Source organism: Coregonus clupeaformis, unplaced genomic scaffold (genome assembly GCF_020615455.1).
Source record: "Coregonus clupeaformis isolate EN_2021a unplaced genomic scaffold, ASM2061545v1 scaf0012, whole genome shotgun sequence".
Taxonomy (NCBI): domain Eukaryota; kingdom Metazoa; phylum Chordata; class Actinopteri; order Salmoniformes; family Salmonidae; genus Coregonus; species Coregonus clupeaformis.
Window position 1 is genome coordinate 1497754 of NW_025533467.1, and position 72089 is coordinate 1569842.

At 44.6% G+C, this 72089-nt stretch overlaps 3 protein-coding genes and 1 long non-coding RNA gene across 4 annotated transcripts; 2 read left to right on the forward strand and 2 right to left on the reverse strand.

Annotated features, from left to right (window-relative positions):
- Positions 1-265: 265 nt before the first annotated feature.
- Positions 266-4167, forward strand: LOC121546546 (neurexophilin-2-like). Its single transcript, XM_041857799.1, has 2 exons — positions 266-470; positions 2828-4167. Exons 1-2 carry the CDS (start codon positions 417-419, stop codon positions 3629-3631), a joined length of 858 nt encoding a protein of 285 aa, XP_041713733.1. The 5' UTR covers positions 266-416; the 3' UTR covers positions 3632-4167.
- A 20440-nt stretch (positions 4168-24607) lies between these two features.
- Positions 24608-26432, reverse strand: LOC121546447 (B-cell receptor CD22-like). Its single transcript, XM_041857727.1, has 2 exons — positions 26408-26432; positions 24608-26171 (listed from the first exon to the last, which is right to left on the reverse strand). The coding sequence occupies exons 1-2, from the start codon at positions 26430-26432 to the stop codon at positions 25378-25380; spliced, it is 819 nt and encodes a 272-aa protein (XP_041713661.1). The 3' UTR covers positions 24608-25377.
- An 11100-nt stretch (positions 26433-37532) lies between these two features.
- Positions 37533-39725, reverse strand: LOC121546765. The gene is made up of 5 exons (XR_005996410.1): positions 39691-39725; positions 39437-39496; positions 38365-38476; positions 37989-38023; positions 37533-37841 (listed from the first exon to the last, which is right to left on the reverse strand). It is a non-coding gene; the product is annotated as an uncharacterized LOC121546765 (long non-coding RNA).
- Positions 39726-48566: 8841 nt separating this feature from the next.
- LOC121546547 (NADH dehydrogenase [ubiquinone] 1 alpha subcomplex subunit 4-like 2) lies at positions 48567-55564 on the forward strand. Its single transcript, XM_041857800.1, has 4 exons — positions 48567-48768; positions 53589-53674; positions 54390-54450; positions 54653-55564. The coding sequence occupies exons 1-4, from the start codon at positions 48727-48729 to the stop codon at positions 54707-54709; spliced, it is 246 nt and encodes an 81-aa protein (XP_041713734.1). The 5' UTR covers positions 48567-48726; the 3' UTR covers positions 54710-55564.
- Positions 55565-72089: the final 16525 nt, after the last annotated feature.

Below are 72089 nucleotides of genomic sequence, written 5' to 3' on the forward strand. Positions count from 1 at the left end.
AGCTACAAAGTGTAGGTGGTTTGTGAAATTATGCTCATATACAAATTAGTTCTAATTTGCTCTCATTATACAGTGATGAGAAGCAAACAGACATGTGCATGTATGGCACAGAGAGAAAGGGAATGAGAGTGTGCGAGGGAGAGCGAGAGAGCGCAAATGAAAACACAGGGGCTGTCTAATAATATAAGTAGGGTGGATCTCTCAAACACTTTCCTGATGTTCTTTTTCCTCCCAGTTCGTCCTGTTTTCACAGAGCCGTGGACCTCACGACAAAATGTTATTGAAGCCACTAACGAAATGCTATGTGACTGTCTTATTAATCTAAAGGGTTTTCTTCCAAGTGGATTGCTGTCAGACTTTGATTGATTGCCCCGGTGCCCAGATCTGTACGTCAACATTAGACATTCAGGGACGAAATGAGGGTACTATTAATCAACTTTGCCACCTTCAGTCTGTGGCTTCTACCAACGGTAAGCTATTTCACATATTTCAGTGTTGGCAATAATTTTCAGATAAACAGGTGCTTTTCAGAGAGTTAAAGTAAAAATGTGTGGCTGGATTTTTTTCCATGTAGCTTTTGTAAAATAACAATAGTACTTGGCTCTTGTCTTTGTGCCCTATGCTTTGTCTATTTTGTCTCTTCACGAGCAGAGAAACCAAACTATACTGAACAGAAATATAAACGCAATATGTAAAGTGTTGGTCCCATGTTTCATGAGCTGAAATAAAAGATCCCAGAAATGTTCCAAATGCACAAAAAACGTATTTCTTTCCAATTTTGTGCACAAATTTGTTTACATCCCTGTTAGTGAACATTTCTCCTTTGCCAAGATAATCCATCCACCTGACAGGTGTGGGATATCAAGAAGCTGATTAAACAGCATGATCATTACACAGGTGCACCTTGTGCTGGGGACAATAAAAGGCCACTCTAAAATGTGAAGTTTTGTCACACACAACTTTTTTCCTCACTTCAGAGTTCTCCAGCATCATTCTCATGTATGATGATCATATGAGTACAGTAATGATTATTGCCCATGCTAGACAATAAAGTAGTGTGAACTATGTGTGCCATCTTTCACGGCCATCCTCATTACCACAGGCTGAGGTTCCCCATGTAAGATTGCCTTCTAACCCAGCCATGGCCTGGCATACAGACACCCTGACACAGAGCCATGGCCATGGCTGTCAGAGTGTGGTGCCCAATTAGTTCTGGAGCATGGCTGACATACTACCCTGCTAGTGGAGGAGATGAATGCAGTGGCTCAGAGTTCATTAGCCTGCAGAGGGTTCTGTAACGGAATGTTGGTTAGACAGTGGATTACAGCCAGGAGATTAGTTGTAAGAAGGCATGCAGGGATGGGATGTGTAGGCTAACATACAGTGAGATGGGTCGGGGTATATAGCAAGGATATATCATATTACCAATGAATGGATAGGATTGGGAGCATGCTATGCTGTATGGTATAGTCCCATGGGCTTGGCATACAGTACACTGTAGTAGACTTTACAACCCACCGTTGTGCATACAAACATTTCACTGCACCTGCGATAACATCTGCAAATCTGTGTACAAGACCAATAAACTCTGATTTGATTTTGATTTGATTTGTGCACTTCATCTCAGAAATATTGGATTGATAAAAAAAAAAAAAAGACTGATGGGCTTATTAGCATTTGTCTTTTTATGGAACACGTTAAAGGGTGGTAGCCATTCTAGCTCAGTGAGAGTCCTTATAAAGTTCCATCTAAAGATAATTGAGGAAGAAGACTATTCCCTTTCTATTTTAGCCTGAAAATTAACGAGGTCGAAGTTTGCCAGTTCGAATTTGAAGAAAATAGACAGATTATGCCATGGCCATGGGTTTATATGTTTCTTATTATAAGTTCACTGTAATGTCCAGAGCTGTCAACTGACATGGAAATGTCATGTACATGTTGTGTATTTATAATCTACATATAATACCAAGACTTTGGATGATTCATATCCACTATACAACTAGAATTATAAACTGGGTGGTTTGAGCCCTGAATGCTGATTGGCTGAAAGCCGTGGTATATCATGGGTATGACAAAACATTTATTTTTACTGCTCTAATTACATTGGTAACCAGTTTATAATAGCAATAAGGCACCTCAGGGGTTTATGATAAATGGCCAACATACCATGGCTAAGGGCTGTATCCAGGCACTCCGCGTTGCGTCGTGCTTAAGAACAGTCCTTAGTCGTGGTATATTGGCCATATACCACGCCCCCTCGTGCCTTATTGCTTAAATATACCATATCACCAAAATCTTCCAAAACTGAGATATATGGTTATTCGGTTGAAGGGTTCAAGACAGATGGCTACAGCAGAGGACATGGAGCCAAGCTGACTTCACACTCAGCTGTGTCTGACAGTCACCGTTAACAAGGGCACTTAGTGCAGCAGAGTCTATAATCTATTATATGTTACACTCAACCAACCAATTAAACACTCCTGGACCACAATGGCTCGGGCCATGAATAAAGAGACTGCATCCAATGTCTTTTCGAGTGGATAATGGACAAGATGAGCTCATGGCAATTTTCATGAGCTCATGGCATCATCCAATCATTTTAATAATGTCTTTGTCAATTCCCCATTAACGCTCATGTACTCTTAATTGTATTTTTAGGATTATGTGGACACTGATCAATAGATTTCTACCTAATTTACTTTATCAAGGTTACATCCATATAAAGCCCCCAGGCATGTGACGATTGACAACAATGAATTAGAGACAGAGAGAGAGACAGACAAATTAAAAAAAATACAAAATGTATCCTTCATTCATGTGTCCGCAGGTGCAGAAGGAGGATGCTGTGAAGACCTTGGACTATCTGAACCTCAGCCCATTTGACTCCCTCTCACAGCCCTCTCCCTATGACATAAGAAGGTTAGGGGAAGAAGGAAACATTGGAGCAGCAATGAAAGTCAAACACCTTTCCAAATACTTCCAGATCATATCCACCAAGCCTAAGCCCCCGAACTATAGCTCTGTGGGCCCATTTGGCTGGTCACAGAACCTCTCCCTCCCCCTGGATGAGTCACAGTTCCGCTCCAAACCCAAGCCCCCCATGAAAACACCTATCAAAGCTAAGAAGACCTTTGGCTGGGGCAACTTCTACCTCAACATCAAAACCACCAAGTTCAGCCTGCTGGTGACAAGTAAGATAGTGGACCACATCAACGGCACCTTCAGTGTGTACTTCCGTCACAATTCGTCCCATCTGGGGAATATCTCAATGAGCATGGTTCCTCCCTCCAAAGCCATGGAATGGGAGGATGTGCGAAGCCCGGAGCTCCAGTTCCGGAATCAGCCACAGTCCACCATCAATGCGCACCAGCAGGAGATGAAGGCCCTCAACTGCAGGGTGGAGTACCAGAGGACCAACAGGGCCAAGAAGACCAAACCCTGCCTCTATGACCCCTCCCAGACCTGCTACTCAGAACACACCCAGTCTAACGCTGCCTGGATCTGTGCCATGCCATTCAAGGTCTTCTGTATATTCATCTCTTTTCTCAGCACCGACTACAAACTGGTGCAGAAGGTCTGTCCAGACTACAACTTCCAGGCGGATCTCCAGCACTTTGGACGACGAGGATAGCCGATGAACTAGGAGGGTTGTTAAGGCATGTTTTTCTCCATCTCCTATCCCACTGGAGAAAGGGGCTTGCGTTGAACGGCAAGGATGGATGGCCCCACACCGACATTCAGGCCTCACACAGACATTCAGATGGAGAGCTTTGTGTTTAGTAGAATGGAAGTCAGCAGCAACTGCACAATGAACATAACAAATAAATAATACACCACTGAAGGGTAGAAGACAGAAGATCAAGTAGGATAATAGTAGGATCATTTTGTAAACTATTTGTGGTAAAATATTGACTTGGGGGGAGTGATGCCCTATGTGCATGCCAATTTCAGCACTATTCCCTGCTTTTGTTACTGGTGGCTATGTTTGGGGAAATTGTCTGCTTATTTGTCGCACGTTGCCCATCTGTGATGCCCCTTACATGAACCTTTTCACTGTTTATTTGAGGGTATCCTTTTGCAACCAAGGCAAAGTATCTGGATGGTGAGTATTGAGTTTGGTCATACTGTATGATTCACATACGAAATCTACATTTTATTTTATTTTACAAGCAGATATGAAATTATGTATGATGGAAAGCAAAATGTAGATATGAAATGCATATTAAAATGAGTTGTTTTTTTGCTTGAAGTGTTATTGAGTTCATACATCACACACTAAGTTTCCTAATGAAAACAAACTGTACAGAAATTAAGCACCTGTCCTGGACTGAAGCAACGATCTGGAATTTCATTTGTGTGAATTGGTGCTCAATTCGCATGCGTTGTAGTCCTGTCAATATTTCACTATCTCATTATCGGCGCTTCTAGACATGCTCTCTCTAGCTCTGCGACAAATAGTGTTGGTGAGTGAGTATGTCCTGTGTTTACTCACCTGCTATTACAATGTGGTGAAGTGTTTTTAACCAGCCGACAATGTGCAAGTTTATAGATACTACTAGGATAATACATGACTGTTATGATAATCTTATTTCACTGTAATCGTATTGTCGCTGTCTTTCACTGTTTTTGAATAGGCATATTGCACCTATAAGTTCATCATATCGTTTGGCAGATTCACGGTTATGACTTTTCTTGATTTGTTAAAGATTTGTTAAAGAGGTCAGTATGTTGCCTTGAGTGATTAATCTGAGGTTTAAACTCTGAGTGATTCATCTGAGGTTTAAACCCTGAGTGATTCATCTGAGGTTTAAACCCTGAGTGATTCATCTGTTTAAACCCTGAGTGATTCATCTGAGGTTTGGCTGTTGGTCTTTATGGTGTGTATCACCATTGCTACATTGACTGCTGAGACTTGGCTATTTAGGCTTAAACCAACCCTTATTTAGCAAAATGCTAATTGAAACACCCCTCTGGCCAAAGGAACAGATATTGCATAATATCATGCAGCAATGGTAACAAACAAACCTTGATTCATTTGTATCTCTCCCGCCTGTGCACAGTAATCTATTATTTTTTACTTAGCAGTGGGGCGAGAGGGGCAGCCTCTCCTGCAGGTGTCCCAGCGTGCTTTAGGCAGTGTGGGGCTGTGGACAGGCCAGGACAGCCTAGCCAGAGACGACCCAGAGATGTGGACCCTGCTTCAGCAAGAGAAGATCAGCATTGCAGAGGACTGGAGCATTGCCTCTGAGGTTGGAATTTAAACTACAAAAAAAACCCAGAGATACACAAAGAGATGGAGATAGAGGGAAATAGATAGATATCCAGAGAAAGGAAGGTCGGAGAGCGGGAGAAAATGTGACTGACTGATTGACAGGATGAATGAATGATTGGCTGGGTGACACGTTTCTCTGTTAAGACCAATACTGATGTTTTATTGAGAAGTTTTACATGATCAGACCATCCTAAATTAAAGGAGTTCCCTCATCTTTACTTGAAAGTCATTCACATCGAAGTAGGAGAGGAAATGGGAGAAATTCTAATATGCAGGTGCTGTTACTTATTCAACACTGCAGCACAACAGACTTTGAAAATAGTCAAAACTGTCAAAAGCTTCCATTGGATTGCATGATTGGTCCCATCATATATCCATTCTCTTAGATTCTCTGAGAAAGTGGAGGAGGAATGAGTTGGATGGGAGAATGATATACCCTCTCTCAAGTAGCAAAGACTCCTCAGTCACAGTGAAGTGTCATTGAGATCCCATTGACGTGTGACTGAAGGATCCCTACATGCTGACAGTTTTAGGGTAACACTAGAGATAGACTGGGAGGGAGAGAGAGATGCTATTCTCTATTCTCCCTCCCTGAGCAGCAGTTGTTTCTCTCTCTGATGTCTGTGTAAGGGAAGTCAGATACACTGATATGATGCATCACATGGGAAGTCAACCCCAAAATGGTTTTGCCATTGCAACATGCATCTTCATCTGTTTGTTGTCCTGAGTTTTTCTATCAATGTGATTCTACATGAGATAACTACTCATGTAGCGTGGAACCCCGTATTATCGGCATATTCAACAGCGTTTAAGAAATATATTACCTTCAACAGTGTTATCTTGTGATCAAGCCATCAATGTTATGTGATTATTGGTGTCGTAAAAATGTTAGCTAACGGGTTAGCAATTAGCAAGTTTGACATTTCAGTGGAAATACTACTATTATCAGCTTTTTGATAAGCGGTTTAGCAAAATAATACGTCCCGTATTATCGGCATATGGCCCCCAGTTATTGGCCACCTTACTATTTTGTTCAATTACAAGATATATCTGTTTAATTTTGTTCAAAAAAGAGACACCAACCATATACCCGAAGTGTTTACTAGATAGTTGACTAGTTGGCTAGCCTTCTGGTAAAAAAGAATGACTTGCCTGTCAACTTTTCATTGCGTAGGCCGGTGCGCCCTCCTGTGGACTCTTAAAAAATGGTTCTTCACCAACATATTCAGTGTTGTAACCAAATAATATCTCATCATTTGTTTTACAGATTAATTTTATGTTTTGAGAAAGTAGATAACAGTTGAATACTAAAATATGAGTATTAATAATTTACATCAAATAAAACTTTAATTTCAGTAATGTGCATTGACATAAACAATGAAAACACTGTTGGAGTTTGTGTTGCAGAGATGCACTTGGAAAGTAAAGAAATAAATATACAAGATGGGTTCAATAATTATATATATTATATTTTTGACATGTACTTTTTTGTACAAATAAATAATTTCATATGAACACAAACAAAACAAACAATTACATTTCGACCTCCATCCCTATATTGTCACAGAAATCACAATACAAATCCAGCTCCACTGCTACCTCTTGATCCCACTGCACACACCTGCAGTAGAACCAGTGCTCGCAGAAGTCACAGCACACCCATGGCACCTCGGATCTACACTCCTGAGGGGAGCTTGCAGGCGGATCATGCTCCCCGCAGCGAGCACAGCAGGTGGTGTCTTCTTTTATAAAAAATAAAATAATAAAAATTGATTAATATGGTTTTGCAAAATGTAGAAGTTCTTCAACAACAACAGTAATTAATACAACTGAGAGAGAGAAAAACAGATTATGAAGTACCTGAGAGTAGTGCAATGGGTGGCATGACACCATGACTCCTGAGTGGCACAGTGGTCTAAGGCACTGCATCGCAGTGCTAACTGTGCCACTAGAGATCCTGGTTCGAATCCAGGCTCTGTCGCAGCCGGCCGCGACCAGGAGACTCATGGGCGGCGCACAATTGGCCCAGCGTCGTCCAGGGTAGGGGAGGGAATGGCCGGCAGGGATGTAGCTCAGTTGATAGAGCATGGCGTTTGCAATGCCAGGGTTGTGGGTTCGATTCCCACGGGGGGACAGTATATATAGAAATATTTATATATATGTATTCACTAACTGTAAGTCGCTCTGGATAAGAGCGTCTGCTAAATGACTTAAATGTAAAAAATGACAGACGTGACCGGTGGAGCTTTTCTCTTCCTTTTCTGTGCTGCAGTTTGAGAAAAAGTAGTGTTAAACTGAGCATGTTTCATCAAAACCCTTTTCAACTTTTTTACATCAATACCTCTGGAGGAAGCTGCAGAGGTTTTGGAGGAGGTGGAGATGACTTGAGGTCTGGTGCTATGGACTGTAGATATGTAAAGAGAGTCATTTTTTTTGTAATTGAACATGTGTTTACCTGTGGAGGTGGCTGTATTCAAATTGCAGGGGGCAGGGACACCAGACGAGGCTGCTATGGTGGTGTGACCACGGGAGACGGAGGAGGCAGTTGGTCCAGAGGAGGCCGTGTTGGTGGTGACAGACAGGGGGGGTGGTGTGCATCGTGGTGGTGGACAAAACCGCCGACGATGACTTGGAGGAGCTGGTGTTTGTAATGGTGGGGTTGAGGGGCAGACGATGGTGTGGCCGGGAGAGTAGGCACGTAGCCTTCTTCTGCAGCTGGGGACTCCGGCGGCTCCTACAGGTGTTGCACACTGGGAGGCACTGGCAGTGGTGATGCAGCTGTCAGGAGTGGTTCCAGCAGGGGGTCCAGCAGAGGCGATGGCGTCAATGGTCACATCCATGGCAGCCCTCTCCTGTGCCCTCTGTGTTCTGAGGGCTGCCCAACACTCTTTCTCCTCTGTCATCGGCCCTCTCCTTCTCACCCCTCTCCTGCCACTGGTGCATGTATTCCTCCCCGGTGAGGCATGTGGCGACCACAGGGAGTCTTCTGTATCGATCTAGCCGATACTTAAGGACAGGAAGGATGTGCCCCCAGGTCCTTCGCTATCAGCCCCCCCTCTATTAGGGGGTACTCTTCTAGAGCTAGGGCTGGGACTGGAGCAGGGGCTTGGACTGGAGCAGGGGCTGAGGGTCCTCCTGTGGTCACTGGGGAGGAGGTGCTGATGGACGGCACAGTGCTGCTGGTTCCAGGAGAGGCGGTGGTGGGACCCGGAAGGGACCGAGACGGCATTAAACGGGACCCTTCAATGGCTGAAGGGTCAAAAGGGAAGAGGCCACACTTCTTAAACCCTTCTACCACATAGCGCATGTCCTTGCAGCGCTGGTACGGGTAGCGGAATACTCTGGCAAATTCTTTAAAGGGCCAAAGTATGCCATGTCCAGCGGCTGCAGGACATGGGTGCAGTGTGGTGGAAGACAAAGAAGTATAACTCCTTCCCTTAGTGCCGCCGCGAGCACCTCTGGGTCCATGTGGCTCTTGTGCCCATCGAAGAGGAGAAAGAGAGGGCGCTCCTTCACTGCATGCTTAATGAAGTGCTGAAACCACTTCCTGAACAGGTCCCCGTCAATGTAGCCACTGTTTGACCATCCATACAAGGCTTGGGGGGGGCCTCCCAGTGTGTAGTGGCCACCTGGGAAAAACTTGGGGTAGATGATAAATGGGGGGACATCCTCCCCAGCTGCGTTGAAGCAGGCCAGCACTGTGATGTGCTCCTTGGTCCCCAGACTCATCGCAGTTATAGATTTGTCTGGGTTTCTCCCTCAACCCACTCTCCTCCAAGTGCTTCTCATAAGAAGTGAAGAAGGTGTCCATCATCGGACGTGTGGCACACTCAGCTCTCCCCCTGTCCAGGGTGTCCGGCCTCCTCATGCTCAGGTTATTGTGCCTCCTCCTGAACATTTCCCACCACCTCTTCCCCAGTGGTGGGATTGTTTCCCCTGGGTGCTGAAACCTACAATAGAAGAGAATATGTAATTGTCCATCCAGGATGAAAATGTTTGTTTTGGCATCACCTTACACATCCACATTTACATCACATACATTGAGAACAGTCAGTCCAGTATTCTACATACATAAACACATAGAACACCAAATACCTGCGTATTTTGTTGGCGTATTTCATCAGCCTCTGTCTGGTAAAGGGGAACCCATGGCTGGCGCAGTAGATACTGCCCCAGAGAATTTTCAAGCAATGTGGGTGGTCCACTGCGACAACCATGGGTCACCCGGCCGCTCAGCCTCTCCGCCAGAGTCTGCCGAGGTACACCATGCACCTTGGTAGATAAGAAAAGAAAACTGTTACTAGCAGATAAAATTCACATACACGTGGTAATCTCCTAAAAACAAAAGATGCCTAACCTTGGCAGCCTGGCGGATAGCCATCCCTGCCCCGCAGTCCTCCATGGCATGGAACATGTCCACCTCACTCCACTGCTTCCTCTTGACTTTCTCCATGCTGTGGTGGTAAATACATGTAGCTAAATAACTTGGCATACTATATACATTTTAGAAAAATTATTCAATCTGAATAAGTATAAACATTTACATTTCAAAGCTAAGGCATTGAAACGTGATGAAAGTTTTCACAATAACTGAAAGTGTACCCATGGTTTTTGTTTGATGTTATCTGTAATGAAAATTAGTGTCCCAATTAGTTTAATATTGATGCATACATTGTAACATTAGACTAAATACTGCCTATATGTAGCTGTTGTAAGATTAAACATAGCCAACAGTGATAGGTGTCAAAAAGTGAATGGTTCAAAGTTCAAAATTAATTTTTGCAGATTGTGTAAAACGCCCCCGTCGTGGACTCCAATTCTGAAAAGGTCAAGCTTGACAACATTCAGCTGTTTTCGTGATATGTATTATCTAATGCTTACAATTTATTTCCTTTTTGCTTACTTAGCAGTTCTATCAACATTTAGCAACTAAGCTAGCAACATTAGAAAGTCTGTTAGCTATATTTCAGAGGTAAAAATATGGATATTAAATTAGGTGTGGTCTGTCGCGCAGTCGAATTTTACAATATACAGCGTGTCCCACAAAATGTGTATGTATATAACTTTTTTTTAACTCTCAAAACCTAACTTAACTTACATAAATTGCAATGAAAATCGGTGGTCAGCTAGCTAGAAGGGTGTCTTTAGTCGCAAAACGTACAGTTATTTTCCAGTCCATTTAAATGTTGAACTCGAGGTGATTTAGTCCTCCAACCGCTAGAGAGTGTCCGAAGTTAGGGGGTGTCCGATGTTGGGGGAAAATTAGCTATTTTCTTTGTCTCCTCTCTTATAACATTATAATAAACATGCCATTTAGCAGATGCTTTTAGCTAAAGCGACTTACAGTCATGCGTGCATACATTTGATGGCAAGTGAGGGTTTTCAATCAATGGAAGTTGCATGCTAGCCTGAAATCCAGAACCTGTTTCGCTAACTCTCGGTCAGGCCAATCTCAATTTGGGTAGCAATTGAGATCTTTCCATAATTAGTAAAATAAATCTATTGTCCCTGTCTGTTTGACTTGTCAGAACTTCTGCAGTCAAGCTGCTCTGGAGGCTCAAGGCTCCTGTCCGAACAACAAGTACTCCGAGGGATACCCTGGACAATGGTAACTGGGATTGTTCATCTAACTTGCATGGATAGTAACTGAGTATGATCATTGTCACAAGTGTAGAGAGGAGTAGGCAGGAGGCAGTCGCAGGTTTAGAACTACTGAATTTATTAAAGCACCATAGCTTAAAGCGGGATGAAACCCACAATGCAAAATATAAAGTACTCAGGAAATAGTAGGAGAGATTCCTCTCAGGAAAACAAACAACATATACAATGACCGACAAAGACAAATGACAGAGGGAGTATATATACAGTGATAGAGTGGGGATTGGAACCAGGTGTGTGTAATGATGACGAGACAAGTCCGGGTTTGATGAGTAAAGGGCGTTTGCCAGCAGCAGGTTCGGCAGCAGCTAGAAGGCCGGCGACGCCGAACGCCTGAGCTGGACAGGAAAGGGAGCCAAAGTGAAGGCTGGTGTGACAATCATCAAATAAGCACTGGTCTGCCATGAAGGTCACTACAGTGTATTTCACTATTGTGTGACCAGTGCAGTGTTACATTCTTGAACATTTAACTTTCCACAAAGACCTTGCTCTATATTCAACGCAAATCTCAAGGTTAGTCATGCCACACCGGCCATGAGAATTCTTCTACCTCTGAGTTACCCCACTTCTTACTTCCAATTATAAACGAGCCCTGAATGCTGATTGGCTGACAGCCGTGGTATATCAGAACATATACCACGGGTATGACAAAACATTTATTTTTACTGCTCTAATTACGTTGGTAACGAGTTTATAATAGCAATAAGGCACCTTGGGGGTTTGTGGTATATGGCCAATATACCACGGCTTAGGGCTGTGTCCTCTGCGTTGCGTTGTGCCTAAGAACAGCCCTTAGCCATGGTATATTGGCCATATACCACACCCCCTCTGGCCTTATTGCTTAATTATACCATTCTGTTTTTGTTACTATATGCCCAGGGGGATATGTGTAAGTGCAGGGAAGGTCCAGTGATGACCCCTTCAAGGCACAGATACTCGTTTTGGTGTAAGTAACACTGTACTTACCGAGCACTCCTGAAACACACCACATTGAATTAAAAACAAATCTGCATAATTAAGCACAAAAGTTAGACCAGACCTACTTTCCCACTTTGCTTATGAAGCACACTTTGTTCCACTGCTGCTGAGATAAGTGTGAATATAAAGCAAACCACAGATCAGCATCTGTGTTAGGGGTGAAGGACAGTTATCAAAATGAACATGAAAATGTGCTATTGTCAGGAGAACGTTCAGAAACATCTTATTCTAAATCATTTCATATAGATATTTCACAAGAGTGGATAACAATGAGAAAGAGCACTTTTACATCTTTTTTACTTTAAACCTTTTTATTTATTTATGTTTTTATCCTCAAAAAGCTCTACAGCGCCACCATTTTTTCTTCCGATTGGTAGTTACGGTCTTGTCCCATCGCTGCAACTCCCGTACGGACTCGGGAGAGGCAAAGGTCTAGAGCCATGCGTCCTCCGAAACACGACCCCGCCAAGCCGCAGTGCTTCTTGACTCACTGCTCGCTTAACCTGGAAGCCAGCCACACCAATGTGTCGGAGGAAACACTGTGCAGCTGGCGACCGTAGTCAGCGTGCATGCGCCCTGCCTGCCACAAGGAGTTGTTAGAGCACAATGGGACAAGGACATCCCAGCTGGCCAAACCCTCCCCTAACCTGTACGATACATGGACAATTTTGCCGCGCCTCATGGGTCTCCCTGTCGCGGCCGGCTGCGACACAGCCTGGGATCGAACCAGGGTCTGTAGTGATGTAGCCCCTTAGACCGCTGCGCAACTTGGGAGGCCACCTTGACTTGCTGCATCAAAGCTTGGTACGGCAACTGCAAGGCACCCGACCGCAAGGCGCTACAGAGGGTGGTGAGTACAGCCCAGTACATCACTGGGGCCGAGCTCCCTGCCATCCAGGACCTCTACACCAGGCGGTGTCAGACGAAGGCCCAATTGTTTTTTCCAAGACTCCAGCCACCCAAGCTATAGACTGTTCTCTCTGCTACCACCCTTTTTTGTACTAACTCTCTTGCACTGACTCTCTACCCACACACTTACACGTACTTACACTGACATCCCAACACACATACACACACACACACACACACACACTACATACGCCCACACACAGACATAACACGCATACTGATGCCAAGAATACACTCACACACACACTCACACACACATTCACACTCACTACATACGCTGCTGCTAATGTCTACTATCTATCCTGTTGCCTAGTCATTTCTCCCCTACCTATATGTACATGGCTTCCTCAATTACCTCGTACCTCTGCACATCGACTCTGTGCTGGTACTCCCTGTATATAGTCATGTTATTTTTACTCATTATTGTTATTTGTTGTTCACTGTGTATCTCTTCCTTGTGTCACTATTTAAATGTTTTAGAAATTTTTGTTATCTTTAACTCTTCATTGTTGGAAAAAGACCAGTAAGTAAGCATTTCACTGTTAGTCTGCACCTGTTGTTTACGAAGCATGTGATATCTTATAATCACATACCAAAACATTACTAAGAGAAAACATAAAATGAAAAGAATACTGTATATCACATAAAATAGTGTTACTGTGTCCTGAAGAATATGGTTAATAACCAAAAACATATGAAATGTGATCATTAGGGGTGCAAAAATTGTCAAGATGTAATCAAGAATACTTACAGGGGTGCATGGAATGAAACAGCAGGGGAAACAGTAGGCGTCGGGTCCGTGGTTAACAACAATTAGAAATAGATGAAACAATGTAGAAGATGATAGTAAGAGATCCCAATGGTCTTTTTATGTATCTCTACCATGCTCCTCCCAGGGAGTACAGACAACAACCTTGTCCTGGTTGACCTTTGACCCCAGGGTATAGACGGACAGTCCTCCAAAACCGTCATGCTCATGACTTTCTTCATTGTTGTAGCCTACTTATTACTGCTATCTCAGCTCTATCTGGTGAGGACATTGATAGCAGTACTATTACCACTGTAGGTTACATCTCCACTACTAATACTATCACTACTACAGCTACTAAAACATCTACTATCTGTAGTACTAACAGAGATGGAGCCTCCCTGTATGTTAACATACTACATCATCTTCCAAGCAGTCTGGACCTTTGTATCACAGAAAGTGCCCTTGTCGTGTAACTGCAGGGTTGCTGGTTCAAGTCCCATTTCAGCTTTCCCCTCTCAATTGCTACAGTAATACTGTGGTGAAGCTGTGGGACAGCTTGCAAGAGAGGACTTCACTAAATCATGAACTAATTGCTTGCATCTGTGCCTGCTTGCAAGACTCTGCCCGAGACTCTGAGAAACTGATATTAGGCAGAGCCGAGAGCGCAGGCAGGTCTTGGCGGGGGAGCTGTGCTTTGATGAACGTTGGTCTTGTAGCCTTTGCAAGTATCTGCATTGCACTCACCTTAACGGGGGAGGTTCTTGTTTGCTGCTGGGTAGGGCAGCCAGCAACGAAGACAGGTAGTGAGAGGGCATTTGGGGAACCAGATAGAATAGTGGGGTTGCTAGGAATGCGAGCCATCTTCCCTGCTTTTGGGAGCAGTATCACGTGTGGGTCTCTGGACCGTGTGTAGGCTATTATGCTCCTGTGTGCAGTGAATTTGCATGCTTGTACAATTGCATTTTATTGGGCTAGGCCCGGTTTGCGGTGAAGTAGTAGTAGAACCTTGGATGTTCAGTTCTCCTTAACCGTATATCTCACTAGTGTGTAATGTCACTTTTTAGCGTATTATCTATTATACCTAATAGCCTGTGTGTCTTACACCTTCGGGTCATTGCAGCACTCCTGATTGGGTTACAGACTGCAGGAATGTACTAGGTCGCCTAGCATTTCATGCACACTGTCTTATGCAAATGTGTAGTTAATAAAGATTATTGTTAGCTATATCTGTTGAGTTTGTGTCCCATCCTTTGACGCTGGACCATACCAGTCAAATAAATGTGGTGGCAGCTTCAAGCTACTCTGCTCAATCCAGTACTTGCCCCACCTCTCGGATGGTCTAGCGAGCTTTACTGCAATACTAATTTACTACAATTGTTTTTTTGATGAACAGTTGTTTTATTAACTTTAAGCAGAAGCACATATTACCAGTAGTGGTGTGTGGGTAAAATCACTGGGGAAGCCCGAAAAAAACAAACATATTACAACTTATGTGTTGTGATAATTGCGTTGTTTGCTCTATAACCTGTTAGTTCATATGCCTTGCCACCGTGATATATAGGCCTAAAGGCCGAGGCAATAAGAAGACACAGTGGCAGAATAAATTCAATCACACCTTTATTTCATCACAAAACCGGAGAGCAACCTCTGTCCGGTAAAGTCCACAAAGCATATATTGCATGTAACAAACAACGGCATGGTCAAGCAAGTTAAGGTTTCCGACATTTTCGGACTACTAAAACAATTATTGATTTAGAACCACTGAGTCACCGCATGTCGCAAAGAAAACAGGAGCTGCCTCCACTATTCCAGCACCATTTCAACTTCAACATCAAATCACTGATGCTTAGTCTAATACAGTGACAACTAAAAGGTACCAAAAACAATTTAGTCCAATCAACGTAAGCTAAATATGATGTGGCTGTCCATGGTTCTGATTTCTCTCCGTGTGTGTGTGCATGCGTGCAAGTAGAAAAAAAACATGTTGACACCCTACTTGTAGAGAAACGTCAATACCATCCTCTCTTTCATGTTGACAAAACGGTCTATGACTCTGTCATACAGTACATGCTTTTTATTGTCCTAGGCTACCTGGCTAAAATGCTTGCTCGCTAGCCTATCTTCCTTTCATGGGCAACGATGAGCCAACTAGTTAACATTAGCCTTAGGTATTAAGTAAAACCACAAGCCCAAATCCCTATCTCCATCCATGGCTAATTTAGACAATTTTAGCTAGCTAGCGACCGGAGGACAACACAACGAGATGCAACAATTCTAGTTTTCTGTCAATGACGTTTGGTATTTTAATGTGATGTGATTGGTGTGAAGCCAAATTCCAACTGGCTTCCCTTCACACTTTTTTTTGGTGCACTAGGACCATACACAGCTGAGCTCACTCAGTTTAGCTCAATGCTGATTGGCTTTTATTGTATATTTTTTTAATCAAGGGAGGCCAATTGCTCGCTGGCTTTCCGTGCATTCAACGCTACGGGTGGCAACAAAGTCATACTCTTTTGGACCAGACAGCATCAGATAGATGGGCTACACATTCAGAGACAGAGGGGCGCTGTTTCGCTCGCTCGGATGCTTTCTCCGGTGAGATACATTCAGCCTCTTGCGAATTGAAGGAAAATTATGAAACACAGAGAGACGGAAGATACATTCTTTTATATGTAATTTTCTTTTTTTCTTGGTACATTTTTTGGGGAAGCCTGGCTTCCCTTGGGACCCATGAACACACACCATTGCATATTACATGGATTAGAAAAACAATTTGCTTTCAAACATTTCCTCAAACCCCCTACCCATCACAAACCCACAAGAACTGAGGTTTCATGTTTATTCTACAATCTTACTGAGATACATTTTACAAAACCTTTACACAAATGTCACATTGCAAAACTCATGTGTTATGTGTCACCTCTCAAATCATGTGACTTGTTTCACTTCAGTGTGGAGTAGAATTGTTGCTGTATTGTCTTGTACGGTAATATGGTCACAACAGGCTCTTTCTAATCAAGCATTCTGATGCACATACTCATAGAGGTGGAGAGGTACTCAATGTACTTACTGGTAATGAAACAGCAGGGGAAACAGTAGGCGTGTGGTCTTTGGTTAACACCAATAAAAAATTGATGAAACTACGGTGCAGAACTGACTTCCTTCACCTTTGATACATTCTTGTTTTTACTCACCAACCTCCATCATCAGAGGAAAACATTATTTTAAAGATGTATTTTCATTTATAACATCATGTATCATTTGTATAATCTAATCTATGCATTTATATTTTTTCCTCTCCTTTCAAAAACCCTGCTACTGCTGCTACATTTTTAAAGATTATGATAATAGATCACAGAGGTCCTTAATGCTTGTCTCTCTAATCTGCTCCTCTAGGGGGTACAGACAACCACCACTTCCTGGTTGACCTTTGACCCAAGAGTATGGATGGACGATGCCCCAAAACTGTCATGCTCATGATTTTCTTCATTGTTGTAGCCTACTTATTACTGCTGTCTCAGCTCTATCTGGTGAGGACATTGATAGCAGTACTATTACCACTGTAGGTTACATCTCCACTACTATTACTATCACTACTACAGCTACTAAAACATCTACTATCTGTACCACTAACAGAGATGGAGCCTCCCTGTATGTTAACATACTACATCATCTTCCAAGCAGTCTGCTCTAGACCTAATGGCACAGAAAGTAATGCCATTGCCCAAAAACTGCAGAGTTGCTCGTTCAAGCCCCACTCCATCTCCCCTTGGTGTACAGGGAGAATACTGTAATAGTAATAATTGGTTTATCTAAAGTTATGAATTATTTTAAGAATCCAAGCTTACAACTACTGCAAAGCCAAACTTATTCCAACTACAAGTCTACCAAGATACTGAAGTCTCTGATAATATGATCCATGTGGCTCAATTATATTTGCATCCACCCTCTACACAGGATCCATTTCTGACAGAGAAATATTTAAACAGTGTAACATTACTGTTTCTGCAAATTCTGCTTCAATGTGGCTACCTTAAGAGATGTGATAGGCTCATGGTAGACAAGGGGTTTCTCATTGAAATAGATGTGGAGGAAATTGGCCTTAGATTGAACATTCCTCCCTTTGCGAAGTTCAACCTACAAATGCCAGAACCAGATGTCGAGATGAGAAAGAAAATAGCGAAGCATAGGGTGCATGTGGAAAGGGCAATAGTCAAAATTAAGAAGTTTAAAATAGTATCTGGGAAGATCTCTAATTCCAGATTAGGAAACATAAACCAGATATGGTTTGTGGTTATCATGCTGTCCAACTTCCGGCCACACATTCTTAAGAAGTAGGCTAGTCCTCTCCGGTGGCGACCCGTCATTCAGGGCAGGTGGGGCAAAAGATAAAATACAAAATAAAAATTATGTTTTTCATGTTAATTTGACATTAATTTGTGTCACATATCAGTTTGCAAACAATGTCCAAAAAAAAAAAGATCCTTGAGTTAATAAAGCCTCATACAAACATGGTCTCTTTCTTGAGTAAGGCAGCTCCAAAATGCAGGTGTTTCAACCTAGCTCAGTGCTTCCTGTGGTGGAGGGGCAGCCAGCGAAAATACAGAGTATAGGCCTTGGTAATCTTCTCTAGTTGCGCCATGATTGGCTCAGTGTTCTGTCGTTCATGGGGACACTATAGCTAGGCAGTTCAAAGCCCCCTTGGGTGCTGCAATAGATTTACATTAGATGTGCCCTTCCAAGAAGGCTGAAGGTCATTGGCCACAGATAAAATGATGTCAAATCACATTATATCTACCATAGCTCTGATTGGACAGATCATGTCAACCTCATACAAACTAGACAAGCAGTCATCATCATGAATCACATCAAATAATTTACTGGCAAATCCTTTTCAATCCTTGTCATATGAAGATAAATTATAGATAAAACTTATCGGTGCTCATTGGCCATTGGACATAAACATTACAGAAGTCGGAAATCGCAAATTCAACAATGAGTGGTTTGGAAAGAATCAATAGCATCACAAAGCAATCACTATTTTGCTTCCCCTGCCTACTATTCGGTGGAGAGGGTTTTGAACGGTGATCCAACTCGGAATTCCAAGTCAGGAATAATAATAATAGACAATTTAGCAGACGCTTTTATCCAAAGCCACTGACAGTCATGTGCGCATACATTTTTACGTTTGGGTGGCCCCGGGGATCGAACCCATTACCCTGGCGTTACAACCGCCATGCTCTACCAATTGAGCTACAGAGGAGCTCAGAAGATCACTGACGTCAGGATTCAACCTGGTTTTTTTTCCAATCAACTTCCCAGTTGTCTTGAAAGCGCCATAAATCCAGAGAATGCCAGACTTTGATGACAAAGTTTGCCCACAAGAAGGATCGCCGCGCCATGTCCAAGTGAGCACAGCACAACGGTGAGTCCATAAATATGTCTTGTATACTGCTGCATAAATGATGTAATATGCCAGCCAGGGAGATATGTATACAGTAGCTAAGAAGGTAATACTAAGTGTATGTTGTGTAGTAAGCTGTTAGTAGCCCATGTGTCTCACCCTAAGAATTTGGTCCCTCTCCGAACTTAGCCTACTGTTCTGACTTGGTGGTGCACATGTAGCCTGTAGCCTGTTTTAGAGAAATGTCATCATCGAATATTGTAAGAGCTTTCATTGTCTGTTTATATGCCCGGTTTATTTATCCTATGGTTCTGACTTGGTGCACAGGGAGAATACTGTAAGAACGGCCCATGTTCTGCATTCTGTCGCTGTACATTTGAAAAGTGCTGTACAAATAGTTATATCGACTACTCGCTCATTAATGTCTTAATCGAAATTACAGTTTGCCTCTTATGCGCTCATCGTTCCCTTATGCCATAGTTTGTACATCTCAATTGTTTTATTGCTTATCATTAGTATCGTATTCATCATTTTAGGCAATATTGGAATGATTTCATTGTTTTGCTTACTTTGTGTATTATAATTAGCTCATGTGCCCTGCTTCACGAGGAGGTGGGTCTGTAACCATGTTTGCCAGTGACAGTCTCTTCCCATTCAAATATTTTTTTCCAACAAGAAGTTCAGTAATAGACCCATGTAATTCCAGTTGATATTGCGAGGGATGTTTTGTTTGCACAATGCGCTGGATATCTACTCTACCATCCTGCTGTAACTCTTCTTAGTAATCGTATGCATTAGTATTGCTATCGGTGAATATGCTTGTTTTCTATTAATTGTATTTATATAAAAACAATATATTGTTGATCTAAAAAAATGTTTATTGAATTGCTTTACCTGGTAGCTCAAGCCACTGCCTATCGGGGACTCCTCCACACCTACTGCTACTTCTAATGGGGGCCTGTTAGCAATGTAGCTCGTGGGTGTTTCTTTCGGTAAGTTTAAGTCTTCATCTGTTACTTTTGACACTGTCCTGAGAACATAAACATACAAACATGGAGATGGAAACATTTGATGACATCTGTTTATGCATACCCTACTGTTTCTGCTGCTAACCATAGATTTGTGCCTATACAGTAAGTACCTGCCCTCGTCTAAAACATGGGTTTCTTTGAAATTTAACAGTGAACGATATAATGGACTTGCCTCTTTATAATACCCTCTTGAGGTTGGATTGGTTATTACATGCATTCGATAGATGAAAACAAGGCATTTACATGTCAACAAGCTTTCACATTTTCATGTCAGAATTAGACGTTCATCCATTTTTCTCAGACATCAAATTTTGAAGTTGTTCCAAATGTCAAATGTTGAAGTGTTTAAGGTTAAGTTTAGGCATTAACTCTGCATTTTTAAGGTTAGGGTTAAGTTTAAGCATTAACTCGTTAGGCATTAACTCAAAATGGTTAACGTAAGGTTGGGTTTGGTATAGACTTAAAACAAAAATCTCAAAATGTTCTATTGCTGGATTTTTAACATGCAACCTTTGGCACAAGAGGCAAATGCTTATGCCCATCCACCAGAACCATCTTAATGCTCCAGCGAAACCGAAACCTACTTGAAGGTAACAGCGCTCACTGTTGCCCCTAGTGGCCGGTTTCCACATCATCTCCTGACGTCCTCAGACATGGATGGACACAACATAACGTGAAGTCCTCCGGCTATACACATACAAGCCTAATACGGAACAAGATCCCACAATACACAGTAGGCAATGGGCTACCTAAGTATGATCCCCAATCAGAGACAATGAGCGACAGCTGCCTCTGATTGGGAATCATACCCGGCCAGACATAGAAATAGAAAAACTAGAACGTAAACATAGAATATATAACATAGATTTCCCACACGCTGACTCAACAAACAAGAGTTCTATAGGTCAGGGCGTGACAGTACCCCCACCCAAAGGTGCGGACTCCGGCCGCACAAACCTGACATGACAGGGGAGGGTCCGGGTGGGCTTCCCGCTTCAGTGGCGGCTCCGGCTCCGGGCGTGACGACCTCTCCCTCTCTGCCTCCCCGTTGCGTTCCTGGTCTGGTCTGGACCTCGGCTCGATGCTTCCCCTCTCCTTCCTCCCACGATGCACCAAGCCCTGTCTGGACCCTGGTGTGGGAGACCCCGAACCTGGAGAGGGGCTGACTTCTGGGCTTGGATCGGCCATCCTCCCGCGATGCACCAAGCCCTGTCTGGACCCTGGTGTGGGAGGCCCCGACCCTGGAGAGGGGCTGACGTCTGGACCCGGAGTAGAGCCGCTGACCGGAGCTGAACTAGATCCTGGTGGAGCGGAATGCTCTGGCTCCGGAGGGGAGCCGCTGACCGGAGCTGGATCAGGCACCGGTGGAGCGGATTGCTCTGGCTCTGGAGTGGAGCCGCTGACCGGAGCTGGACTGGACCCCGGTGGAGCGGAATGCTCTGGCTCCGGAGGGGAGCTGCTGACCGGAGCTGGACTGGGCACCGGTGGAGTGGACTACTCTGGCTCCGGAGTGGAGCCGCTGACCGGAGCTGGATTAGGCACCGGTGGAGCGAACTGCTCTGGCTCCGGAGTGGAGCAACCGACCGGAGCTGGATCAGGCACCGGTGGAGCGGATTGCTCTGGCTCCGGAGTGGAGCCGCTGACCGGAGCTGGACTGGACCCCGGTGGAGCGGGCTGCTCTGGCTCCGGAGTGGAGCCGCTGACCGGAGCTGGACTGGGCACCGGTGGAGCGGACTGCTCTGACTCCGGAGTGGAGCAGCTGACCGGAGCTGAACTGGACCCCGGTGGAGCGGTCTGCTCTGGCTCTGGAGTGGAGCAAACTTCCGGACCCGTATCCATCCCCATCTCTGGAGCAGGACTAAACGGCGTGCCCAGCCTGGGCACCGACGCAGAGGAAAATTCCAGCACTGTAGTAGGACTGGTTGCCGGCCCCAGACTGGGCACCGACACGTTTAGGAGCTCCTGCTCCAAAACGGGGCTGTACGTCGTGCCCACCCTGGGCACCGACGCAGAGGTGGTTTCCAACCCTGTAGTTGGGCTGGTTGCCGGCCCCAGACTGGGCACCGACACGCTAAAGTGCTCCCTGCAGGGGACCGTCGCTGGAGGTCGGGTGAGTTGTGTGGTTGGAGGAGGTGTAGAAACGCCACCTCTCTCCCATCGCTCCAATGTACTCACCAAGCGCTCCATTGCGCTGCCGAGAGCCTGGATCCTGCTCGCCTGCCGTTGGATACGTTCCTCCAAAGATCCGGACGGACCGACTGTACCTGCTGACTGTACCTGCGTGTTTCTGTCCTGGAATGGGCCGTGCCGGACTGGGAACACGCACCACTGGCTTGGTGCGAGGAGCAGGCACGCGCCGTGCCGGACTGGGAACACGCACCACTGGCTTGGTGCGAGGAGCAGGCACGGGCCGTGCCGGACTGGGAACACGCACCATTGGCTTGGTGCGAGGAGCAGGCACGGGCCGTGCTGGACTGGGAACACGCACCACTGGCTTGGTGCGAGAAGCATGCACAGGGCGTACCGGGCTGGGAACTGGCGTTGGAGATGTACAACTGTTCCAGTCCTTCTCTCTCCGCGCCCAATCACAATTCCAGTGGGTCAGAAGTTTACATACACTAAGTTGACTGTGCCTTTAAACAGCTTGGAAAATTCCATAAAATGATGTCATGGCTTTAGAAGCTTCTGATAGGCTAATTGACATAATTTGAGTCAATTGGAGGTGTACCTGTGGATGTATTTCAAGGCCTACCTTCAAACTCAGTGTTTCTTTGCTTGACATCATGGGAAATTTAAAATAAATCAGCCAAGACCTCAGAAAAAAATGTGTAGACTTCCACAAGTCTTGTTCATCCTTGGGAGCAATTTCCAAATGCCTGAAGGTACCACGTTCATCTGTACAAACAATAGTACGCAAGTATAAACACCATGGTAACATGCAGCCGTCAAGGTATTGGAGTGGCCATCACAAAGCCCTGACCTCAATCCTATAGAACATTTGTGGGCAGAACTGAAAAAGCGTGTGCGAGCAAGGAGGCCTACAAACCTGACTCAGTTACACCAGCTCTGTCAGGAGGAATGGGCCAAAATTCACCCAACTTATTGTGGGAAGCTTGTGGAAGGCTACCCGAAACGTTTGACGCAAGTTAAACAATTTAAAGGCAATGCTACCAAATACTAATTGAGTGTATGTAAACTTCTGACCCACTGGGAATGTGATGAAAGAAATAAAACCTGAAATAAATCATTCTCTCTACTATTATTCTGACATTTCACATTCTTAATATAAAGTGGTGATCCTAACTGACCTAAGACAGGGAATTTATACTAGGATTACATTTATTTTGTTTAATGTGTAATGTAAGTGCCTTAATGTGTTTGGACCCCAGGAAGAACTAATGGGGATCCCTAATAAATACAAATACAAATACAAATTAGACGACACAATTCCTTTATACAATCAACATTTAATCAACTAATCAAATTATTTACAAAACATAATCAGAATTATCATAAAAAAGGTATGAAAGATAAGTAAAGACCTCTAGATTCGTGAATATGGAAGGATGTTATACTCAGTCTAGGAAAGAGATTCTGTTGTGGGTCCTTGTTTAGGCCACCTGGAGGGTAACAAAGGTAAGATGGCGATGTGTCCTCTGGTCCTGAGTTGAGTTCCTTGTGCTTGTTGCTCTTCTCTTCTCCTCTGAGTTGGGTGATTCCTTGTGGTGATCCTTCTTTGGATTGTGTTCCTTGTTGCTCTGTCAGTTGGCTCTTTCCTAGAGTTATAGAGGCTGTGCTCTGATTCCTCTCCTTGGGCCTGGTGTTTCCAACACAGAATCACAGCTTGTACCAGTTTTAAGGCTATACTAGCACTCTCAAGTCTTACTTCTCCTCTGAGACTGCTTAATATACTTGGGTTCTTCTGCCCCAATTTCTGTACTAAATTACAGCAGGTACTCTTTTCCTAAAGGTACTTTCTTTCCCTAACTTATCAGTTACTAGTTCTTGCCATTAAGAGAGAGGGGAGCAGGGGTTCTCTAGTGCTGTGAGGTCAAACGGTATCACACACAGGGTGTGAAGAGCCACAAATATGACCCATTGTCTTAGAGAGAGAGAGTCCTTGGAGGAACTCATTTTAGTTTCTGTCAATTCAGCAAAATGTCCAACATTGTTCAACAGATTACATTAAAACGACACATCGCTAGAGGTTAAAAGTCTATTATAGTCTCTCACTGAGATGCATTTCACAAAAGCTTTTACAAATAATTTTACCTATAAAGCTTAAAGGTGCAATATGCATAAATCGCTCTGCCATTTCCTGGTTGCAAAAATTCGAATAGTTCGCCTAATTTCAGTTTATGTGACAAAACAAGCAGATAATCATTGTACCATCTAAACCGCTGTGAAATATATTTTCTATAACCCAAAATATTGTATTTTTAGCTGTTTGAAGCTGGTGTACAAAACTGAAAGTAAAAGATGCAAAAACTAAATTTAAAGGGATTAAATTAAAATGATAACAGATATATCGCTTCTTAGACTTGCTTTCAATTAGAATGACAAATCTATAACTCATATTTCTATGTGAATTTGGTCAGGTCGCCCAAAAAGTTACATATTGCAGCTTTAACAATGTTCATAAGCAAAACTATTATGTCACATCTTCCACTTCACTACACTAGAATTGTTGCTGTAGTGTCTTGTACAGTAATAGAGTCACAGCAGGCTCTATCTAATCTATACTTTAGACATCAGAATATTGTGTGACATTCCAAATCAACAAGGCAACGTTTTAAAATTCAGCTCAGTAGGATTACAGCGACCTAGTAAGAGGGCTGGGAAACACTGTATGAGGGCATAAGAATGTACCTTCTTATGTTCAGGTTCTGAGTTTGTTGACTGTGCTGTAGATTGCAGATGGATCCTCAGCTGCATGTGCTGGAGGTTGGGGGGCAACACCTAGGCGGTTGAATTTCACCACAGTGTAGTGGACTTCCTTGTTAGGCAGTTGGACAGTGGAGTACAGAGGCACTTCCTGGTTTCTAAAGGGAGAGAAGTGGACACTGGCATAGTGGATGTTATCCTCTTCGTCTGTGTCCACTGTCTGTACTGCAGGAGGGGTCATGGCCATGCCTGAGATGGTGTCATACAGGTGACTAGAGCCTCCGTGTCCATCCTCTGCTGTGTCCCTTGTGTCAGTTGATTTGGAAGCCCTCTTTCTGAACCACAGAAAGCTAAATAGGAGAATGAGAACCAGAGCAACAACTGTGATTCCTACAACTATGTTAATACTAGATGTTTGTTTTCTTGATACAATTATCAATCTAACTGTAGAGTTATTAGCTCCTTTCTCATTCTCTGCCTTACAGTAATATTATTCACTGTCCTCAGAGCTGATGTTGGTGATGCTATAGATCTGTCCATATGCTTTTGTTGAGGCTACAGTCTTTTTAAACCAGGTGTATTTTTGCACTGCTGGGTTGGCATCACTGCTACAGGTCAGAGTAACTGAGCTGCCCTCTACTATTTCACCAGAGGGACTGACTGCCACTGAGATGTTCTTTGGTTTGTATCTGACAGTTAGAGTCACTTCAGGAGAGTGGAGATCCTCATGGCCTTTAACAGCACAGGAGTAGCTGCCTGCATCCTCACAGTTGACTGAGGATATGTACCAAGAGGAAGAGTTGTATTGTAGATATTGTTTGTTCTTGTACCAGATGTAGGTGGGGTTGTCACTCAGAGGGGAGATGGTTCTGCAGGTCAGATTCACCTGTGATCCCTCTGTCACCATGGTAGGTGTCAACCACACCTTCAGGTCTATCACAGACAGAGTGACTCCACCTGAGGCAGGTCGCCAAATGTAGCTCCATGTGTCATGGCTGAAGGTTTCATATCTGAAACGATATTCTCCTGAGTCACTCTCTCTCAGGTTTCTGATTCTCAGGGTGCAGTCATTGATCTTATTCCCACGGTACTCAACACGACCTGAATACTCTGATCGGTGCTGTATTTCATAATTATACTGCCTATACTTCCAATTATGCCATACTGTTGTTCCGACTGTATACCCACTGGGATATGTGTAAGAGCAGGGAAGGTCCACTGATGACCCCTTCAAGGCAAAGAGACTTGTTTTGGTGTAAGTCACACTGTATTGACCCAGTACTCCTGAAACATATGCACACACACACACAATAAAAAAAATGCAGTATCATTTTGCACAAAAGTTAGCCCGACCTACTTGCTCACTTTGCCTATGAAGTACACTTTGTTCCACTGCTGCTGAGATAAGTGTGAACATAAACCAAACCTCATATCAGCATCTGTTTAAGGTGTGAAGGACAGCTATCAAAATGAACATGAAAATGTACAATAGACTAGGGCTGTTGAGGTGACCGTATTACCACCACACCGGCAGTCACGAGTCATGATCGCAGTCAAATTCCCTGTGACCGTTGGTCACGGTAATCCCATCCAAAACTGCGCAAGTGAATGCCGCTGATGGGTAGCCTACCAAACTTGCTAACGGCCCTCGCTAATGGCCTGGTACTCAGCGCTCTATTTAAGCAATAACGCCCGAGAGGGTGTGGTATATGGCCAATATATCACGGCTAAGGGCTGTTCTTAAGCACGATGCAACGCGGAGTGCCTGGATACAGCTCTTAGCCGTGGCATATTGGCAATATACCACAAACTCCCGAGGTGGCTTATTGCTATTATAAACTGGTTACCAACATAATTAGAGCAGTAAAAATAAATGTTTTGTTATACCCGTGGTATATGGTCTGATATACCACAGCTTTCAGCCAATCAGCATTCAGGGCTCTGTCACGCTCTGGCTCCGGGACTGTGTAGTTTGAGCCAGGGTGTATTCATTTGGTTGTGTTGGGTATAGGGTGTGTTCATTTGGTTGTGTTTGGGTTTGGTTGTAGTGTCTTGTCTCGTCATGTGACTCCCAATCGGAGGTAACGAGTGTCAGCTGTCGGCTCGTTATCTCTGATTGGGAGCCATATTTAAACTGTCAGTGTTCACCTTAGGGTTGTGGGTTTTTGTTCCATGTTTCAGTCTGTGTACTGAGGACTTCACTATCCGTCATTGTTTATTGTTTTCTCGTTCGTGCACTTTAACTTTAATAAAGTCATGTTCGCTTACAAACGCTGCGCTTTGGTCCACTCCTTCCGTAGACGGCCGTGACAGAAAAACCCACCAAAAAAGGACCAAGCAGCGTGTCCAAGAGCAAGGAGACTGGACATGGGAGGAAGCGCCGGGTAAGGAGATCGAGAGGCTGGCGATGGCCCAGGTGGGCAAATCGTGGTCCTGGGAGGACATGCTCGGGGGCAAGGGACCTTGGGGGAGGATCAAGGCCCTGGCGAGAGAGGAGCAACGGCGTCAGCAGGGCCATCGTCGGAAGGACGAGAGGCAACCCCAAAAAGTTTTTTTGGGGGGGGCACATGGCTTGGGCGGTTGGGCAGCAGGAGGCTGCCACAGGGAGACGTGGAGAGAAGGCTACCGGATTACGGGAGCCATTGGCGAGTAGAGGGAGGGAAGTAGTGGAGGCACGGCGTGAGAGACTGAGGTGTGTTACCAGTCCGGTCCGGCCCGTTCCTGATCCCCGGTTAAGGCCAGTGGTGTGTGTTCCCAGTATGGACCGGCCTGTTCCTACTCCACGCACCAAGTCCACGGTGTGCGTCGCCAGCCCAGCCCGGCCTGTTCCTGCTCCACGCACAAAGCCTACGGTGTGCGTCGACAGCCCTGTCCGGCCTGTTCCTGCTCCACGTACCAGACCTACGGTGTGCGTCGCCAGCCCAGCCCGGCCTGTTCCTGCTCCACGCACTAAACCTACGGTGTGCGTCGCCAGCCCAGCCCGGCCTGTTCCTGCTCCACGCACTAAGCCTACGGTGTGCGTCGCCAGCCCAGCCCGGCCTGTTCTTGCTCTACGCACAAAACCTACGGGGTGCGTCGCCAGCCCAGCCCGGCCTGTTCCTGCTCCACGTACAAAACCTACGGTGTGCGTCGTCAGCCCAGCCCGGCCTGTTCCTGCTCCACGGACAAAACCTACGGTGTGCGTCGTCAGCCCAGCCCGGCCTGTTCCTGTTCTACGCACAAAGCCTACGGTGTGCGTCGTCAGCCTGGTCCAGCCCGTTCCTGCTACTCGCACCAAGCCAAGGGTGCGAGTCGTCAGCCTGGTTCAGCTCGTCCCTGCTACTCGCACCAAGCCAAGGGTGCGAGCCGTCAGCCTGATCCAGCCCACTCCTGCTACTCGCACCAAGCCAGGGATGCGAGTCGTCAGCCTGGGGAGGCCCGTTCCGGCTCCACGCATCAAGCCTAGGATGCGTTTCGTCGGCCCTGTCCGGCCCGTTCCTGCTCCCCGCACCAGGTCTGTGGTGCGTGTCGTCAGCCCTGTCCGGCCCGTTCCTGCTCCCCGCACCAAGTCTGTGGTGCGTTTCGTCAGCCCTGTCCGGCCCGGTCCCGCTCTCCGCACCAAGTCAAGGGTGCGCTTCGTCAGCCCGGTCCGGCCCATTCCTGCTCCCCGCGCCAAGGCAGTGGTGCGCGTCGTCAGCCTGGTAAGGCCCGTTCGTCCTCCACGCACCAAGCCAGGGGCGCGTGTCGTCAGTCCGGCTCCGGCCAGCGGGGCTAGACAGGACCAGGGGTACTTTGGGGGGTTGGAGAGGAGGTGGGGATCAAGGCCGGAGCCAGAGCCACCGCCGAGGAGGTATGCCCACCCAGCCCTCCCTTGTTTAGCCCTTATTGAGGCGCGGTCGCAGTCCGCGCCTTTAGGGGGGGGTACTGTCACGCTCTGGCTCCGGGACTGTGTAGTTTGAGCCAGGGTGTATTCATTTGGTTGTGTTGGGTATAGGGTGTGTTCATTTGGTTGTGTTTGGGTTTGGTTGTAGTGTCTTGTCTCGTCATGTGACTCCCAATCGGAGGTAACGAGTGTCAGCTGTCGGCTCGTTATCTCTGATTGGGAGCCATATTTAAACTGTCAGTGTTCACCTTAGGGTTGTGGGTTTTTGTTCCATGTTTCAGTCTGTGTACTGAGGACTTCACTATCCGTCATTGTTTATTGTTTTCTCGTTCGTGCACTTTAACTTTAATAAAGTCATGTTCGCTACAAACGCTGCGCTTTGGTCCACTCCTTCCGTAGACGGCCGTGACAGGCTCGAACAACCCAGTTCATAATGTCCATCTAATCACTCTCTAAACACTTTATGATTGAATTTGAGTAATCTGAATGATGAGGACAAATGGTGAGTTAGAGCTCCCATTCCGAAATGAACACAGGAAAGCCCCGGACCCAATATGCATAAATTACATTTTAAAACCTGTTCTGAAAGGACCTAAGGACAACCGGTCCGATCCGAGTGAGGGAAGCAGCAGAAAAGTCCATTGTTTTGCTACTTTATTAAACCATAGCCATTACCAAAAGAGAGAGAGTGAGTGAGGCACAGAGCGAGCAGATGTAGGCTATTAGTGAGTGGAGGCCATGCAGTGTGTTTGTGTGTGAGTGTGATGCGTGTGATAGAAGGAGTCAGGCGCAGGAGAGTAATATAAAAAAAATAAAATAATAATAAGCCATTTAGCAGACGCTTTTATCCAAAGCGACTTACAGTCATGTGTGCATAAATTTTTGTGTATGGGTGGTCCCGGGGATCAAACCCACTACCTTGGCGTTACAAGCGCCGTGCTCTACCAGCTGAGCTACAGAGGACCACAATACGCATCCAAAAGTTTATTCCGTCAATAAACAGTTGCGCAAGCATGCGACAACAAAACTCAGGCACCGGGGAAATATCTACCCTGGCAAACAACAAGGTAAGGGTAGCTCAACCGAGCTACACACAGCTTACAACAAACAATCACCCACACAGGCAAGGAAGCAGAGGGAACACTTATACAATGACTCATTGGGGATAAGGACCAGGTGTGTGTGATTAATTATAAAAGACAAGTGGAGTGATGATAAATGGATCGGCAGCAGCTAGTAAGCCGGTGACGACAAACGCCGAAACCTGCCCGAACAAGGAGGGGAGGCAGCCTCGGCGGAAGCCGTGACAGTGTGTGATTGTGTGAGTAAGACACTGGAGCATAAGTCGGTGCGTCCATAAGGCTAGAGGAAGCTAAGATTTCCTTAACGTAAATTGAATTGCCAAAATTATATAGCCTTAGCTTACTCCTGAATACAGAAATAAATAAAATCATTAAAAATAGACTACACCAGAAAGCATAATTTGGCCACAGAGGATCATTAGCTTCTTAAATATAAAAAAGCTGTGGATTGTTTTAAATCACATAGCTTAGTCAGAAGGGCCCACAATTTGGGAAGCATGCTGTTAGGCTATGGTTCAACCCAGCACTCAGAGAAACAAACACGACAAAGGGAGTGGAAGAAACAAAAATACTTTAATAAAAGTTCAAATTGTCTTAGTCCAAAAACAACTGAAGTAAAGGAACAGAGTGGGCTAGTCGGCTCCGGAGGAAGGATAGGCTGAGGCAGGCAGGCAGGCAGGCAGGCAGGCAGGAAGGCAGGCAGGTTGGGAGGTATGTCTGAACTGAAGACAAAACAAACGACAGGTTAAGGAGAGTGGAGAGCCAGGCTGAAGACAAAGACAAAATAACTTTACTGGTGAGCCAAGTTACCGCTCTGGTAAGAACAACGATCTGGCGCCGGTGGAGAGCCATGCCCCGGAATTAGTAGTGCAGGTTGATGAGAGAATAGGATGCAGCTGCGTAGGCAGGAATCACTGGAAACAACCCGCAGCTGCACAGGAGAGGCAGATCCTGAGCACGCCCCCTGATCCACTCCAGACACACCCACATAAAGGGGACAAACACACATACAGATACAACAGACAGAGGGGACAAAACAAGGAGGAAGGGAAACAGAAAAGGGAGAGACAAGCTGCCCACATAACAGTACCCCCCTCAATGGTCGCCACCTGGCGACCCACCAGGCCTGTCAGGGTTGCCGTGATGGAAGTCCGTGATCAGCTGAGGATCCAACACAAAACGCTTAGGGACCCAAGACCTCTCCTCTGGTCCATAACCTTCCCAATCGACTAGGTATTGGAGACCCCTACCCCGCCTCCGAGAGTCCAGGAGCCTACTGACGGTGTAGGCCGGATGGTCGTCAATGAGGCGAACAGGTGGAGGTGGATCAGCCGGCGGACACAAAAGGCTGGAGGACACAGGTTTCAGTTGGGAGACGTGGAAAGTAGGGTGTATCTTCATGGCTGAAGGCAACTTCAAACGAACCGCAGCGGGGTTGATGATGGACTCCACCACAAACGGACCCAGGTACCGAGGAGACAGCTTGCGTGATTTGGTACGAAGAGTGCGTTCTTAGACGACAGCCAAACCTCTTGACCAGGATGAAACACAGGTGCGGGAGTCCTGCTCCTATCCGCTGTCATCTTGTTCCTGTCGGTGGTCCGAGCAACGCTTCCCGAGCGTCGCGCCACACTCTCTGGCAGCGGCGGAGGTTCTCCTGAACCGAAGGAACAGCCAATTCCTTCTCCTGAGCAGGAAACAGAGGGGGTTGATAACCCATGGTAACTTCGAAGGGTGAAAGACCAGTGGCAGAGGTGGTGAGGGAGTTGTGGGCGTACTCTATCCAAGGCAGATGTTTGGCCCAGGATGATGGATGTTGAGCAGCCACACAACGAAGGGTTGCTTCGAGGTCTTGATTGGCTCTTTCTGTTTGACCGTTGGTCTGGGGATGAAACCCTGAGGATAGACTAACGGAAGCACCCAAAGCAGAACAGAAAACCTTCCAAACCCGGGAAGTAAACTGTGGGCCTCTATCAGATACGATGTCCACAGGTATTCCATGGGGACGGAATACATGTTGGACTAGGAGGTCCGCTGTCTCACTGGCAGACGGTAATTTTGGTAATGCTATATAGTGAACAGATTTAGAGAATCTGTCCACAATGGTAAGTATAGTATCATTACCTTCAGACTTGGGTAGGCCGGTGACAAAATCCATGGCTATGTGGGACCAGGGACGGCTGGGAACTGGGAGGGGTAGCAGCAGCCCCGAAGGGGACTGATGGGAGGCTTTGCCCCGAGCACAGGTTGAACAGGCTGCCACAAAAGCCCGAACGTCAGTTTCCATTGAAGGCCACCAAAAATGTCTCCTAAGCAGCGTCAACGTGCGTCTCATCCCAGGGTGACCAGCAAAAGGTGTGAATCCACTGCAACACCTGAGACCGGACCGTCTCGGGAACAAAGAGTAGGTTGGGAGGTCCATCACCCGGTCCCGGGTCCGTGGCAAGTGCAGTCTTCACAAGAGACTCGATCTCCCACTGTACTGCCGCCACGACGCATGAGGAAGGTAGGACTGCCTCAGGCTCGCTGGTCTCCGAAGGGTCAGCAAACTGGCGGGACAAAGCATCTGGTTTAACATTTCTTGACCCCGGTCTGTATGTAAGAATAAAGTTAAACCTACTAAAAAACAGGGCCCATCTGGCTTGGCGTGAGTTGAGTCTCTTAGTGGCTTGGATGTAAGCCAAGTTTTTGTGGTCTGTCCAGACCACAAACGGCAGTTCAGCTCCATCCAGCCAGTGCCGCCATTCTTCCAATGCTAGCTTGACCGCCAGCAGTTCTCGGTTTCCAACGTCGTAATTCCGTTCTGTGGGTGACAATTTCTTGGAGAAAAAAGCACAGGGGTGAAGCTTTTGGTCAGTGGGGGGAGCGCTGGGAGAGGACTGCTCCCACACCTGAGTCCGACGCGTCCACCTCCACAACAAACTGTAGAGAGGTATTGGGGTGTATCAACACAGGGGAGGTGGAAAACAGTTCCTTCAAAACCCCCTACCGCCTGCTCCGCCTCAGGGGACCACAGAAAAGGGACTTTAGGGGATGTGAGTCTAGTAAGGGGGTGCCACCACTTTACTAAAACCCTTAATGAACCTACGGTAGAAGTTAGCAAAGCCCAAAAATCGTTGAAGTTGCTTACGGGTGGTGGGTATGGGCCATTCCGTCACTGCCCGGATCTTCTCGGGGTCCGCCTTCACCTGCCCGCTCTCAATGATGAAACCAAGGAACGATGTAGACTGTTTGTGGAACTCACACTTCTCTGCTTTGACGTACAGCTTGTTCTCCAAGAGCCGTTGAAGGACTTGACGGACGTGTGACTCATGCTCCTCGGGTGACTTGGAAAAAACAAGAATATCATCCAGGTATACAAAGACAAAACGGTTCAAAAAATCCCTAAGAACATCGTTCACCATGGCTTGGAAAACAGCAGGGGCGTTTGAGAGCCCAAAGGGCATGACCAAATACTCAAAATGTCCCAGTGGAGTGTTGAAAGCGGTTTTCCACTCATCTCCCTTTCGGATCCGGACAAGGTGATAAGCGTTCCTGAGGTCGAGCTTGGAGAAAACTGTGGCGCCATGCAGAGGTTCAAAAGCAGAGTTGATGAGTGGAAGGGGATACTTGTTTTTAACAGTTATGTTGTTTAAACCCCTGAAATCGATACAGGGGCGTAACGACTTGTCCTTCTTTTCCACGAAAAAAGAAACCTGCACCCAAAGGAGACGACGAGGGGACGGATTATGCCCGAGACCAGAGAATCACCAATGTACTGCTCCATTGCCTCTCTTTCCGGTCGGGACAGATTGTATAAGCGACTAGAGGGCAAGGGAGCACCAGGAAGCAGTTCAATAGGGCAATCATAAGGCCTATGTGGTGGTAGAGACAGAGCCTTGTCCTTACTGAAAACCTCCGCTAAGTCATGGTATTCTTTGGGGACAGATGACAGATCAAGAGGAGCTGAGGGATGAGTTGGGTTACACTTAGTGGGGGGAACCGCTGACCTAAGGCACTCTGAATGGCAGTTAGTGCTCCAACTGAGAATGGTGTGACGTGTCCAATCAATTTGTGGGTTGTGAAGAGCCAACCAGGGGAAGCCAAGGATAAGGGAGGTAGCTGAGCCAGACATAACTCTTAGCTGAATGCTTTCACAATGATTGCCAGAAATCACTAGGGAAACGGGGGTGGTTTGATGAGTTATCTCCGCGAGGCGCCCATCAAGGGCTGTGACCCGAATGGGGGTAGGTAGTGGCTCCATGGGGATACGAGCTTGTGTAACGAACTGGTGGCTAATAAAGTTGTCTTCTGCACCTGAGTCTATGAGAGCTGAGAGTGGCAGGGAATGACTCTGGAAACGTAAGGTTACAGGTACTTGTAATCGGGGAATGATGGGTTCAGGATCTAACTCTGGGCTCGCAAGTAGACCCACCGTTACGAGCGAGCCTTGTCTTTTGGCCGCTTAGGGCATGTAGCCAGAATGTGTGTGGCGTCTCCACAGTACAGGCACTCACCCGCCTGGAGGCGCCGTTGCCGCTCTGCTGGAGGTAGTCGAGCTCGACCCTCTTGCATAGGTTCCTCCCTCTGTGCTCGGGATGGAATCAGGAACAAGAAGCTGCCGGCTCCGGGGAGGCGAGACTCGAGTGGTTGAAGGCTGGGAACTCGTCCTCCTAGATGCGGCCGACCGCCTCTCTCCCGACGCCTCTCCCGCAACCGGTTGTCTAGCTTAATGGACAGGGAAACGAGAGAATGTAAATCATGTGGCTCGATCACGAGCAGCCAGTTCATCCTTAATAGCTTCATTCAAACCGTTTAGAAATGCTCCTTGAAGTGCCACATTGTTCCACTTGGAGTCTGCTGCCAAAGTCCAGAACTCAATAGAGTACTCAGCCACACTGTTAGAACCCTGCCTCAAATTAAAAAAGTATCTTGGAGGAATTACCCACATGGTCAGGATGGTCAAAAACAGTCTTCAATTTAGCAGAAAAATCAGCGAAAGTCAATCCAGTCAAAGTTTGATTTGAGCATACAGACTCAGCCCAAACCAGAGCTCTCCCTCTTAACAGCCCCAGAACATAATGTACCTTAGAAGAATCAGTAGAAAACGACAGTGGTCTCTGCCGAAAAATCAAGTCACACTGAAGCAAAAATCCCCGGCACTTGTCCAATTCTCCATTGAACGGTTCAGGCGACGTGACAGGGGGTTCCCGATGGAACGAAGCCTGCATAATGTCAGAGGAAACAACTTGGGGTGCATCAAACTGAGGGACAGAGAGAGATGGAGAGCTGATAACAGACAATTTAAAGACTTGTGTAGTTAACTGAGTCACCTGGTTCAGCAGTTGATGATTATCTTCCAAAAGAGTCCGAATCAATTGGTCATGCTGTCCTAGCAACGTTCCTTGAGCCTGGATAGCTTGTTGGAAGCTGTCTTCGTTTGCCCCGTGCTGTTTCTCTGTTGGGTCCATGGCCAGATCGTTCTGTTAGGCTATGGTTCAACCCAGCACTCAGAGAAACAAACACGACAAAGGGAGTGGAAGAAACAAAAATACTTTAATAAAAGTTCAAATTGTCTTAGTCCAAAAACAACTGAAGTAAAGGAACAGAGTGGGCTAGTCGGCTCCGGAGGAAGGATAGGCTGAGGCAGGCAGGCAGGCAGGCAGGCAGACCGGCAGGCAGGAAGGCAGGCAGGTTGGGAGGTATGTCTGAACTGAAGACAAAACAAACGACAGGTTAAGGAGAGTGGAGAGCCAGGCTGAAGACAAAGACAAAATAACTTTACTGGTGAGCCAAGTTACCGCTCTGGTAAGAACAACGATCTGGCGCCGGTGGAGAGCCATGCCCCGGAATTAGTAGTGCAGGTTGATGAGAGAATAGGATGCAGCTGCGTAGGCAGGAATCACTGGAAACAACCCGCAGCTGCACAGGAGAGGCAGATCCTGAGCACGCCCCCTGATCCACTCCAGACACACCCACATAAAGGGGACAAACACACATACAGATACAACAGACAGAGGGGACAAAACAAGGAGGAAGGGAAACAGAAAAGGGAGAGACAAGCTGCCCACATAACACATGCGCTGCAAATAACAAATAGATGATTGTTGAGTTGCAACTGTCAGTGAAAAGCAGAGAGACCTATCCTGGCATATCGCAATATTTAAAAAATAAATACAAATCGTGGAAAAATAGTTTGGAAAGCAAATGGCTATTGTTGTATAGAGAAGACAATGAAAATAATCCAATCTGTCTTTTAGTTATCAAAATTCTCAACTTAATTTAGCAACACAGCCTATCTTATAGGCACCAGCGGAGAACATCGACCATATGCCCGGTGAGTGTGCATATTCACTGTCTTTATCATTGGGTCAGAGCCACTTTTGTTTGTTTTCGGACAATAGTTTCCTCCTCCATGTTAGATGGATGTCATATTGTATTTGTTTCTCCTTTTCATAGGCCTATTATATGGATCGGACAACGTTGTTTTTATTGATCTGTTTGTCAGTGTCAGGAGAGTACGCTACCCTGCAATTTTTGTCGTATTAAAAAAGATTCAGCTAATGTCTCCAGTCATATAAAGTGTAGGAGCATTGTATGAAATGTGTTAATAAAAGGCCAACATTTTCCTGTGCAAAGAAAGGAGAAGAAATGTATCTGATATAACCTATACTATAGCCTTACTTTAGGCCTACACCACTACGCGCTGCATTGAAGTATTTTTTGCGAATAATGATTGAGTTATATTATTATCCTAAATTATGACTATCCAATTTAATCATCAAATTAGGAATAGTAGGCTATCTTACATAATTCTGCAAATGCAAGGATGCATGGAATGCTTTATTTTAAAATTGCATTTTATGGCAAAAATGTGCTTCCCCAAACTTTAAACCAACTCACCACCTATGCAGCATGTATCCTAGGGCAGCAGGTAGCCTAGCGGTTAAGAGGTTGGGCCAGTAACCGACTAGGTAAAAAATCTGTCGATATGCCCTTGATCAAGGCACTTAACCCTAATTGCTCCTGTAAGTCACTCTGGATAAGAGCATCTGTAAATTGTATGCTCGGAGCAGGCATGGAGGGAGAGATCACAACCACTGTTATCTCGCGCTAGACTAACTTCTTGCTAGTTATTTATCATCCCATTACATAGTACCCGTCTTGACTGCATCAACACGAGAGAAACTAGGCTAATTGAGGATAGCCATAACGTTACTGTGCTTCTCACAATCCTACAGTTAGCTAGCTACACATATCCTCTAAATTGTTTTGCCACACAATCAGAGCAGCAATGCATTTGTCTTTCTCTCTGCAGGAAGGATCAGAGCGCATGCCTTTTTTTTGCGACTTTTTCCCAATTATTAATGTAGAGTCGCATCATGCAACCCTTATGTTTTGATTTTGAAGACATGCACAGGTATATAGGCCTATCACAACTAAATTAATAATGGATATTATTGTGATGTGTACGCCAGGGGTGTCAAACTCATTACATGGGGGGCCTAGTGTCTGCAGGTTTTTGGTTTTTCCTTTCAATTAAGCTCGAGACAGCCAGGTGTGGGGAGTTCCTTAATAATTACTGACCTTAATTCGTCAATCAAGGACAAGGAGCGAAAACCCGCAGACCCTCGGCCGCCCATGAAATTGAGTTTGACACCTGTGGTGCAGGCTATATTAAATGGATTTATTCAACTTTTTAAAATGTAGATGTTCCAAAGGCGCGCATCAGCAGCTTGTATGTGTGGAAGCCCGGAGATGGTAAAAATGTTTATGTTAGTTAAAGGTCAATTGGCATGACAATTACTGGCTGACAAAATTTCATGACCGCTACAGCCCTACTATATACATGACAACATTCAGAGACATCTTATTCTGAATTGTTTTATAGCATTTTAGATATTTCACAAGAGTGAATAACAATAAGAACACTTTTATAAAACTATGACAGTGGTCATACCTGACACTGACAAGATGAAAACCACAATCACACTTCCTGCTGTTCTCAAGGGCATCTTTGCATTTCCCACCCTGCAGATTATCGCCAAGAAACAAAGATTGTCAACAAAACACACTTTATAGCTGGTGAATAACTCAACAAAATGGTTTATAACCAAAAACATGAAATGTGATCATTAGGGGTGCAAAAATTGTCAAGATGTAATCAAGAATACTTACAGAGGTGGAGAAGTCTGGTCAATGTAGATCTCTTACTGGTAGTGCATGGAATGAAACAGCAGAGGAAACAGTAGGCATGTGGTCTGTGGTTAACACCAATTAGAAGTAGACAAAACGAAGGTGCAGAACTGACTTCCTTCATCTTTGATATATATTTTTTTTTTATCCACCAACCTCCCTCATCAGAGGACACCTTTATTTTCATTAATATTAACATACATCCTTTTTATAATCTACACATTTTCATAATTTAGCACTTTGCCATTTTTTCCTCTCCTTTCAGAAGTCTCTAGTTCATTACTGTCCGTTATACTGTTAGAAATATTATTCTTGTTTATATCTCCACCCTGTGCCTCCTGGGTATACAGACAACTACCTTGTCCTGGTTGACCTTTGATCCCAGGGAATGGACGGACTGCCTCAAAACCGTCATGCTCATGACTTTCTTCATTGTTGTAGCCCCCTTATTACTGCTGTCTCAGCTCTATCTGGTGAGGACATTGATAGCAGTACAATTACCACTGTAGGTTACATCTCCACTACTAATACTATCACTACTACAGCTACTAAAACATCTACTATCTGTAGTACTAACAGAGATGGAGCCTCCCTGTATGTTAACATACTACAGCACCTGCCAAGCAGTCTGAACCTAATGTCACAGAAAGTAATGCCCTTGCCCTGAAACTGCAGGGTTGCCATTTCAGCGTTCCCCTCTCAGTTGCTACAATACTAATAATACTACCCACAAATGTTTTTTGTTTTGTTTTATTGATTTCCGGTAACACTTCATTTTAAGGGGTCCATATGTAATTACACTAACAAGTATTGTAGTGAATTGTAATAACTCAATGTTACACTAATAACAACATGTAACTGGTGGTAATTTCAGACTGTAATTACAGAGGTGTAACATCAAATGCTTGTTACCATGCTTGTTACAAATGGGCAAGTTTTCACTAAATTCACCAATTTAGTTTCTTCTCAGCTGCATCTGATTCAATAATAACTGTCACAAGGTTGTAATCTCTTGTGGACAGCTGCGCTGGGTGTCAGAGATTACAAAGGTTGGAGGCTCAATAGCTCTAATTACCTACCCGTGAATGCACACTTTAAAATCTTCACTCAATGTTGTTGCGAGCACTTACCCCCAAAAAGTGTACTATCTGGGTTAACTTGGTTGAGTTTCCAAAAACAGATCAAATATAGGTCAACTCACTGACTGGGGTCTACTACACGAGTGTCATCCCAGATTATAATAAAAAATAATGTATAATCAATGTGTAACGTTACCCATTATGACAACCTGAACCTCCTTGCCATCCAAGTGAGAAGACACACACAAGTACACCAAAGTACATGTAATATCTGCATAAGTAGAATGTAATTACTAGGTGTTACACAGGATTTAGATACTTAAAATAAAGTATATCTTGAGGTGTACTTACTTGTAATTATTGTGTACCTACAAAGTAGGTTACCCATTCGGACAATCTAATCGTCAGCTTCTGAAAGCGCAATCCAAGTGAGAAAATAAACACACTAATACACAACAGAGTACATATCTGTAATATCTGCATAAGTATAAGGTTGTCGCTAGTTGTTACACAGGATTTAGCTATTTAAAGTAAACCCCTATGTTTGGGTAGGAACAAAAATTCCTCCATAATTCCATTAATGTTTTAAAACTGATACTGGTTACCTTCAGATGAGTCCCGTGACAGTTGTGGGGGTCATAGAGCAAAACGGAGAACACCATCGTGTTTGTGAGAATCTCCCCACAGTAGTTTGTAGCCTACATAGCTAATTTAGAAAAATGGGATTGTCTTTTTCTTCCATTTTTAACATTACAAGTAACAATGGAAATCAGCAACTCTGTCTCTGACTCTGACTGTCTTCATCTGTTTTTTTTCTTGTAAGCATTTTCCCATCCTGGAAAAATAATGTATGACAATTAGCATAGACACTACATTACCCCTAGTTATCATTATCATGATTTCTATAGTTAAGGTATATAACTAACTAGGCTTAGCTAGCTACCTAGCTAGTTGTTGTGTTATTCAGCTAGCAATAATCATGCTTGCTAACACTAATAAGTTAGCTAGTGTTTAGCTACATTGAAAAGGAACTAACGTTACTCATTGTGTGTTGAAAGAAGTAGCTAGCTAATAGGCTAGCTAATATTAACATGCTGGGTGTGTCTCATGTAATACCCTTGGGTAACAGATACCCTAAGAACAAGGTTCAGGGAAGATAAGACCATCCAGCCCAGCTAACGTTAGCTAGCTAGCTTGTTCGCTACTGAGTAACGAACATAGCATATTTGCTAGCTAGCCAAGGTTTGAAAAAAATCATTGCTAGCTAGTGTGCTAGCTAATCCAAAACAACTCAACAGATCGCATGGAAATTCTATTCTGTAGATGGTAACTACAGTGGCGGTCAGTGCCGTTTAAGATGAGGGAGGACACATTTTTTAAATCATGAGCATGGCCTTATTTCTATTACAGCATATTGGATTACTGTTAAATATATTCCATTCACCCAGTTCAATGTAACAGCGACAGGTTTAGGCTACTACATGATACTCAAAATTTCCCTATATGTGATGAGTGTGATAGAAGGAGTCAGGCGCAGGAGGGTAATCACCGAATGCAGAGTTTATTCCGTCATACACAAATAGCGCTGGATAGTGACAAGCGAAACAGGCACAGGGGAAATCTACCCTGGCAAATACAAGGTAACGGTAGCTCCAACAATAACAGGCACAGGGGAAATATCTACCCCGGCAAATATAAGGTACGAGTAGCTCCACCAAGCTACACTACTCTCACAAATAAACAATCACCCACAAGGACAAGGGGGGCAGAGGGAACACTTATACACGGACTAATGAGGGGATAAGAACCAGGTGTGTGTGATTGACAAGACAAGACAAATGGAATGATGAATAATGGAGAGGCAGTGGCTAGTATGCCGGTGACGACAAACGCCGAAGCCTGCCCGAACAAGGAGGGGAGGCAGCCTCGGCGGAAGTCGTGACACTATAACCATCATGACGTTGCTACAACCTAGCCTGTAAATGAAAGTTTACAGCGTAGGTGCACACAGGTCGAGAGAAAAAATTGAGGTGCACACTCTTGCCTGCATCTAGCTGATATAGGGTGTAATCATTAGTCCAACAGATGCGAACGAGAGTTTCTATTGGACAAATACAGGTATGTTCATCCCCATTTTGTTCCGTTTGCTTACGTTTAAGAAAGGTTTTTCAACAGAATCGGCGGAATGAATACACCCCTGATCACGCGTAGGCACAGTTCACTTTCATAGCAGCCACGTTGTATCCCTTCTCGCATCTATGCGCTCTCCTCCTCTCACCTTGTCCCTTCGCTTGTGGACTTCAATGCACAACACATCAGCTGTATGTGACCAGGCGAAAAAACCTTTTCAAGCCAAACCATATCATAACTGCTACACAAAGCCTACATCGTTGTCACTATATTAGCTAAAGTAACGTCATAGTCAACATAGCTAATAGAACTAATGCTTTAGTAAGCCCGCTACAATCATACAGTAAAGTTACAGTCAGTAAGCAGTTACACCGGCAGGGCCGAGGTGGCAATAAATTAGTAAAACCAAAAGCTTACCTTGACTTGGAAGAGTTCCAGTGTTGTGCCCTCTCTGGCATCTCCTTAATTTTGGAAGAAATTAATTTGATCAAAACTGTTCAACTATTTTCTTCTCTCTCTCTCTTTGAGTCAACTACTCACCACATGTTATGCACTGCAGTGCTAGCTAGCTGTAGCTTATGCTTTCAGTACTAGATTAATTCTCTGATCCTTTGATTGGGTGGACAACATGTCAGTTCATGTTGCAAGAGCTCTGATAGGTTGGAGGACGTCCTCCGGAAGTTGTCATAATTACTGTGTAAGTCTATGTAAGGGGGTGAGAACCATTAGCCTCCTAAGTTTTGTATTGAAGTCAATGTATCCAGAGGAGGACGGAAGCTAACTATCCTCCGGCTACACCATGGTGCTACCCTACAGAGTGCTGCTGGGGCTACTGTAAATTAGTGTGTTTTAATCAATTATTTGGTGACATGTGATTATATTTAGTATCATTTTATTTTAAAAGGATAACAGTTTAAAAGTTTAAAAATATATATTTTTATGAAAATCACTGAGGAGGATGGTCCTACCCTTCCTCCTCTGAGGAGCCTCCACTGGGTAACTAGCTAGCTAGCCTAGTTGGTAGACCCAGCAAAAACGCCAGCTAACGTTTACTATCTAGCTAGCTACAGTTAGCTACAGTGGGGAGAACAAGTATTTGATACACTGCCGATTTTGCAGGTTTTCCTACTTACAAAGCATGTAGAGGTCTGTAATTTTTATCATAGGTACACTTCAACTGTGAGAGACGGAATCTAAAACAAAAATACAGAAAATCACATTGTATGATTTTTAAGTAATTAATTTGCATTTTATTGCATGACATAAGTATTTGATCACCTACCAACCAGTAAGAATTCCGGCTCTCACAGACCTGTTAGTTTTTCTTTAAGAAGCCCTCCTGTTCTCCACTCATTACCTGTATTAACTGCACCTGTTTGAACTCGTTACCTGTATAAAAGACACCTGTCCACACACTCAATCAAACAGACTCCAACCTCTCCACAATGGCCAAGACCAGAGAGCTGTGTAAGGACATCAGGGATAACATTGTAGACCTGCACAAGGCTGGAATGGGCTACAGGACAATAGGCAAGCAGCTTAGTGAGAAGGCAACAACTGTTGACGCAATTATTAGAAAATGGAAGAAGTTCAAGATGACGGTCAATCACCCTCGGTCTGGGGCTCCATGCAAGATCTCACCTCGTGGGGCATCAATGATCATGAGGAAGGTGAGGGATCAGCCCAGAACTACACGGCAGGACCTGGTCAATGACCTGAAGAGAGCTGGGACCACAGTCTCAAAGAAAACCATTAGTAACACACTATGCCGTCATGGATTAAAATCCTGCAGCGCACGCAAGGTCCCCCTGCTCAAGCCAGTGCATGTCCAGGCCCGTCTGAAGTTTGCCAATGACCATCTGGATGATCCAGAGGAGGAATGGGAGAAGGTCATGTGGTCTAATGAGACAAAAATAGAGCTTTTTTGGTCTAAACTCCACTCGCCGTGTTTGGAGGAAGAAGAAGGATGAGTACAACCCCAAGAACACCATCCCAACCGTGAAGCATGAAGGTGGAAACATCATTCTTTGGGGATGATTTTCTGCAAAGGGGACAGGACGACTGCACCGTATTGAGGGGAGGATGGATGGGGCCATGTATCGCGAGATCTTGGCCAACAACCTCCTTCCCTCAGTAAGAGCATTGAAGATGGGTCGTGGCTGGGTCTTCCTGCATGACAACGACCCGAAACACACAGCCAGGGCAACTAAGGAGTGGCTCCGTAAGAAGCATCTCAAGGTCCTGGAGTGGCCTAGCCAGTCTCCAGACCTGAACCCAATAGAAAATCTTTGGAGGGAGCTGAAAGTCCGTATTGCCCAGCGACAGCCCCGAAACCTGAAGGATCTGGAGAAGGTCTGTATGGAGGAGTGGGCCAAAATCCCTGCTGCAGTGTGTGCAAACCTGGTCAAGACCTACAGGAAACGTATGATCTCTGTAATTGCAAACAAAGGTTTCTGTACCAAATATTAAGTTCTGCTTTGTTGATGTATCAAATACTTATGTCATGCAATAAAATTCAAATTAATTACTTAAAAATCATACAATGTGATTTTCTGGATTTTTGTTTTAGATTCTGTCTCTCACAGTTGAAGTGTACCTATGATAAAAATTACAGACCTCTACATGCTTTGTAAGTAGGAAAACCTGCAAAATCGGCAGTGTATCAAATACTTGTTCTCCCCACTGTATCTAACCAACACTAGGCTAGCTAGCCAGCAAACGCTAGCTAACTACCTCTGTTAAATCATCCAGCAGAATTCATTTATCCAAACAAGCAAAACAAATTACATGGGAAACTTACTTTCTCTCTCCTGTGTTGATGTTTTTGACCTACAACACTTTGTTTCTTTCATGGCAATCTTTCATGTCCGGATTTTGAACACTGACCTTCTCGACCCTGTTCTTTGCGTATGTTACATGATGTCAGTGTCAACACGTGGGCACGTTTGAGGTCGTCGTTATTTCGATCATGTTGTGCAGATGGGCAGATCTTGACATGCCTTAATTCCTGGGATAAATAAATAATTGCACCAATGAATCCCATCCAAACGTGAGAATGTTCCTAAACAGTGAAACCCGTGCAAGGTTGCATGATGGAATAATAGTTTGTCTTATGAACATTTAAAGTGCATTTATAAACCATTATTCAACCAAGCTTAATAGGCTTAAAATTTGACAAGCACAAATTACTCACAATTTTAATTAAACCTTTTTTTATTGATGGTTAAAGTAAGTGACCCATTGTCAAATGCACCGTGAAATGATTTAACAATGTAACGTATTTTTGATGTGAACCGTTTGTGAACCCGTTTTTGCGATTGGGACTGGGCATCAGACTCCAGAGCCCTTTATTGCAGCGGTGTGTCAATGAGGTGGTCGGTCTTCAATTGGCTAACACTTATCACATGCTATGTGCAGGCTGAAATATGGTGCATTGGGATGCTATTGGAAACTTTAACATTTGTAACAAGCAGGGTAACAAGCATTCATTGTTACACCCCTTTAATTGCAGACTAATTACCACCACGTTACAATGTAACTATGAATTACTACAATTACTTACAATACTTCTTAAAGTGTAATTGCTCATGTAAATACACTATAATGAGGACCCCTTAAAATGAGGTGTTACCGAATTTCCCTTCAGAAATTCAGAAACCCCCCCACCCTTCACACGCCCTAAGGTTACAAGTCTATTATACAGTCTTTCACTGAGATGCATTTTACTAAAAGCTTTTTAAAAATTGACTAAAGCTTAACAATGTTAACAAGCAAAAATATTATGTCACATCTTACACAGGCTCTTTCTAATCTATACTTTATACAACAGAATATTGTGTGACCTTCCAAATCAACAAGGCAACGTTTTTAAATTCAGCTCAGTAGGATTACAGCGACCCAGTAGGAGGCCTGGGAAACATTGGATAAGAGGATAAGAATGTACCTTCTTGTGTTCGGGTTCTGGGTTTGTTGACTGTGCTATAGATCGCAGATGGATCCTCAGCTGCATGTGCTGCAGGTTGGGGGGGGGCAACACCAGGGCAGTTGAATTTCAACACATCAGACCGTCCCTCTGTCTATCCTCTGCTGTGTCCCTTGTGACAGAAGTGGATTTGGAAGTCCTCTTTCTGAACCACAGAAGGCCGAGGAGGAGAATGAGAACCAGAGCAACAACTGTGATTCATACAGCTGCATTCTTAACAGGTGTTTGTTTTCCTAATACAATGATCCATTTAATTGTAGAGTTCTTAGCTCCTTTCTCATTCAGAGTCTCACAGTAATATTCTCCACTGTCTTCAGGGCTGATGTTGGTGATGTAGCTCCTTCCAGATGCTTTGTGTGAGGTTACTGTCTTTTTAAGCCAGGTGTGTATATACACTGCTGGGTTGGCATCACTGCTACAGGTCAGAGTAACTGAACTGCCCCGTACTATTTCACCAGAGGGACTGACTGCCACTGAGATGTTGTTTGATTTGTATCTGACCATTAGAGTCACTTCAGGAGAGTGGAGATTCTCTTGACTGTTTACAGCACAGGAGTTGCTGCCTGCATCCTCACAGTTGACTGAGGATATGTACCAAGGGGAAGAGTTGTATTGTAGATATTGTTTGTTCTTGTACCTGATGTAGGTGGGGTTGTGCAGGTCAGTTTCACCTGTGATTGCTCGATCACCATGGTAGTTGTCAACTACACCTTCAGGTCTGTCACAGACAGAGTGACTCCACCTGAGGCAGGTCTCCAACTGTATAAAATCAAATGTTGTCACATGCGCCGAATACAACAGGTGTAGACCTTACCGTGAAATGCTTATTTACAAGCCCTTAACCAACAATGCTGAATTTTTTATAAAGTAAGAAAATATTTGCTAAAAATAAATAAAAGTAGCACAATAAAATAACAATAATGAGGCTATATACAGGGGGTACCGGTACCGAGACAATGTGCAGGGCTACAGGTTAGTCGAGGTAATTAACACCATGCAGCCTGCCATTCTCGCCAGAAAACTTGACTCACAGCTCAATTGACCGCTGCCTTATCCCATGGATTATGGATTTTTTAACTGACCGGCCAGAGAGTGTATGCTAATGGACCCTATCAGACACTCTACTCACTAGCACAGGTTCACCACAAGGGTGCGTACTGTCACACCTCCTTTTATTCTCTACACCCCTCAAACTCAACTCTGATTTAGACCTGGGACACCAGGTGGGTGCAATTATCAGGTAGAACAGAAAACCAGCAGGCACAGGACCTCGTAGGGTAAGAGTTGAATACCCCTGCTTTACACCAGTGACTGTCAGAGTGCCCACGCAAACCGCCATCTTTTGAAGTTTGCTGATGACACAGTCCTCCTCTCACTCCTCTCAGGGTCTGAGCAGGACCACAGCCCAGCCCTCCAGGACTTAATTGACTGGTGTGACAGTGCGCTGCTGGAGTTCAATATCTCCAAGATTAAGGAAATGGTTGTCGACTTCAGAGGAAGCCCACAAGGATGGACCTGGTGATCATCCATGGTGAGGAGGTGGACAGTGTGGACCAGTTTAAATATCTTGGTACCGTTTTTGATTACATCCTGAAGTTTGAGCCTAACACATCATCAAAAAAGCCCACCAGAGACAATACTTCCTTAGGAAACTGAACTCATTCAGGTGTCCACAAATCAATATTGCAAACTTTTACAGTTCTTTCATCAGTTGTGTTCTGTGTTTCTCCTTCATATGCTAGTTCACATCCCTCTCTGTCCAAACACAGGAGGCTGCTGAGGGGAGGCTCCTAATAATGACCGGAACGGAGTAAATGGAATGACATCAAACACCTGGAAACCATATGGTTGATGTATTTGTTACTGTTCCACCGATTCCGCTCCAGTCATTACCAGAGCCCATATTCCCCAAGTTGCCACCAACCTCCTGTGCCTCCAAGCCATTGTGAACACCTGCTCTAAGATCACTAGGGTTGCTCTCAGAAGTCAGGGCTCATTCTTTGAGCAGCCGGCCAGGAGGAAGGCTTTTTAACAGTGTTTTATTTTACAATTATACTGTTTGTGTGTGTTGTCCTGTCTGAAGCACCCTATCAGCCCTGAACGAATTGCCGCTCTGGATTAATAATTTTGTATTGTATTGTATTGTATAACTAATTTACTGCCTGGTGATGTCACCAGGCAAGCCAAAATTTTATCCCACCAAAACAGGCTGAAATTTCAGGTTGTCTTTTCAAACAGCTCTAACACTAAAAGGGTATTATCATTATTTTCACAATTTCACAGTATTATTCCAACCTCATAGAGTGGAAATATATATAAAACAGGAAAATCACGTTTCTGACTGCACTGGGCCTTTAAGAACAAGTTGATTGACAAAGTCATAAAAAAATGGGAAGAATTGAATAAAGCACCTTTAGGCTATGATAAAATATATATATATGGGTGGTGGTAATAATCTACACATTTTCTTAATTTAGAACGGGTCATAAATGTAGGTTATGATAATAATAGGTCCTCATTGCTTGTATTTATATCCTGTTCCTCCAGGGGGTAAAGACAACCACCTCGTCTTGGTTGACCTTTGACCACAGGGTATGGACGGACTGTAGTGATGCGCGGGTTGACTCATAATCCGCTGTCCTACTCCGGCTTTATTCTCTCTCTGCTCAGGAAACATTGTATAATGAATGGGTGATTTACTTTCTGTATGCTGACCAGACCGTTCCCTGACTCGTTAAAACTTTTCACCGAAACCTCCAGTACAAACCTGAATTTACTGTATGTTTGAAAAAGTTTTAAATCCCTTTGTCATCTCTGAATGTCCTACAGTTTTATGCCTCATCTATAAACTCTATACTATACTCAACGTAATGGCAGATGTGGATGCTATGTGATGCTATGTGAAAAATGGCAGATGTGGATGCTATGTAAAAAATTAAATAATAATAATAATAATAATGTCTTTGCCCTGTGAAAGTTCCATAAGCAGAATAACAAATGTTAAGGGAACTACAGTAGTTAGTGTAATGGGCTTTACTAGGACAAATATTTGTCTCTTTTCTTTCCATTTCCTCCAGTCTTGTCCCAAGGGGGATGGGGTCCAAAGGAAATGAGTCAAATGGGTTTCTGAGAATCCTAGAGAAGTTGTAACGTAATTTGTTATAAGTTGTAGAGTAATGTTACGTTTTTTTTAATGTATATTTTGTTGGCTACAGCAATCATTCTATGCACACAGAATTTTCTTCAATTAGATATGTTTTTGCTCTAAACCCCGGTTGATGGGCTAGTACGTGCACAATATGTCCCAAGAGGCCAGATGTAATTGTGAGGAACAGATAGCATCTTCACCTCCCTCCTCTCCTCTCCTCAATCCTGCGAGCAGCCACCCGGACAGAGAACGCAACAGGTCTAATCTTGGATAGTCTCAAACAAGCTTTTTTGACGTAGAATTCAAATTACTGTTGCTGAAATTAATATAATAATCTTTAAATTATTATATTGACAAAAAGTAGAGCAACTGTAAGCAAAGATGATTAGAATAGCGATGGAACACGTAAAGAAGCATCCAGGGGTAAGTACTTATTTTTGTTCTATGGTTTAATGCCCTAAGTGAGTTGGTAGTAATATTTCATGAAAGTTTCATAATTTCTGTTGTCGGTGTGTAATATGCTACCAGTTGTTGCTCAAATGAATCATGAAATTATCAAAGTGAATTATCAAAATGACTTTGGATGGCAGTTCCAAACATCAATTAACCCCATAGGCTAAGTGTCATTAGGCAAATTGAAATTAAATACAAGTTTAAACTCTAAATAGGCTTCACTACTACATTTTGACAAATAAAAAAAGTTTTTTTGAAACAGTGTCAGGCAGACAGGCAGGCAGGCAGGCAGACTTATCCACTCACAGACAGACTGACAGACAGAGACATATACAGTCACAGGCAGACAGACAGACAGGACAGTTTCAAGAATGTAAAAATGTGACCGATATCCTGTTCAGAATTAATTCTAACAAGGCTATTAGTTTTTTTAACTGCAAGACCATTTTATAAAAAATGCTTTTGGGTCGATTTACTTTACATTTCATATGCCGGGTCATGACAATCTCCCGGTCACAAATATGTAACATTCTGGGAAGATTCAACCTTTTTAACCCATCGAAATAGCCCCTATGACCCCAATTAAGTCACTTCCTGTAATCGCAGGAAGCTGAAATTCAACATAGGGCCTCCGGGGGACACTAACAGGTTTAAAATATTTACAGTGAGGGAAAAAAGTATTTGATCCCCTGCTGATTTTGTACGTTTGCCCACTGACAAAGACATGATCAGTCTATAATTTTAATGGTAGGTTTATTTGAACAGTGAGAGACAGAATAACAACCAAAAAATCCAGAAAAACGCATGTCAAAAATGTTATAAATTGATTTGCATTTTAATGAGGGAAATAAGTATTTGACCCCTCTGCAAAACATGACTTAGTACTTGGTGGCAAAACCCTTGTTAGCAATCACAGAGGTCAGACGTTTCTTGTAGTTGGCCACCAGGTTTGCACACATCTCAGGAGGGATTTTGTCCCACTCCTCTTTGCAGAACTTCTCCAAGTCATTAAGGTTTCGAGGCTGACGTTTGGCAACTCGAACCTTCAGCTCCCTCCACAGATTTTCTATGGGATTAAGGTCTGGAGACTGGCTAGGCCACTCCAGGACCTTAATGTGCTTCTTCTTGAGCCACTCCTTTGTTGCCTTGGCCATGTGTTTTGGGTCATTGTCATGCTGGAATACCCATCCACAACCCATTTTCAATGCCCTGGCTGAGGGAAGGAGGTTCTCACCCAAGATTTGATGGTACATGGCACCGTCCATCGTCCCTTTGATGCGGTGAAGTTGTCCTGTCCCCTTAGCAGAAAAACACCCCCAAAGCATAATGTTTCCACCTCCATGTTTGACGGTGGGGATGGTGTTCTTGGGGTCATAGGCAGCATTCCTCCTCCTCCAAACACGGCGAGTTGAGTTGATGCCAAAGAGCTCCATTTTGGTCTCATCTGACCACAACACTTTCACCCAGTTCTCCTCTGAATCATTCATTGGCAAACTTCAGATGGGCCTGTATATGTGCTTTCTTGAGCAGGGGGACCTTGCGGGCGCTGCAGGATTTCAGTCCTTCACGGCGTAGTGTGTTACCAATTTTTTTCTTGGTGACTAGTGTCCCAGCTGCCTTGAGATCATTGACAAGATCCTCCTGTGTAGTTCTGGGCTGATTCCTCACCGTTCTCATGATCATTGCAACTCCACGAGGTGAGATCTTGCATGGAGCCCCAGGCCGAGGGAGATTGACAGTTATTTTGTGTTTCTTCCATTTGCGAATAATCGCACCAACTGTTGTCACCTTCTCACCAAGCTGCTTGGCGATGGTCTTGTAGCCCATTCCAGCCTTGTGTAGGTCTACAATCTTGTCCCTGACATCCTTGGAGAGCTCTTTGGTCTTGGCCATGGTGGAGAGTTTGGAATCTGATTGATTGCTTCTGTGGACAGGTGTCTTTTACACCCTTTAAGGGAGTGCTCCTAATCTCAGCTCGTTACCTGTATAAAAGACACCTGGGAGCCAGAAATCTTTCTGATTGAGAGGGGTCAAATACTTATTTCCCTCATTAAAATGCAAATTAATTTATAAAAATTTTTACATGTGTTTTTCTGGATTTTTGTTGTTGTTATTCTGTCTCTGTCACGATCGTTGAGAGACGGGTCGGACCAAGGTGCAGCGTGAAAAGCGCCCAATAAGCATACAAACCAAAACAAGAAACAACGTAACATGAAGCCCAAAGGGCTATACACACACCAGCCTAACAGGAACAAGATCCCACAATACACAGTAGGCAATAGGCTACCTAAGTATGATCCCCAATCAGAGACAACGAGCGATAGCTGCCTCTGATTGGGAATCACACCCGGCCAGACATAGAAATAGAAAACTAGAACATAAACATAGAATATCTAACATAGATTTCCACACCCTGACTCAACAAACAAGAGTTCTATAGGTCAGGGCGTGACAGTACCCCGCCAAAGGTGCGGACTCCGGCCGCACAAACCTGACATAACAGGGGAGGGTCTGGGTGGGCTTCCCACTTCGGTGGCGGCTTCCGGCTCCGGGCGTGACGACCTCTCCCTCTCTGCCTCCCCGTTGCGCCCCAGGTCTGGTCTGGACCTCGGCACGATGCTTCCCCTCTCCTTCCTCCCACGATGCACCAAGCCCTGTCTGGACCCTGGTGTGGGAGACCCCGAACCTGGAGAGGGGCTGATGTCTGGGCCTGGATCGGCCATCCTCCCGCGATGCACCAAGCCCTGTCTGGACCCTGGTGTGGGAGGCCCTGACCCTGGAGAGGGGCTGACGTCTGGTCCCGGAGTAGAGCCGCTGACCGTAGCCGGATCAGGCACCAGTGGAGCGAACTGCTCTGGCTCCGGAGTGGAGCCGCTCACCGGAGCTGAACTAGACCCTGGTGGAGTGGACTGCTCTGGCTCCGGAGTGGAGCCGCTGACCGGAGCTGGACATGGCACCGGTGGAGCGGACTGCTCTGGATCCGGAGTAGAGCAGCTGACCGGAGCTGGATCAGGTACCGGTGGAGCGGATTGCTCTGGCTCCGGAATGGAGCAGCTGACCAGAGCTGGACTTGGCACTGGTGGAACGGGCCGGGCCGGCCTGGGGACACGCACCACTGGTCTGGTGCACGGAGCAGGGACGGGCCTGGCCGGACTGGAGACACGCACCACAGGTCTGGTGCGAGGAGCAGGAACGGGCCGGAGACACGCACCACAGGTCTGGTGCGAGGAGCAGGAACGGGTTGGGCCAGCCTGGAGACACGCACCACAGGTCTGGTGCGAGGAGCAGGAACGGGCCGTGCCGGACTGGGGACACGCACCACTGGCCTGGTGCGGGGAGCAGGTACGGGGCGTACCGGGCTGGTGACATGCACCACTGGTTTGGTGCGAGGAGCAGGTATGGGCCGTACCGGACTGGATACACGCACCACTGGTTTGGTGCAGGCACGGGCCGTGCCGGACTGGGAACACGCACCACTGGCTTGGTGCGAGGAGCAGGCACGGACCTTACCGGACTGGGAGCACGCACCACTGGCTTAGTGCGAGAAGCAGGCACGAGGCGTACCGGACTGGGAACCGCCGCTGGAGGTCTACGACTGTACCAGTCCTTTACTCTCCGCGCCCAATCCTCCTCCAGTGAGGACTCCTCCGGGAGCCCCCACGAGTTAAGGAACAGAAACTCATCGTTGTCGTCGTCATCCTCAGTGTAAAACTGTTCCCATTCCTGTTCCCATGGTCGTAGGGACTCCAACTGGAACCCCACCGGGTGCAGTGGTCGGGGCTCTTCTCTCTCGATCCCCGACCACCCCTTTAGCCCCCCAAACATTTTTTTATTGGGGCTGCCTCTCGGGCTTCCTCCTCGGCCGGCGCTGTCGGTGTCGCCGTTGCTCCTCTCCTACCCAGGCTTCCTCTGTCTGTTCCTAAGGACGGCGATCCATCCCAGCCTGGATCTCCTCCCATGTCCAAGATCCCTTACCATCCAGGATCTCCTCCCATGTCCAGGATGTCTGCTCCTGCTCACGCTGCTTGGTCCTCGTTTGGTGGGATCTTCTGTCACGATCGTTGAGAGACGGGTCAGACCAAGGTGCAGCGTAAAAAGCGTACATGTTTATTCACCCAATAAACATACAAACCAAAACAAGAAACAACGTAACGTGAAGTCCAAAGGGCTATACACACACCAGCCTAACAGGAACAAGATCCCACAATACACAGTAGGCAATAGGCTACCTAAGTATGATCCCCAATCAGAGACAACGAGCGACAGCTGCCTCTGATTGGGAATCACACCCGGCCAGACATAGAAATAGAAAACTAGAACATAAACATAGAATATCTAACATAGATTTCCACACCCTGACTCAACAAACAGGAGTTATATAGGTCAGGGCGTGACAGTCTGTCACTGTTCAAATAAACCTACCATTAAAATTATAGACTGATAATTTATTCATCAGTGGGCAAACGTACAAAATCAGCAGGGGATCAAATACTTTTTTCCCTCACTGTAGCTATTCAGACTTGGTCTCCACAGTATGAAAGGGGAAGTTCTACATTAGTCTCCCTGAAAAGGATGCGCACACCCTAGCATAATCTTACATGTGACCTAAAGCAAGACAAAGCAAAGGCTATAATCTGTGGATCCCTCCCTGTGTAATCATCTTGATCAGCTGGTCATTGGTTACTGGAACACTGTATTGACAAAGGGTATCTAGAAATGCTCAGAATTCTATGCCTCAGAGTGAATGCAATGTGCATGTTATCTCCCTCTTTCTTCTTACTCTCTCATAGCTCATCCCCCAGTTCTTCTTCATCTTGTTGGGAATGGGAGGAGCCTCCTTGTATTTGGTCCGTCTTGCAAAGGGGCCCCATGTCACGTAAGACTCTTTACCTTTACCCTTATTTGTCATTCTCCTTTTTAATCAATATTGTTTAATCAATTTCTTAATACTATCCAATTAAAACATAAAGTAGTGGATGCCATGACCCTTTTACATCATAAAGCCTTGGCTAAATCAGTTCATGATTGACAGCTCTTTGTAATTTTACATTTACATTTTAGTCATTTAGCAGACGCTCTTATCCAGAGCGACTTACAGTTAGTGCATACATTACTATATATATATATTTTTTAATTATATATTTTTTTATTATTTTTTTCATACCCCCCGTGGGAATCGAACCCACAACCCTGGCGTTGCAAACGCCATGCTCTACGAACTGAGCTACATCCCCTGCCGGCCATTCCCTCCCCTACCCTAGACGACGCTAGGCCAATTGTGCGCCGCCCCATGGGTCTCCCGGTCACGGCCGGCTACGACAGAGCCTGGATTCGAACCAGGATCTCTAGTGGCACAGCTAGCACTGCGATGCAGTGCCTTAGACCACTGCGCCACTCGGGAGTAATCCCACCTCTTGTGCCGTTCTGGGGCATCAATTCCCATATCACTACTAAAGGCCTATGCTGCTGCGAGTTTTTGGAAACTAGGTCTGGCCCATGAATAGTTGATCGCAGGCAGACTAACACAGTTCCCTCTGATCCCATTTGTCTGTCCTACTTCGGCCTGCTTTGACTGCTGTGTCACTGTACAGCTGGAACAAGAAGAACAACCCTGAGCCCTGGAATCAGCTTGACCCTACCTACCAGTACAAGGTACAGTACTGCCAACACAGTCAGCAATAGACACACATTAGCTCCACAAAGTGTATGGATCACTGCATCTTATTCGATTCTTGTTTGACTTGACAACAATGTAATAGTAATGTAGCCTATCAATAGTATCAGTTAATATTTTGTATCAATATAAGCAGCCAAGAGCATTACGTAAATCCTGCCATATTGTCTTCTTCACCAGTTTGTGGCCATTGACACTGACTACAAGAACCTGAAGAAGGAGGGACCTCAATTCTGAGTATCTTCCCTCTTGTCCTAACGGCACCAGGTCTAGCCCAAAGAATGTCACTGAAGAATTTAAATCTGGGAAGAATTTGTCTCTCAACGCTTCTAATGTATACAAATATTGATGATGATCAAATCTATCAATTTGCTTTTGTTTTATCATAAACACTTCATTGTTAGTTTGGCAGCCGCTAAATGTAACAATGAATGTGCACATTTTGAAAAGACGCAAGAGTGTGCATAGATTTGTTCACCAAATTACACTGAAAAAATATTAGTGTTACAGTTCATATAGGGAAATCAGTCAATTGAAACAAATTAATTTGGCCTGTAGGATTCTAGCTTGAAATATACTTATTCATGTTACCATACCAGAATTTAGTGATTACTTTACATGTATAAGAAATGTATATGTTGGGGGTCAAGGAAGGGTAAAGAGGAATTTGGTGTGTGGAAAGTTACTGAGTGAGAAAAGGGGAAATGCAGAAAGTTCATATTCTGTTAAAATATATTATTGTAGAATATTAATGTTCCTAAAGAGGGAGGCAAAGGGCAACCGTCTAGTTTCAGTTCTTGATAAGGCAGACCAGTAGATGTGGAACTCTACTCGAAATAAGGTCAAAAGTTGAAGAGAGAAGACACTGCTGGGAGCGGGGCCACAGGAGCCCACCCCGAAGACCATCTGATTATGGTCTTATCTCCCACACACACACACACACACACACACATTTCCACGCCCATGAGGGTCCTAGACTAGAATTACTCCGCCTAGTTGGAAGGTATAAAGATGTGCTTGTGTGACTTGTATGTTGTGTTTGCAGCTGAAGCACCCAGTGGGTTGAATAAACTTGGTTTGAGCCAGAGGAAATTCTGTTCTGTTTATGAACTCTCGGAGGCCACTTCCTCCATCTCTTCTAAAGAAGACTATCTTGTTACAAAACCAATAACTAACCTACTGATTTTGCTGCACTCGTTAGATCTAGGCCTAGCTAATACATAAGGTGACGTAACCTGATTTGATATGTGCATAACAAGGTTATTATAGTTTTGTAATGTATTCTTAGTTTTTATTTCTATTCGTTTTTAGATTTTTATATGAAATTCAGTTTAGTTTCAGCTTGTTTTCAGACTTGATTTACTAGTTTTTATTTAGTTTCAGTTTGATAAAAAACATTTCTATTTTGCTTTTATATTATTTCGTTTTAGTGTTAGGGACAGAAAGTAGCCTATTTATGGGAGGCTAGGAGCCATTTACAGTACATTCGGAAAGTATTCAGACCCTTTCCCTTTTTCCACATTTTGTTACGTTACAGCCTTGTTCTAAAATGGATTAAATAAATAAAAATCCTCATCAATCTATACACAATACCCCATAAAGATAAAGGGAAAACAAGTTTAAAAACAGAAATACCTTATTTACATAAGTATTCAGATCCTTTGCTATGAGACTCGAAATTGAGCTCAGGTGCATCCTGTTTCGATTGATCATCCTTGAGATGTTTCTACAGCTTGATTGGAGTCCACCTGTGGTAAATTCAATTGATTGGACAGGATTTGGAAAGGCACACACCTGTCTATATAATAAGGTCCCACAGTTGACATTGCATGTCAGAGCAAAAACCAAGCCATGAGGTCGAAGGAATTGTCTGTAGAGCTCAGAGACAGGATTGTGTCGAGGCACAGATCTGGGGAAGGGTACCAAAACATTTCTGCAGCATTGAAGGTCCCCATGAACACAGTGGCCTCCATCATTCTTAAATGGAAGAAGTTTGAACCACCAAGACTATTCCTAGAGCTGGCCACCCGGCCAAACTGAGCAATCGGAGGAGAAGGGTCTTGGTCAGGGAGGTGACCAAGAACCCGATGGTCACTCTGACAGAGCTCCAGAGTTCCTCTGTGGAGATGGAAGAACCTTCCAGAAGGACAACCATCTCTGCAGCACTCCACCAATCAGGCGTTTATGGTAGAGTGGCCAGACGGAAGCCACTCCTCAGTAAAAGGCACATGACAGCCTGCTTAGGTCAACATTCACAAGGCCGCAGGGCCAGACGGATTACCAGGACGTGTACTCCGAGCATGTGCTGACCAACTGGCAAGTGTCTTCACTAACATTTTCAACATGTCCCTGACTGAGTCTGTAATACCAACATGTTTCAAGCAGACCACCATAGTCCCCGTGCCCAAGGACACTAAGATAACCTGCCTAAATGACTACCAACCCGTAGCACTGACGTCTGTAGCCATGAAGTGCTTTGAAAGGCTGGTCATGGCTCACATCAACACCATTATCCCAGAAACCCTAGACCCACTCCAATTTGCATACCGCTCCAACAGATCAACAGATGATGCAATCTCTATTGCACTCCACACTGCCCTTTCCCACCTGGACAAGAGGAACACCTACGTGAGAATGTTATTCATTGACTACAGCTCAGCATTCAACACCATAGTGCCCTCAAAGCTCATCACTAAGCTAAGGATCCTGGGACTAAACACCTCCCTCTGCAACTGGATCCTGGACTTCCTGACGGGCCGCCCCCAGCTGGTAAGGGTAGGTAACAACACATCTGCCACACTGATCCTCAACACGGGGGCCCCTCAGGGGTGCGTGCTCAGTCCCCTCCTGTACTCCCTGTTCACCCATGACTGCATGGCCAGGCACGACTCCCAACACCATCATTAAGTTTGCCGACGACACAACAGTGGTAGGCCTGATCACAGACAACGATGAGACAGCCTATAGGGAGGAGGTCAGAGACCTGGCCGTGTGGTGCCAGGATAACAACCTCTCCCTCAACGTGACCAAGACAAAGGAGATGATTGTGGACTACAGGGGAAAAAAAGAGGACTGAGCACGCCCCCATTCTCATCGACAGGGCTGTAGTGGAACAGGTTGAGAGCTTCAAGTTCCTTGGTGTCCACATCACCAACGAACTATCATGGTCCAAACACACCAAGACAGTCGTGAAGAGGGCACGACAAAGCCTATTCCCCCTCAGGAGATTGAAAAGATTCGGCATGGGTCCTCAGATCCTCAAAAAATTCTACAGCTGCACCATCGAGAGCATCCTGACTGGTTGCATCACTGCCTGGTATGGCAACTGCTTGGCCTCCGACCGCAAGGCACTACAGAGGGTAGTGCGTACGGCCCAGTACATCACTGGGGACAAGCTTCCTGCCATCCAGGACCTCTATACCAGGCGGTGTCAGAGGAAGGCCCTCAAAATTGTCAAAGACTCCAGCCACCCTAGTCATAGACTGTTCTCTCTTCTACCGCACGGCAAGCGGTACCGGAGTGCCAAGTCTAGGTCCAAAAGACTTCTCAACAGCTTCTACCCCCAAGCCATAAGACTCCTGAACAGCTAATCATGGCTACCCGGACTATTTGCACTGCCCCCCACCCCATCTTTTTACGCTGCTGCTACTCTGTTAATTATTTATGCATAGTCACTTTAACTCTACCCACATGTACATATTACTTCAACTACCTCAACTAGCCGGTGCCCCCGAACATTGACTCTGCACCGGTACCCCCCTGTATATATAGCCTCCCTACTGTTATTTTACTTCTGCTCTTTTTTCTCAACACTTTTTTGTTGTTGTTTTATTTTACTTTTTTATTTAAAATAAATGCACTGTTGGTTAAGGGCTGTAAGTAAGCATTTCACTGTAATGTCTGCACCTGTTGTATTCGGCGTATGTGGCCAATAAAATTTGATTCGATTTGATTTGCTTGGAGTTTGCCAAAAGGCACCTAAAGGACTCTCAGACCATGAAAAACAAGATTATCTGGTCGGATGAAACCAAGATTGAATTCTTTGGCCTGAATGCCAAGTGTCACGTCTGGAGGAAACCTGGCACCATCCCTACGGTGAAGCATGGTGGTGGCAGCATCATGCTGTGGGGATTTTTTTCAGCGGCAGGGACTGGGAGACTAGTCAAAGATGAAGGGAGTACAGAGAGATCCTTGATGAAAACCTGCTCCAGAGCCTGGGCGAAGGTTCACCTTCTAACAGGGCAACGACCCTAAGCACACAGCCAAGACAATGCAGGAATGGCTTCGGGACAAGTCTCTGAATGTCCTTGAGTGGCACAGCCATAGCCATAGCCCGGACTTGAACCCGATCGACATCTCTGGAGAGACCTGAAAATAGCCGTGCAGCGACGCTCCCAATCCAACCTGACAGAGCTTGAGAGGATCTGCAGAGAAGAATGGGAGAAACTCCCCAAATACAGGTGTGCCAAGCGTGTAGCGTCATACCCAAGAAGACTCGAAGCTGTAATCGCTGCCAAAGGTGCTTCAACAAAGTACTGAGTAAAGGATCTGAATACTTATGTAAATGTGATATATCCGTTTTTTCTTTGTAATAAATTTGCTAAAATTTCTAAAAACCTGTTTTTGCTTTGTCATTATGGGGTATTGTGGTGTAGATTGATGAGGGGGGAAAACAATTTAATCAATTTTAGAATAAGGTTGTAACCTAACAAAATGTGGAAAAAGTCAAGGGGTCTGAATACTTCCGAATGCACTGTATGTCTTCCAGGCCTACAGTTCGTTTTTGGGGGGAATGTCACTTCCTGCCACTGGAGGGCAGTACTGCATAAGGTGATGGGCAAGGACCATTGACTTGGATATACATAACATCTCTGTATTTGTGTCATGATGGCGTCTGTGAGAGCATGGGCAGTGCATCGAGGCCATCTCCATCTTGACATAGTATGTCACGACTCCAACCGGTTCATCAGGAGCGATCAGCCAATGAAGTTAGAAGTCCCGCCCAGTTGACCAAATCAAAATGTCGAAAGTCCTCAATGGCATTGCCCATGCTAAGATAGGCTTTTGTCCACCAGAGGGCTCCATACAACTTCATGGCCAGGACAAAGGTTTGGTCATGTTTCAATTATAAAACAATCCTAATGTGACTTGGATTTAAAGGATAAGAAACATTTTTTGCCAATTTTTACACCAATCTAATGCTTTTTTAACATTAGTAGTAGATGTAAGAACAATCCAGTACCTTTATCTGACAGAAAGAGAGGAAAACATGTTCACATGTTCATGTTTATGAAATATTAAACATGTGTTACTGACTAACCCCTTCAAATAAGGTTATTAAAAACAGCTGCAACAACAGCAAAAACATAAGCAATACAACACTTCTTCACAAATCTATCAGTTCAGAGCCAGCCAGCTTGTGTGTTTGTGTGTGTGTGTTTCTGTTCAACCAAACAAGATTTTCTGGTTTATCTTCAAGACGCTGTGTTCCAGAGAGGTGGTTGTTTGGTTTCTCAAGCCTAATGACAGGCTCAATATTCTGTCCACGAACGCTTAGGATGCAGGAGCAGAAACCAGATCAGTGCCACAGGGCACAGCTTTAGATAAACAGCCATCCTTGCCTGCCAGAACTGGAGAGGTGACTCTGTAAACATGCCCCCCTTTACCTCTTCCAGGTATTTCCGCAGCTCACACGGGACACTTAATACCCTGCCAGGTTGACCCTCTGGCTGGACAGTGACCTTAAACACAATCTTCGATGCAATGAAGCACTGTGGTCGAAGAACTGTGGTCGAGATGCTTGCTGGATTCAACATGCTGGCATCTTGCTGGGGTCCTGCTGATCCACGGTTGTACTCTCTGATTTTCTGAAGTACAAAATACTCTGCTTCCTTCATAAGGGGCTCCGTCTCTGTTGAGCAAAATGCCGGAGACACACTTGGGTCCATCAGGAAAGCTGCTGCAGGGGTTCGATTTAAGTTTGCTGCCAGAGGATTCAGTATAGAAAAGGGTTCCAAAAGGGTTATTTGGCTGTCCCCTTTTGGGTTCCATGTAGAATCCTATGTAGAGAGGGTTCTACCTGGAACCATAAAGGGTTCTTCAAAGGGTTCTACTATGGGGACAGCCAAAAAATCCTTTTAGGTTCTAGATAGCTCCTTTTTTCTAAGAGTGTACATATGAAGAGCTCACACAGTGACTTCAGGAGGACCTGTGCCAACTGTTTTGCAACAGTAGTTGACTGCAAATGTGCCTCTAGGTTGAGAAGGCACGGCACCACATCAGACAGAGACTGGCTGTCAGTTTTAAGTTGGTCGGTGTGGATCGCAAACGACTCCAGCAACTTCACAAGCTCCTCTAGCTTGGCCAAGTCACGCTCCGTGCTCACCCTCTGATTTCTTTCCTGTTAGCTAGTGATAGCTAGTCATAGTGATGCACAAGCTAGGCCTATTTGAAGCATCAGCATCTACTGGCAGTATTTACCCGCCAGATTCAGAAGATTGAAAACCCCATTCGAAAAAAAAGTTTAAAAAAAACTTGGAAACCCCATTGGAAATTGTCCATCTATGTGCCTCACGCTAAACTTAGCTACCCCCCATAGCATAGCAATATCACACAGAGAGAAGGAGGAAATAACAATAATCTATAACAATTATCTCTGTTTTAGGGCAATTACATTATGACATAGGTTAAAGGTGGCAATTAGCAGTAGAAACAATAACAAAGTGAACTCCCCGCCCCTGTTTCGGTCAAATTCATAAACAAAGCTATGGATGCAAGGACTCACCATCCATTGTATCAAAATTATAGTTTTACCCATGTTTTGAGGCTTATATAGTGTTTGTTTACATTTACTTTGTTTACAGACATTTGAGTTAAACAACCTTATATTTTGGATTCTGATGGGGTATGACAGTTTAAGTAGGCTCAGTAGCATTTATAAACTACTGTACATTCTTCAAGAATCAATGGGTACATATAATGAATTTACAGTGAGGGAAAAAAGTATTTGATCCCCTGCTGATTTTGTACGTTTGCCCACTGACAAAGAAATGATCAGTCTATAATTTTAATGGTAGGTTTATTTGAACAATGAGAGACAGAATAACAACAAAAAAATCCAGAAAAATGCATGTCAAAAATGTTATAAATTGCTTTGCATTTTAATGAGGGAAATAAGTATTTGACCCCCTCTCAATCAGAAAGATTTCTAGCTCCCAGGTGTCTTTTATACAGGTAACGAGCTGAGATTAGGAGCACACTCTTAAAGGGAGTGCTCCTAATCTCAGTTTGTTACCCGTATAAAAGACACCTGTCCACAGAAGCAATCAATCAATCAGATTCCGAACTCTCCACCATGGCCAAGACCAAAGAGCTCTCCAAGGATGTCAGGGACAAGATTGTAGACCTACACAAGGCTGGAATGGGCTACAAGACCATCACCAAGCAGCTTGGTGAGAAGGTGACAACAGTTGGTGCGATTATTCGCAAATGGAAGAAACACAAAAGACTGTCAATCTCCCTCAGCCTGGGCCTCCATGCAAGATCTCACCTCGTGGAGTTGCAATGATCATGAGAACGGTGATGAATCAGCCCAGAACTACACGGGAGGATCTTGTCAATGATCTCAAGGCAGCTGGGACCATAGTCACCAAGAAAACAATGGGTAACACACTACGCCGTGAAGGACTGAAATCCTGCAGCGCCCGCATGGTTCCCCTGCTCAAGAAAGCACATATACAGGCCTGTCTGAAGTTTGCCAATGAACATCTGAATGATTCAGAGGAGAACTGGGTGAAAGTGTTGTGGTCAGATGAGACCAAAATCGAGCTCTTTGGCATCAACTCAACTCGCCGTGTTTGGAGGAGGAGGAATGCTGCTTATGACCCCAAGAACACCATCCCCACTGTCAAACATGGAGGTGGAAACATTATGCTTTGGGGGTGTTTTTCTGCTAAGGGGACAGGACAACTTCACCGCATCAAAGGGACGATGAACGGGGCCATGTACCGTCAAATCTTGGGTGAGAACCTCCTTCCCTCAGCCAGGGCATTGAAAATGGGTCGTGGATGGTATTCCAGCATGACAATGACCCAAAACACACGGCCAAGGCAACAAAGGAGTGGCTCAAGAAGAAGCACATTAAGGTCCTGGAATGGCCTAGCCAGTCTCCAGACCTTAATCCCATAGGAAATCTGTGGAGGGAGCTGAAGGTTCGAGTTGCCAAACGTCAGCCTCGAAACCTTAATGACTTGGAAAAGATCTGCAAAGAGGAGTGGGACAAAATCCCTCCTGAGATGTGTGCAAACCTGGTGGCCAACTACAAGAAACGTCTGACCTCTGTGATTGCCAACAAGGGTTTTGCCACCAAGTACTAAGTCATGCTTTGCAGAGGGGTCAAATACTTATTTCCCTCATTAAAATGCAAATCAATTTATAACATTTTTGACATGCGTTTTTCTGGATTTTTTTGTTGTTATTCTGTCTCTCACTGTTCAAATAAACCTACCATTAAAATTATAGACTGATCATTTCTTTGTCAGTGGGCAAACGTACAAAATCAGCAGGGGATCAAATACTTTTTTCCCTCACTGTATATGTCCAAAAATGGATGTTGCAACTGCTGATTGCCCCTTTAATAGGAAAATGATCAAAATTGTACTAATAACTTGACAAGATCGTATTGTGCAACATTGAAATAAAAAAGCTGATTATGAACCCTATATCATCTATCAAAGTCTGCAGAATTAGAGGTCAAAAGCTTATTCCTCCTTCCTTTTTTGGCCAGAGGAAGAGGATGAGTAACTATTTTTCAAACAGAACAATTGTCATCTACACAACTACTGCACTAACTAGCTGGCTGAAGGATTGATTCATAACCTGGGCCTATAGCCCGGTCTCCCAGTGATTGTCTCTCAGTGGTCAGTGAAAGCAGGCATGGGGAAGGGCCGTGCGAACGCCTCCACCCCTACTCCTTATTGGTATTTTTCTTCACATCCAGGGCAATGTGGATCCCCTCATACATAAACTCCACCATCTTCTCAAAGTCAGATTTCGTTGAACTGCCTCGATGTCAGGGCAGGGGCTCCTAGCAGCACAGAGAGCAGAGCATGAAATATGAGAAATTATGCAGGTACAGGGATCGATAAATTACGTCTTGACAGAAAACAATTGTGAAGTTATGAGTTGCTTAGTTAGTCCCTTAAGTAAATTAACACAAAGACCACCCACCACTAAACTAACACATGCCACAGTACAGTAGGTTGTTCTCAGGTAATGCTGTACCTAGCCAGAGTCCTCCCGGGGTGAGGGCACTCTTGTCACCTGGGCAGGTGTTCTTGTTGGCGGTTATGGACACAAGCTTCAGCACCTGCTCCGCCCAGGCACCGTCCATACCCTGGGGTCGAAGGGGAACCAGGAAGTGGTGGTTGTCTGTACCCCCTAGAGGAGCAGATTAGAGAGACAAGCTGTAAGGACCTCTGTGACCTATTATTATCGTAACTGGCATTTATGAACTATGTGCTAAATTATGGAAATGTGTAGGCCTAGATTATCATTTTTTTAAAGAATGATAATATTAATCAAAATAAAGCTTTAAAATAAATGTGTCCTCTGATGAGGGTGGTTGGTGGGTAAAAACAAGAAATGTATCAAAGGCGAAGGATGTCAGTTCTGTCATTTCGTAAATGTTTTATTGGTGTTTATCACAGACCACACGCCTACTATATCCCCTGCTGTTTCATTCCATGCACTGCCAATAAGAGCTCTACATTGACCAGACCTCTCCACCTCTGTAAGTATGCATGAATACCCTGCCCTATATGCAGTATTTACTTGGACAGTGAAGCTAAAACTTTTAATTTGGCTCTATACTCCAGCATTTTGGATTTTACATAAACATGTCATGTGAGGCGACAGTACAGAATGTCACCTTTTATTTGAGGATATTTTCATACTTATCTGTTTCACCATTTACAAATGAATGCACTTTATGTATCTAGTCCCCCCATTTGAAGGTGTCATAAGTAGTTGGACAAATTAATTTGTGTATTAAAGTAGTCAAAAGTTTTGTATTTGGTCTCATTTTCCTAGCATGCAATGACTACATCATGCTTGTGACTCTTCTACAAACTTGTTGAATGAATTTGCAGTTTGTTTTGGTTGTGTTTCAGATTATGTTGTGCCGAATAGAAATGAATGGTAAATAATGTATTGTGTTACAATGATTACAGATAATCATGAATGAATCGTGGATAATGATGAGTGATAAAGTTACAAAGGCATAATAATCATACCCCATAGGCATGCTAACCTCTCACCATTCCCAATAACATGGGAGGTAAGCATTTTTTGAGGGGGTATGATATTTATGCCTCTATAATGTTCTCACTTATTATTATTCACGATTCTCCGTAATCATGGTAAGATCCACATGAATGTGTGACGTGGTGAGGTTGGACCCAGGACCAGAGAAGAGACCAGACGAGGAACATAATACTTTACTGAGAAACGGTAACCGAAGGATCACAGTAACACGGGAAAAACAACCAACACTAAGTATTGAACACCCACTCGCGACAAACGCACACGACAAACAATTCCAGCTTCTGCAAAGGACAACTTAAAACACACCTCTTTTAACAGCGACATCATAATGAGTAATAGGACACACCTGAGTGTCATTAATGTCTCTAGGACGGTCTCTGCCGCCCTCTGGTGACAGGTGGAACCATGACAGATTGTAGAAGTGTTCAGAAACATATTCTATTCTATTCTATTTTAATTAAAATAAAAGTGACACAATACATTATTTAACATTCATTTCTATTGTGCACAACATAATCTGAAACACAGCCAAAACAAACTGCAAATGCATCCAATAAGTTCCCGTGTATATCAATGATGTCGCTCTTGCTGCTGGTGACTCTCAGATCCACTTATACGCAGACGACACCATTTTGTATACATCTGGCCCTTCATTGGACACTGTGTTAACAAACCTCCAAAACGAGCTTCAATGCCATACAACACTCCTTCAGTAGCCTCCAACTGCTCTTAAACACTAGTAAAACTAAATGCATGCTCTTCAATCGAACGCTGCTGGCACCCGCCCACCCGACTAGAATCACTACTCTCGACGGGTCTGACCTAGAGTATGTGGACAACTACAAATACCTAGGTGTCTGGTTAGACTGTAAACTCTCCTTCCAGACTCACATTAAGAATCTCCAATCCAAAGTTAAATCTAGAATCGGTTTCCTATTTCGCAACAAAGCCTCCTTAACTCATGCTGCCAAACATGCCCACGTAAAACTGACTATCCTACCGATCCTTGACTTCGGCGATGTCATTTACAAAATAGCCTCCAACACTCTACTCAGCAAATTGGATGTAGTCTATCACAGTGCCATCCGTTTTGTCTCCAAAGCCCCATATACTACCCACCACTGTGACCTGTACGCTCTTGTTGGCTGGTCCTCACTACATATTCGTCGCCAAACCCACTGGCTCCAGGCCATCTATAAATCACTTCTAGGCAAATCACCGCCTTAAATCACTTCTCACTTCTAGGCTCATTGGTCACCATAGCAACACCCACCCGTAGTATGCGCTCCAGCAGGTATATCTCACTGGTCATCCCCAAAGCCAACACCTCCTTTGGCCGCCATTCCTTCCAGTTCTCTGCTGCCAATGACTGGAACAAATTGCAAAAATCTCTGAAGCTGGAGACACTTATCTCCCTCACTAACTTTAAGCATCAGTTGTCAGTCTCCTGAGTGGCGCAGTGGTCTAAGGCACTGCATCGCAGTGCTAACTGTGCCACTAGAGATCCTGGTTCGAATCCAGGCTCTGTCGCAGCCGGCCGCGACCGGGAGACTCATGGGCGGCGCACAATTGGCCCAGCGTCGTCCAGGGTAGGGGAGGGAATGGCCGGCAGGGATGTAGCTCAGTTGATAGAGCATGGTGTTTGCAACGCCAGGGTTGTGGATTCGTTTCCCATGGGGGGCCAGTATAAAAAAAATATGTATTCACTAACTGTAAGTCGCTCTGGATAAGAGCGTCTGCTAAATGACTAAAATGTAAAAATGTCAGAGCACCTTACCGATCACTGCATCTGTACACAGCCCATCTGAAATTAGCCCGCCCAACTACCTCATCCCTATATTGTTATTTATTTTGCTCATTTGCACCCCAGTATCTCTATTTGCACATCATCTCTTGCACATCTATCATTCCAGTGTTAATACTAATTGTAATTATTTTGCACTATAGCCTATTTATTGCCTTACCTCCATAACTTGCTACATTTGCACACACTGTATATATATTTCTGTTGTATTTTTGACTTTATGTTTTGTTTTACCCCATATGTAACTCTGTGTTGTTGTTTTTATTGCACTGCTTTGCTTTATCTTGGCCAGGTCGCAGTTGTAAATGAGAACTTGTTCTCAACTGGCTTACCTGGTTAAATAAAGGTGAAATAAATAAATAAATAAAAAAGTTTGTAGTCACAAGCTTGATGTTGTCATTGCATGCTAAGAATTCTGTACTTTCGCCTCATATGAAACAATTGATCTCAAATCCTAAGTGCTGGAATATAGAGCCAAATTAAAAGTTGTAGCTTCACTGTCCAAATAAATACGTAGGGGAGTGTATATCTTAAAATACGTATTTTTCCCAGTGATCACATTTCATGTGTTTTCAACCATTACTTTTTGTTTTGCCCTTAAAATATTTTGGTATCTGATTGTAAAATATAACTATGGACTATGGTTTCATGCATTTGTTTAGTTAAGTTGATTTATAAGCATTTCTTGAATGGCAAGAAAAATATTAGAAAATATGAATCAGTGAAATGTGCCTGAAAAACCCAGATATGATGTTGCCCAACGTTTTTTGGTTCTGTGAATAAAACAGGTTGAGAGCAATATTGTGTATTACAGTTGTAATTGTGTGTTGAATAAGCTATTATTTACGCCACAGCTTAAGTATTGACCAGCTTTAACAAGTTTTCGTTGACTATTTCAATGTTTTTACTGCTGGGAGGGAAATGCAGCGATGGCCCTGAGAGCAGCAAGAAGTGTGTTTGTGGTTTTCATCTTGCATGTGGCAGGTACGGCTTTTTATGAGTAGTCTCTCTCCCATCATTATCTCTTAAGTATTTATCTTAAAGGTAGACTCAGCAAAATTACGTTGCCACAAGCAGCACCGCAGATGAAGAGTGAGATGGAAGATTGCGCTCTCACACAGTCACACACAGTATCTGCGCATGTGCATGGGTTCGCTTCACGCTGTTACAGCGTGGTAGCCACAGGATCAAAACAGCTGAGAAGTTGAGCCTTATGCTTCAACGATCTTAGTTGTTGTAGAAATTGTCTCAGTATGCAGTTTATTTTTTGCATCTACCTCATGTCGCTGAGTCTACCTTTAAGTAACATTTTGGTTTTTACTCTTGAGGAACATCTAAAATGCCATGGAGTAGGCTGCATGGGGAAAATGTATGATACAAATCAGGCCCCTAGGACTGGAGTTTCCCATCTATGGTCTATGGCAGCAATACTCAACTGGCGGACTGTGGATCTGCACCCAGAACGGAGTAAATTTTGTTACGTTACAGCCTTATTCTAAAATGGATGAAATAAAAAATTTCCTCAGCGATCTACACACAATACCGCTTAATGACAAAGCGACAACAGGTTTTTACACATTTTTGCAAATTTACAGTGGGGAAAAAAAGTATTTAGTCAGCCACCAATTGTGCAAGTTCTCCCACTTAAAAAGATGAGAGAGGCCTGTAATTTTCATCATAGGTACACGTTAACTATGACAGACAAATTGAGAAAAAAAAATCCAGAAAATCAAATTGTAGGATTTTTAATGAATTTAGTAGCAAATTATGGTGGAAAATAAGTATTTGGTCACCTACAAACAAGCAAGATTTCTGGCTTTCACAGACCTGTAACTTCTTATTTAAGAGGCTCCTCTGTCCTCCACTCGTTACCTGTATTAATGGCACCTGTTTGAACTTGTTATCAGTATAAAAGACACCTGTCCACAACCTCAAACAGTCACACTCCAAACTCCACTATAGCCAAAACCAAAGAGCTGTCAAAGGACACCAGAAACAAAATTGTAGACCTGCACCAGGCTGGGAAGACTGAATCTGCAATAGGTAAGCAGCTTGGTTTGAAGAAATCAACTTTGGGAGCAATTATTAGGAAATGGAAGACATACAAGACCACTGATAATCTCCCTCGATCTGGGGCTCCACGCAAGATCTCACCCCGTGGGGTCAAAATGATCACAAGAACGGTGAGCAAAAATCCTAGAACCACACGGGGGGACCTAGTGAATGACCTGCAGAGAGCTGGGACCAAAGTAACAAAGCCTGCCATCAGTAACACACTACGCCGCCAGGGACTCAAATCCTGCAGTGCCAGACGTGTCCCCCTGCTTAAGCCAGTACATGTCCAGGCCCGTCTGAAGTTTGCTAGAGTGCATTTGGATGATCCAGAAGAGGATTGGGAGAATGTCATATGGTCAGATGAAACCAAAATATAACTTTTTGGTAAAAACTAAACTCGTCGTGTTTGGAGGACAAAGAATGCTGAGTTGCATCCAAAGAACACCATACCTACTGTGAAGCATGGGGGTGGAAACATCATGCTTTGGGGCTGTTTTTCTGCAAAGGGACCAGGACGACTGATCCGTGTAAAGGAAAGAATGAATGGGGCCATGTATCGTGAGATTTTGAGTGAAAACCTCCTTCCATCAGCAAGGGCATTGAAGATGAAACGTGGCTGGGTCTTTCAGCATGACAATGATCCCAAACACACCGCCCGGGCAACGAAGGAGTGGCTTCGTAAGAAGCATTTCAAGGTCCTGGAGTGGCCTAGCCAGTCTCCAGATCTCAACCCCATAGAAAATCTTTGTAGGGAGTTGAAAGTCCGTGTTGCCCAGCGACAGCCCCAAAACATCACTGCTCTAGAGGAGATCTGCATGGAGGAATGGGCCAAAATACCAGCAACAGTGTGTGAAAACCTTGTGAAGACTTACAGAAAACGTTTGACCTGTGTCATTGCCAACAAAGGGTATATAACAAAGTATTGAGAAACTTTTGTTATTGACCAAATACTTATTTTTCACCATAATTTGCAAATAAATTCATTAAAAATCCTGCAATGTGATTTTCTGGATTTTTTTTTCTCATTTTGTCTGTCATAGTTGACAGACAAATTACAGGCCTCTCTCATCTTTTTAAGTGGGAGAACTAGCACAATTGGTGGCTGACTAAATACTTTTTTTCCCCACTGTATATTTAAAAAAATAAGTATTCAGACCCTTTGCTATGAGATTCGAAATTGAGCTCCTGTTTCCATTGATCATCCTTGAGGTTTTTCTACAACTTGATTGGAGTCCACATGTGGTAAATTCAATTGATTGGACAGGATTTGGAAAGGCACACACCTGTCTATATAAGGTCACACAGTTGACAGTGCATGCGGTTGAAGGAATTGTCCGTAGAGCTCCCAGACAGAATTGTGTCGAGGCACAGATCTGGGGAAGGGTACCAAAACATTTCTGCAGCATTGAAGGTCCTCAAGAACACAGTGGCCTCCATCATTCTTAAATGGAGGAAGTTTGGAACCACCAAGACTCTTCCTAGAGCTGGCTGTCCGGCCAAACTGAGCAATCGGGGGAGAAGGGCCTTGGTCAGGGAGGTGACAAAGAACCCAATGGTCACTCTGACAGAGCTCTAGAGTTCCTCTGTGGAGATGGGAGAACCTTCCAGAAGGATAACCATCTCTGCAGCACTCCACCAATAAGGCCTTTATGGTAGAGTGGCCAGACGGAAGCCACTCCTCAGTAAAAGACACATGACAGCCCACTTGGAGTTTGCCAAAAGGCACCTAAAGGACTCTCAGACCATGAGAAACAAGATTCTCTGGTCTGATGAAACCAAGATTGAACTCTTTGGCCTGAATGCCAAGCGTCACGTCTGGAGGAAACATGGCACCATCACTACGGTGAAGCATGATGGTGGCAGCATCATGCTGTGGGGATGTTTTTCAGCGGCAGAGACTGGGAGACTCGTCAGGATCGAGGCAAAGATGAACGGAGTAAAGTACAGAGAGATCCTTGATGAAAACCTGCTCCAGAGCGCTCAGGACCTCAGACTGGGGTGAAGGTTCACCTTCCAACAGGACAATGAACCTAAGCAAACAGCCAAGGCAACGCAGGAGTGGCTTCGGGAAAAGTCTTTGAATGTCCTTGAGTGGCCCAGCCAGAGCCCGGACTTGAACCCGATCGAACATCTCTAGATCTGAAAATAGCTGTGCAGCGACGCTCCCCATCCAACCTGACAGAGCTTGAGAGGATCAGCAGAGAAGAATGGTTGAGGTTGTAGTTGCTGCCAAAGGTGCTTCAACAAAGTACTGAGTAATGGGTCTGAATACTTATGTAAATGTGATATTTCACTTGAATGTTAGAATGTTTTGGTGTTAAAGTTAGGAGAACATCCCTTAATGCCAAGCAGAACTTATCTAGAACGTGGTTACAACGTTCTCAGAATATCATATAGTAATTTTCTAGATGCGTTTTATGGGACATTGCAAGAACATTCCTGTGTCCAGTTTTCAGAGGGTTAGGAGAATATTCCATCAACAGAGCTGAGATTTACTTCAAAGTGCATTCACCCTATTACTTACACCTATCAAGTTGTTTCAGATCTACACAAATGCCTAGGGAGGAGGGGATTCTTCTGGACAGGGCCTAATAAGCACATGCCCTAGAGATGTCCCTTACTGGGACAGTGATTGGGTGTTTGTCATTGGTGCCAGTAGCCTGGGTTCGAGACCCAATGCAATGATGAGAGCTGATGTGATTCCTTATCAGAGACCCATGTTTGTTCTACGTGGTGTGGATTTCAAGAAGACGATAGAGACCCTCCTGCCTAGGTACCTGTGTAGATCTGAAACAACTTGATAGGTGTAAGCAATAGGGTGAATGCACTTTGAAGTAAATCCCAGCTCTGTTAAAAGTACACCAAAAAATATGTTGAATAATAATTACTGTATAAATGAACATCCACAATGTAATCATGTATGTCAAGGTGTGTCAATATGTAGAGTGAGTTAAAGACACTATGTTAAAAGCACTGTGTGTGAGTATCCCTAACCTTGCCAACAGACAAAGAGCTATCCTTGGAGTCCACATCACCAACAAACTAACATGGTCCAAGCACACCAAGACAGTTGTGAAGAGGGCACGACAAAACCTATTCCCCCTAAGGAGACTGAAAATATTTGGCATAGGTCCTCAGATCCTTAAAAGGTTCTACAGCTGCACCATCGAGAGCATCCTGACTGGTTGCATCACTGCCTGGTATGGCAACTGCTCGGCCTCCGACCGCAAGGCACTACAGAGGGTAGTGTGTACGGCCCAGTACATCACTGGGGCCAAGCTTCCTGCCATCCAGGACCTCTATACCGGGCGGTGTCAGAGGAAGGCCCTAAAAATAGTCAAAGACTCCAGCCACCCTAGTCATAGACTGTTATCTCTGCTACCGCATGGCAAGCGGTACCGGAGCACCAAGTCTAGTCTGCATTGCCCCCCTTCT

Bases quoted from the DNA above. Each gene is read 5' to 3' on its own strand.
- LOC121546447 (XM_041857727.1), bottom strand. From the start codon at position 26,432: ATGACTCGTGACTGCCGGTGTGGTG. The intron at 26,172-26,407 runs GTAATACGGTCA...CATATGTTTCAG, and splicing joins TCGTGACTGCCGGTGTGGTG to GAGTACTGGGTCAATACAGT.
- LOC121546546 (XM_041857799.1), top strand. From the start codon at position 417: ATGAGGGTACTATTAATCAACTTTGCCACCTTCAGTCTGTGGCTTCTA. The intron at 471-2,827 runs GTAAGCTATTTC...ATGTGTCCGCAG, and splicing joins GTCTGTGGCTTCTACCAACG to GTGCAGAAGGAGGATGCTGT.
- LOC121546547 (XM_041857800.1), top strand. From the start codon at position 48,727: ATGATTAGAATAGCGATGGAACACGTAAAGAAGCATCCAGGG. The intron at 48,769-53,588 runs GTAAGTACTTAT...ACTCTCTCATAG, and splicing joins ACGTAAAGAAGCATCCAGGG to CTCATCCCCCAGTTCTTCTT. The intron at 53,675-54,389 runs GTAAGACTCTTT...GTCACTGTACAG, and splicing joins GCAAAGGGGCCCCATGTCAC to CTGGAACAAGAAGAACAACC.